The sequence below is a fragment of the Mustela lutreola genome, chromosome 3, assembly GCF_030435805.1.
Source record: "Mustela lutreola isolate mMusLut2 chromosome 3, mMusLut2.pri, whole genome shotgun sequence".
Classification (NCBI taxonomy): domain Eukaryota; kingdom Metazoa; phylum Chordata; class Mammalia; order Carnivora; family Mustelidae; genus Mustela; species Mustela lutreola.
Window position 1 is genome coordinate 41431830 of NC_081292.1, and position 72089 is coordinate 41503918.

The window sequence follows — 72089 nt, forward strand, 5'->3', positions numbered from 1 at the left end:
CCCGTCCTGTCTGGAGGGGGTTGCTGGGTTTTGAGAGAGTGAGCAGGGCACAGCCCTCCTCTAACTTCCTCAGAATGACTGCTTCGCCCGACTAAATGCACGGAAGCTCTGAGGTTTAAGAGGATGGTTGGAGAAGGAAACTGTAGGGGGAAAGATCTGTTATGAAATGTGAAAAGCAACTATATTGACAATCGTCCCTTCCTTTTTCTCCTAAGCAGTTTATAATGTCTATACACTTCTTCTCTATAAAGTGACCCCAGAAGGGAATTTCACAGGAGTCTTTAGAAAAGGGATTCAGCTGAAAATCACCCCAAGTTGCTTTCTGAAGCCAAAGCCTCAAGTCATTATGTGACTAGCAGAGCCCGCATCTGCAGCCTAGAATGAGAAAGGGAAGCGGGCCGCGAGGAGCTGACCCTGCAGACCCATCCAGGTGGGCTTGCGATGTGCTGGAGGCGGCCAGGGGTGAGGAGGGGCGAACGCAGAGAAGTCCGGGGACGGAGGAGCAGAATCCAACCAGCGAACAACAGAACACTAGCCAAATCTTGCACAGCTTGGGGACGGTAACGGCTTTGATCCTTCTGCTTCCAGTTTCTGGAAGCCATCTGGAAAGACCTAGAACGGTCAAGTGGAGGTGCCTCACGTTGGGACGCCATCTAATGGGTATGCCCCTTCCCCCTCCAGTCCTGCCGAGGTGCTAGGGGTCCAAGATGGGCGAGTCTGCAGCAGACGTGAGAGCGCGGTGTCAGCTGGTAGATACCGGCAAGCCAGGTGGGCGCCCTGGACTCTGCGGCCGCTGCGGCGGTGAGGGCTGCAGGGGACGCTGCAGGTGGCAGGGCGGCAAGTGCGGGCGCCTGCGGGCAGTCCCCCACCGGGGGACGGTGAGCGGCTCCGCGCTGCGGGGAGGGCTGCCCAGCGGCGGCCTTCCGCTGCCCGCGCCCCGGGCGAGGCCGCCCTTTCCCCAGTTAGCTGGCTAGGGGAGGGCAGTCTTGGGAAACTACATTTTGTTGTAATCGGTGGGTGCCACTGCCGGGCCCTGAACCGAATGTGCAAGCGAGACTGGAGGTTGTGAAATCCTGGAGGTTGTGAAGTCGGCAGATGCCGCGTCGCTGCGGATCTTGCGGTAAGAGTGCAAACGGGACCTCCAGGGCCCGGTACCACCCACAGCGACCGTGCGGTGCAGAGAAAGGCCAAGTAAAATGAAAGGCGAGGGAAGGCTATTTGGATCTCCTTTCAAGGAAGCACAGAATGGTGAGAAATGTTCTTCAAATGCTGCAAAATAAAAGCACTTAAGGAAAGGAGAAAGCCAAAGCAAAGTTTCCAACAGCAAGCAGCTCGCTGGCAGCCCAGCAGCTGAAACGCGCAGGTCAAGGAGAGAAAGGCAGAGAAATGACACAGCGGCGGGGGAAATGCAGGGAACCGTGTCAGAGCCAAATCTTAGGATGAGGAAACGGTCCAGAGGACTTTAGGGGAAATGTGAAAAGGAACAGAGCGGCTTACTCCAAGAAAGAAAAAAGTACCAAGAACCAAGTAGGGGGGGGATGAAGAATCTGGAAAGCAGAAATGTGGGTGCTTATAAATGTGTGAGAAGCTGCCAGAACCAGGGGGAAAAAAAATTATAGAAAGGAGAAAGCGGAAGATGTAAGCATGAAACATTTGTGGGTTTGGGATTGTTGGTTTTTTTTGTTGTTGTTGTTGTTTGGTTTTTTCCCCCCCAGATTTTATTTATTTGAGAGAGAGTGAGAGAGAGAGAGAAAGGGGGAGGAGCTGAGGGAGACGCAGACTCCCGCCAGGACCCTGGGATCCTGACCTGAACTGAAGGCTAAACTGACTGAGCCACCCAGGTGCCAGGAATGAAATGTTATATTTGGCCCCTGGTAGCCCATAAACGGCCCCCAGAGAACCCCAAGGACAGCAAACGCTTGCCTCAGGTAATGGTGGCTACCGGCCTCATAGCCGTGGGCTTGGTGTGGGGACACGAGTGGCACTGGCCTGACTGCAGTGAGGGAGGACCAGAGAAAGGAGGGAAGCCTCTTCCGTCAGGATTCTGAGGACGGCGCCCAGGAAATGGGCGTTTCTGGATTAATTGCTGTTTCTCAGGCAGCTTTCGGAGAAGCAGGGATTAACTGAGATTTGAGTGCTATTTGTGGCTGAGCAGTGGGCTACCCACAGTGATAAATGTAAAAAACAAGGTAGGTCTGGTGGTGTCATTGATCCGAATCAATAATCAAAGAGAGAGGTATTATGACATTTGACAGTCTTGAGGGAAAAAAAATGTTTTCTGTTTATTTTGCAGCTGGTCTTACCTTTCTGTCCTCCCAGTATGGTTAAAGGTAGGACTGCTTTTTCCTTTCTCAATTTGAGCTGGTTTTGACTCCTAAGTATCCGTCAGGTTCTTCTCTTTCAGTCCCCTTTGGCCAAGAGCAGACAGTATCAGCCCCGTAGGACATTATTCTGCAAAATCCAGGTCTTCGCCATAATCTGAGTTGATCTAAAGGCATTTCAGAGAATTTAGCCTATAGTCAGATAAAAAGAAGCTCCTCATTCCTTCTGTTACCAAATAAACTCGGTTCATCTGATAGAACAATTGCTATGCGTCAGCATTTGAACTCTGGAGGTCACACATTTGACTCCTACAACACAGACAAATACTAGCAGAATAGATCTTAATCAGGGCATGTCGGCCATTTCTAAACCAAGAGCCAATTTACTCAAAATTATGCCGGGAGAACTGGTTCCATTCCCAATCTACAGAGCTTGTAGAACCAGATACAGAGGTATTAGCTAAATTGCCTATTCTCCTGATTGCCACATTTGTTTCTCAGATCTTTTTAATAATGTTTAAGATTCTGAAGAGGTCTCGAGGAACACAGGTGCAACAATCCTCTAAGATGATCTATGTTCCACCTTGGGAGCCCTCTGTGGTATCTAGAGGGTTCTAGCCTCTACCACCGCCTGTCTGATTTTATGAACCTCTGGGATGAGGTTTTCCATCACCTTAGTGACAGTGTCTAGCTCTCTTGCTATTCTCTGAGCCAAAGTTCATGGGATTTTTCTCTTTCTTCAGGCCTTTTGTAAAGAATGGAATGATAAGGCATAGGAAAAGATAGCTCCAGATTCCCTTTGAGTGGCGAAAGATTTTGAATTCAGACCAAAATCCAGTTTTTTTTATTCTCAGAGTCACCTAAATCTAAGGGAATTTTATGGGTCAGGTGGGCCCTGGATGAGCCTGAAGGCAAGCATTATTTACCAAGATGGCAGATCTCTGTCCGATTTAAGGGTGACAGCCAATGGGCTTTTTTGCTGCAAATCTGATCCTATTTATAAGTGGCCATCAGAAATCTTTGACCAGAACACCATGAAGGAGTTGTCTGGTGGTATTATAATATTATTGCGCATTTACCAAGTATGGTTCAAGACCAAGCAATGAAGTTTTTAGTATAGAGATCATAAAGGAGATTGAAACCAAAATTACCTGGACCTGAACCTCTATACTATACTTAAAATCAGATCTAGAAGAGTAAGAAAGCCTCTAAATATATTCCCTCTACTCCCCAGTACTTTCTCAAGTTCTATTTCTGTCAAAGTTCAGTCATAAAAGCTCACTCCCATGACAGGCACCAAAGTGTTGTTAGGTGCAGAAAAGAACCTCTTTCTGGGTCTGATATGAGAGGGAGTGTTAGATTTCTAATTGTTCCACCTACTGTGGAGTTTACCATCTAAAGTCTCTTGGTGTTTGAGTCCAGTTACCTAGTAAGCCAGCTGAATTGATATTAAGCCAAGGTAGTTGTACCAAAGGAAGTTGAATGGCACCAAAAGGGATATAAGTACAAATCCACTAGTTTGAGTAGATGTTCTAGCCCAATCACAACCCAACTGTAGTCAGATGTTGGACTCAAATCAAGGAGAGACTAAGGACATCAAGAACAACACAAAGATATTGGGATTTCTCTGTATCCTAATTTAAACACTTACTTTTTTTTTTAATTGTGAGACAATTGAAAAAATTTAAACAGACTGGATGTTAAGAGATTGGGTTTTTTTTTTTTTTTAATGTAGTAGTGATTTTTTTAGAGCGTCTTTATCTTTTAGAGGTTTATATTCAATATTCACTGCGGAAATGACAGGATGTCAGACATTGTACTCAAAGTAATCTATTTTACCTGCTACTATAATGGTGAATGCATGCTACAGTGCATTTGTCAAGACCTATAGAGCTTTTTAGCACGAAGAATGAAACTTAATATGTGCGTATTTTTTAACCCATCATTTAGGAGGTTGGCAGAATCGCAGGTTGGAATGCAGAATGTGAGCAACGCATTTGACTACTTTATTAATGTATGTTTATAAAGGTACCCGTTACTGGAGCGATAGGGGAAAACATGTTGACCTAATTAATTTTGGAAATGACTAGAGTCTGTAAAGCTAAAGGCGAAGTAACTGCACATAAGCACTGTGCTCTGATTGATGTGATTGTTTCTCACAGTGATACAAGTTAATTCTGCAACCTCTATACATGCATACTGGAATTTAATGCTTAAGTAAATGATGATGGGTAGTAAGAGCCAGAATGCCCTCTATTTGAGTAGGAGGTTACAGACATATTATGATTAGATTGGGAGACATAGGATGAACTTATGTTTTTTAATATAGTTACAGAAGGTAACATAGACATATTTAAATAGGCATATATAGTATATATACATGGTTTAATATTCACACATTTTTTCTTGCTCTGTCAGCTGAGGGGATCTAGAATCGATATTCTGGTAGCCATGAGTACACATAGCACCCAGATTTTGGTTTCTAATATCATTCTCCAGTAAAAGAAACCAGGTTTCTTTAGCCAAATGGCTGATTCTAGGACTGGAGCCAAAAATATATACAATGAGCCTGGAGCATCTTGTAGTTCCAGAATGTGGGGGTGTGCTCTAGACAGAAAGAAAAGGAAGGAAGGAGGGAGGGAGAGGAAAGGAAGAAAACCCACCTGCACACACAACAGAGGGACACCGGAGCCAACTAAAAGATCCCCAATGGCCAAAACTAGAATAATTTGAGCCAAAAAATAAAGTGCTGTTGAATAACAACTCAAAGTATCAAATAAATATCTAGGAGTCTCTGCCGATATAAATAAAAGATTGAATAAATAAGAAAAGCAGGGAGGGTGGGTGGATAAAATGCCAGTACAGAAGACTTCCAAATCATTCATGGAGATGCTAGGCCCTCAAGGAGACAGAGCATAGTTGCTCTTCCTAAAATGTGACCTGCACATCCTGACTTCCTTCCACTACACAGAATACAGTGGGAGAGAGTGGCGGTGGGGAAAGTAGCTTTACAATAGAAACACCTGACAGACGTGACCTCAGCAAGGCTATCAAGGCCAACTTTCACTGTAGGAAGTCATGTTGATGTCCCCTTGATATGATGTGATTAGAATAGTACTTTACTCCTGTGGTCTTCCTCTCAAAAACTGTAACCCTAAGCTAATTACAAGGAAAACATCAGGCAAATCTCAATGGGGAGACCTTCTGACCAGTAGTTCTCAAAACTGGCAAGGGCACCCAAAACAAGGAAAGCTTTTGAAACTAAGACAGCCAAGAAGAGCCCAAGGAGATATGGAGACTAAACTCGTGGCACCTGGGCAGGCTCCCAGAACAATGAAAAGACGTTGGTAAAAACCCAGGCAATCCGAATCAACTATGGACTTCGATTAGTAGTGTAATAAAAAGTGTTTCTCAAAAGTGTTTCTACCCTTCTCCTTCAAAGAAAGGGGAGGGACCTGAAGGCTCGAGAAAGGGTCCACAGTGGAGTCTGGGGACTTTGGGGGTTAAAGGGTGTGTGTGTTTTGCCTAAGGGCTGGTAATGTAGCATTCATCTGACTTTTCCTTTAGGTCACTTGTTAGATGTGTAACTTTAAGTAAATTACCTAATCTTCCCTTCTGTGCATGATGCGCATCTATCAGTCCTTTGAGCGATGAATATGTCCTGAGCACCTACTGTGTACCAGGCACTATGCTAAGGCCCAAGCTGTACCCCCCACCCAAACTTATGAGCTACAACAGTTAACTAATTACTGATAGTAATCAGAATAATAATAAATAATAAACGGAAGCAAAATAATCAAAATTAGGACACACAAAGATACAAGGGAAGATAGGTGCTGGGAAGATGGCCCAGGGAGAAGTGATGCTCCAGAGAGATCCGGAGGACAGGAGGGAAGGAAAGCCCTCCCGGGAAGAGGGAAGGCACGGGAAGGGGCAGGACGGGCATGCTGAGTCAGGTGGCTTGGCCACTGCCTCCTCTTTCCGAACATCACCATGCCCATTCCTCCAAGGTGCTGAATCCGGGAAGGAATTGAAAAGGGACGGGTGTCTCAGAGGTCATCAGCCACCCCAATGTCCTCTCCCTTCCAAAACAGGCTCTGCAGAACCAGCAGAACCAGCCTCAGGGGAGCAGGTCCCAGCAGAAGCCCTCTGAGCTCCCTGCCCTCCAGGAGCTCCAGTGCACCTGTGGCTCCCACTGCCCCTTCTGGTTCCCTCCGCTGGCGCCTTCCACCCGCCAGACTGCTTACTGGGACCTCCTCTGCGCCTCCAGAGTTTGTTTTATGAGTGACCAAGGTGCTTCTTTCTTTTAGTAGCTCCATCCCCTTTGCTGGCTCTGCCTGCTAGGGAAAATGGGCTTGGTCAGGTAACCACTCCCCAGGCTCATCTTGCCCATTAGGCATGCACCTGACACTGCCTTACAGATCTATGGCCTGGCTATCTGGGGCGGAAGTAGGAGGGTGAAATATACAGCAAGAACACTGGCCCAGGGCTCCTTTACAGGGGCACACACTTCTCGGGGGCTTTACCACCCAGAGTAACTCCCCCCTAGGAAACTTCTGGAACACTCCCCCTCATGTCCCACAGTTGGGGTAGATGCTCCTCCTGTCAGAGTGCTGACAGGTCTCTGTCGCACTTGCTGCTTTGCTCACTGGTGTCCCTCCCTGGATGGTAAGCCCTCCTGTGTGAATTTGCTGGGGCAGCCGTAACAAAGCCCTAAGGAGCATGGAAAGGGAGTGAACGTCACCAGTGTGAAAGCATGCAGAGACCAGCACCATCGGTGTAAGGTGTTTATATTGTTGAGCTCTGGGAAATGAAATTAAAGGTCAAGCCCAATTCTGGAAGTCCCAACTGCCCAGCTGAGGCATTTGGAAATTACCCTGCAAGTGACACAGCTGCCCTAGAGGTCATACGCAGAGGAAGAGCTTGAGCGAACCAGAATTTGAATGTTAGTGAAAAATCTGGCATTGGAGAACTTCTGCCTAAGATACGCAGTTTTTATTAAGAATTTGAGAAAATTGTGAAGGAGGGTGCAGGGATACCTCTTTCTGGTCCCAAAGTTTGATTTTTCTCATGATATGACATTAGGTAATAGGATCATTGATCATTGATCGCCTCCTTTTACGACATGACCCGGTCATTTTCTGGAAGGGGAGAGTGACTCTCCTTTAAAAAGCTTAGCTTTTAAAGAGTTGGGGTCATTCCACTGGCCTTCTGGGAGACCCAGCATGTGGCTCTCTTCTTTCATTGTTTGGATTTCACATAGTTACATTGCCCTGCTCACACTACCACTGATCTGGGTTTGTCAAAGATTCTCTTGTGGTCATTGATGAAAACCCCTAGACCTAAATAAGCAGAAAGCTTTCTAAACCCAAGTAACTAGAGAGGAATGGGTCACTGGCCTCAGTCATGCCTGGAACCAGGAACTCCAGTCCTTCAAATCTCTCTTATGTTGTCTTCATTTTTTCTGGCTGGCTGGTTCCGCAAGACTCACGTCCTGAATGACTACATCCTTAATTACTTCCAAAGAGGAAAGAGCACCCTCCTTACCAGAACCAACTAGAAAGTTATAGGGAAATACTGATCAGTTCATTTATCCACACTTGCCCCAAGAAATGCTTATGATTGACCTCAGAAGGAGAAAATCCCTCCTCAAAAAACGGGTTGCTAATCTAGGCTAATAAAATATTAAATGTGTTTTGGGGACTCAACGGAATCATTTTTCTCTTCAAGCATTTTGAGGCTGGCTGTTCCTGGTGACTGCATAGCCTGAATTATCCGGATGGTTCCAGTGTCATTAAATAAAACTTTTCCTGAGTAAAGATGATTTTTAAGTGTATCCCTAAGGATAATTTTTTAGTACACTTTTGTATGACTTCATATGAATGACTGAACAAGTCTGAAAGTAATTTGTCAAATCTTCTGTCCTCAGTTTAGAAGACCCGATGTATTATTGCTCTACTGTAGGGCATACTGGAGAAATTAGCAGACATCTGTGGATCTTCCTTCTCTGTCATTTGAGTTTTCATCTGTCTGTTGACCCACTTGAATGGGATCCTTGCGACCTTGGATTTTGCTCGTTTATCATCCAGATCTGGGGTGTTGTGGACCTATCAACAATTGGTGAAGAAATAATGTTATACATGTTAGACTCTATTGGAGGTGTGGTGCCTCCCTTGTTGGCTGCCTGGGATAAACATCATTCCAAGTTCCTTTGAGTGAGACTCCCTTGAGATTGTCAGGGTAGGAATTTGGGGTTTGCAATGTCTATGTCATGACTCCCCCCTCTTTTGGCTTCAGACTATACATAAGGCTCTTGATCTCATGGCACTCTCTGAAGGTCAGGGGCAAGGCAGACAGCTGGAAGGATGGCTATCAGGGCAGGAAGATGGCTGTGGGGAAGGAAGGGCACACAGGACGGGATCCACACCTGGGATTGGAGGTGTGGAAACGAGAGAGGTGAATCTGAGAACGATAGAGGTGAAGCTGTGAAAGAAGAATCCACAGAACCTTCCGAGTACGTGGGGTATATAGGGAGAAGAGGAGCAGGCAGTTGAAGACGGCTCAGCAAGGTGACTCTAGTCTGTGACAGCGGCACAGGAAGTACTCAACCATCAACAGAAATGGGGAATTCAGAGCGAGCGTGCAGAGCTGGATGGGTTCAGACCCACTGAGCCTGGAAGAGCTAGAAACCTGCCTTTCAGGTCTATGGAAACCCAGGACCACTTCTCGTGAATGTTCAGGAAAGGAAGTGCAGAGCATTAGAAACCACAGTCCCGGGTCAAAGATTACCGCAGTCAGGGGTCAGAGGACACCAGAAGAGTCACATGACTCAGCAACGCCCAGCCCTCTCCGGTTATCCTCATATACTTGGGTGTGGTCCTTGCCGTGTTGAGACCAGTCAGCCGGAACATATCCTTTCCTTTCTCTTTTCTTTCTTTCTTTCTTTTTTTTTTTTTTTTTTAACTTCTTATTATAGAGAACTTTAAAAATAAGCCAAGGTAGAAGGAACATTAACGGACACCCACATTCCCAGTTCCCAATTCCCATGCAGCCTTAACAATGATCACATCGGTGGTCCACCTTGGTTCCTCCCACGTGCTCCCTCTTCTCCCTGCATCGTGATTATGAAGCAAATTCCAGACATCACACTTTTCCTTATAAATATTTCAGTATGAATTTCAAAAGATAAGGACTCTTTAAAAAAAATAAATAAACACAAAACCATTACTCTGCCTTAAAACTTGGTATATTATTCATGTCAAGTCAGGTTCACATTTCCATTTAAAAAAAAAAAAACTAGTTTATTTGAATTAGAATTCAAATTAGACCACAGATTGGGATTGGTTGATAAGCTTTTACGTCTTTTTCACTCTGTGGATTCTCTCTCTCTCTCTCTCTCCCACCCTGGGGCCTCGCTCTTCTTTGAAGTGCCCACCACCCATTATCCTCACTCCTGTGCACCACTATTCCTGTGGCCTGTGGAGATATCCGGAGTCATCTTTGTTCTGGACCTTCAGTGAAGGACACGCCCATCCTGCGCACAGGCCTGAGTAAGCAGCGGGTTGCACCACCACGAGAACACACCTAGTCTCAAGTTGGTGGATGAAGCCGACTCGGTCACCTGTGTCCCAGTAATGCCCATTTGGCTGCTTAGCTCTGCCTTGCTGCAGAGCCAGGAGTAATAAGTCCTTGTTTGCCTTGGAAAGTTCTAGAAAGAGGCCGGGCTCATCACAAAGGTCTGTCTTCAGGGCAATGCTGGGCAGGCCTTCTGAGCCCTAAGAGGAAACCTGAGAGCTGAGACGCACCATCAGCTCAGCTCCACATCTCCAACTACCGAGACACCCCCAAATCGCAGCATCAGTCTCAGCTTTGCTTCGGCACCTGGGGCCTCTGGCACAGGGTTAACTCGGTACCAGCTGATACCCAGTGCCACTCAAAATGTCCTATAAAATGTAGGTGAGTATAAAGGATACGGCGTCTTCAACAGTGAAGATTAAGATGTGTAGGGAATGGGACAAAGGATGGGTTGGTTGTGATGGCGGCTGAGCAGGCTCCAGCAGCGAGAGCAGCCCTGGGCAGGTCCAGGTGGGGCTGCAAAGTGGGGCGGCCCGACGTGCAGGCCCCGCGTCTTAGCAAATGGCCAGGAAGGGGAAGGCAGGAGAATCCAGGAGAGGAAACTATCATCTTATGCAGCACTGGGATGGGCCTTGTGCTGCCGCAGAGATACATACAGAGACTAACCTCGGGGGAAGAGGGGTTAAAAATTGTTGAGGAGGAAACGGGCATCTTTTGTTCCTCCTTTCCCTTGAAGATAAAGCTAGTGTGTATAGAATGAAAGAAGACTTGAAAGCACTGGATGTGAGGAACAAGAAAACGCCAGCGCCTGGCACTGAATTCTCCGCCAGCGTAGCTCATTTCTCAGCAAAAGCCCCATAAAAGGGTCTCCGCCTCAAACAAGGCTCAGGCATACAGCTGGGCCGGCCCGGGGGCACCACTGGTTCCAAGGCGCCCTGGAGCATTGCTGGAGGCGAGCCCGATGCCGGGAATGGCTTCCACTCACTGCCCAGGAGATTCCCACCGGCCTGACTGAAACCCTCACGGAGAAGCTGCAGAGGCCACTGAGTCAGCCCTGGGGAACAACCAACATCTGCAAATGCTCTACAGGCCCAGAGTCCCCAGGACAGCCCACGGGGGCACGCAAGGCAGTGATGCTGACTGTGTAAGGGGGCACCGTGCTGCTGAAGTCTGCCTTAGGCTGTCACATAACCTTCCAGTACTAACAGAAGCAAAGCAAGTTGATTTTCCCGGGCATAGAAATTCTGCTGCTAAGTGATCTGGATTATCACCAGTCTTGTTTCCCTGTAATAGATTTTTTTTTTTTTCTGATTGTTGCTTTTTCAAAATTATTTTCTTCCTCTGACTTAGACAAGTAACAGGAAAAGTGATTAGAGTGGGGGAAAAACCATGGGCTATGTGCTTCCAAATCACAAAGCTGAGAAAAGAAGATGTGTGCGAGAGGCTTTTTCTGTTTTTCATTGTGGGGGAATAATATGGCAAAGTGCTATATAGAAGCAAATTATGACACCAAAAATTCTCTGACTGTTGATATATTTTAATCTTTATGTGTGACATTAACAGTTTTAGTGTATATTAATTACCTGCCATCTGGCCCATTCATTTTATTTTTATTTATTTATTTTTTAAAAGATTTTATTTATTTGACAGACAGAGATCACAAGTAGGCAGAGAGGCAGGCAGAGAAAGAGGAAGGGAAGCAGGCTCCCTGCTAAGCAGAGAGCCTGATGTGGGGCTCAATCCCAGGACCCTGACCTGGGTCATGGGATCATGACCTGAGCCAAAGCAGAGGCTTTAACCCGCTGGGCCACCCAGGTGCCCCTGACCCATTTATTTTAAATATAGCTTTTGAATGAGTGGATTTTTATGTGCTTTGTGTATGTGTGTGTGTGTGTACATATATCTTCATTTTTCCATAATCTAAAGTAGGGAGAAACTCAACATTTATTTTTAGAAGCTCATTCTCTGAGGTTGAAAGAGATAAAAACGTATTTCTTCTCTTAAAGTTATTTGTTTGATAACCTGAAATCATTAAAGCATCCAAGATGTAAAAGTCCCAGATTCAAAACTTAATGTCAGTAAGAGTCTAACAGATAAAATTGAGTGACCCAGTTTTCTCAGAAAGGAAAATAGGTATGTATATGGACAGATTAAAGGAGCAAACACACGTGTGGCACTTACTAAGTAGCCAGTACTATACTGGCACTCACAGGTATTGACTCATTTAATCTTCATGACAGTTCTGGGAAGTAGGCATTACCGTGGCCCTCATTTTATGGATGAAAAATTAGAGGCACCAAGAGGTTAAATAAGTTGCTAAGGGTCAAACACTAGTAAGTGAAGGAGCTAGCATATACAACTAAGCTGTCTGCTCCCAGAGCCACATTCTTGCTCTATTTGCAGTGTTACCAAAAAAAGAAGAAGAAGAAGAAGACGATGACGATGACAATGAGGAAGGAGAAGAAGAAGAGAGGAAGGGGTGGAAGAGGAAGGGGCGGAGAAGGAAGGAGAAGAGGAGGAAGAGATCCTCTTCTCGTTAGGAGACATAGGACCCTCAAGACACCCATCTTGAGTTGAGTCCTTGTGTGGGGATGAGGTTCAAGAGTTAAGGCGCTCCTCGTGACAAGAATACAAGAATAATGTTCTTGTTCAGAGAGGTTAAGTCTGCCTCAGATTGTGTGGCTGCTGTGTGGCTAGACAGGTTTCAAAGTCACTGTGTCACATCAAGAACACATTAAACTGCTCTGAGGTATGTGTAAATAAGGTTCTTGGGAAAAAATTAGAATTTAATAATTCAAAGGATTTTTAAAATCACCAACTATGTGAAAGATCATCTTTCAAGCAAACCATAATACAAATAAATATAAGGTGGTAGCATTAGTCTTATGGAAATAACACAGTTCTTACCCTCAGTGTTTTAGAATCTAATAGATCGTTGAGATTATGCACATAAACGTTTACAAGTTGGATTAATATTGTTGAAATGTCCCATGGCTCCATAACTGACTTATTGCTGTTTCTTACTCTCTGTAGCTCCTATCTAGAGTATAAGTTTCACGAAAACAGCCACCTTGATTACCTTGCTTCCTGCGATAGTACAGTGCCTGGTACCTAGGAGGTGTCCAATAAATGAACACTGAACGAATGAGTGAGTGAATGAGTGTATTACCAGCCGTGTTGAGGCCATGGGCTTGGGGAAGTGATTTGAGGATGAGACTGCCATTCAAAGGATGGGCCTGAAGCAGCATGCAGATGGAGAAGGACAACCGAAGAAAGTGGAGGACCATAAAAGCCAAGACTAGGAGTCCAGTGTGGAAAGTGGTGAGAATCACTGGGAAGCACCACAGACAGATTTAGAAGAATGAGAATTGGGAAGACGCTGTTGCATTCGGTCTTGGGGCTGAAAAGAAGGATGACTGCAGGAGAGACACTGCAGTGGGACCCCATTTTCACGGAGCTTAAGGAGTAAGTGGTACGCTAGACAGGAAGTTTGGCAGTGAATGGAAGGAAAGAGAGAATGACAGCATTGGATATTTTCTTGCAAATGCAAGGACGTTGTTAATAAAGAAGAGTCCTGTTGTCACTTTGTTACTGTCTCAAGTGGAGGCTTGCTCTCCCTTGTCCTTTGTCCTAAGAGAACAAAAGGGGCCTTGAATTTCACAAGTGCCCCCAGTGATGCTTCTGAGAGCTTGGGCTTTGGAATTGGAATGCCCTGGTTCAAATCCCAGTTCTTACGATTTCAAGCTGTGAGACCGAAGGGAGATGACTTAATTCCCTAAGATTTCTCATCAGTAAAGTGGGAGTTTGGTCACTGAATATTGGTCACTAAGTATTATAAGTTCCTACCACGTGCCAGACACCATTCTGCTGGGGAGGTTAGCATACCGTGGCAGATAGGTCTCTGTACAATTCCACAGGAAGCCAACTAATATTTTAAAATTTTATCTTGGTTTCATTTCGAAGAAGATGGAGTTCGATGTGCTTTCTCCTCTTGCTCCCACGAAGTACAGCTAAAAACCTTGACTATCATATATAAGACATGAGAAGACCCTAAAAGGTGGAGAAAAGGCAAAGACTGGGAGTGTGGGATCCAAAGTACAACCTGATGATGAGTTGTCTGGGTTTTCTCTTAGTTTCACATATACCAGACTTATAACTGAAGAACCCAGCAGCCTACAAAGGCCAGCGGGAGCAAAGATTAAAAAATCCCCAATAAAAACCTGTTCTCTCAAAGTCCAGGAAAAGGGCATTTTAACAGAACTAAAAACTTTTAGACAGTAATCACTTACTCCAGTGAAAAATCACAGGAGAGAGGGCCTGGGTGTCTCAGTCAGTAAAGCGTCTGACTCTTGATTTCAGATCAAGCCATGATCTCAGGGTTGTGAGATCAAGCCCTGCATTGGGCTCCACACTGGGCATAGAGCCTGCTTAAGATTTTCTCTCTCCCTTTTCTTCTGCCTCCCCAAAAAACACAGGAGAAATGGTGATTGGACTCCCACCCACAGCAGTAAAGAAGGGAGCAGGAGCCCAGAATTCCTGCTTCACCAGGCTTTATCAAAGGACTCCAACTGCACATCACCCCTGCCGCCCCCACACATGTGCACATACATGCGCGCACGCGTGCACACACACACACACTCCAACTGCACATCACCCCTACCGCCCCCACACATGTGCACATACATGCGCGCACGCGTGCACACACACACACTCCAACTGCACATCACCCCTGCCGCCCCCACACATGTGCACATACATGCGCGCACGCGTGCACACACACACACACTCCAACTGCACATCACCCCTGCCGCCCCCACACATGTGCACATACATGCGCGCACGCGTGCACACACACACACACTCCAACTGCACATCACCCCTGCCGCCCCCACACATGTGCACATACATGCGCGCACGCGTGCACACACACACACACCAACTGCACATCACCCCTGCCACCCCCACACATGTGCACATACATGCGCGCACGCATGCGCGCACACACACACACACACACACACAACATATGCTGGGGAGCTATCAGAGCAGACCATGGAAAGCAGGCACTTTATCCCCACGTGACAGTAACAAGGCCTCTGCCACCACAGTGTCAGTGGAGACCACATGGGGAATCTGAATTCTACCCACAGACAGCAGTAATAAAGTGCTCCTCCCCCTCCCTGCTAGAGTGGTGTCAAAGGAGGCCTAGTAGAGAGTCAGGACTTTCACCACTGTCCAGGGGTAATGAAGCCCCCTTCCTGTGGTATCAACAGTTAACAAGGCACTTCTGGCCCTCCCAGCAAGGACGGTGTGTATTAGTAGGATCAGCACTCCCATCCCTACCCAGCAGTAAGCAGGAGTCCTTTCCTTCTCCAGTGTGAACAGAGGTCAAGTGGTGAATGTGGCCTCCAACCCCTCTCAGTGGCCCCCCCTCCCTGAACCTGGCAGTAACAAGGCAGTGCTCCTCCCTTCCTCTGTCAGATTGGCATCAGAACAGCCAGTTAAAACAGGAAGTTTAAGTAAGATCAGAGCCTCATAACATAATGTCCAAAATGTCCAGTTTTCAACTGAAAACCACTTGCATGCCAAATATTAGAAAAATATCAGGAGACAAAAGATCATCAATAGAGTCCATCACTAAAATGACAGAAATGTTAGGATTATCTGAAAAAGGTTCTAAAGGAGCCATCTGAAGATGCTTCACAAAGCAATTACAAACATGCTTGAAACATGAAAAAATGGAAAGTTCGATTAAGGAAATAGAGTCCCAGTACAGAAATAGAAGGTAAAAAGAACCAAATGGAAACTTCAGGACTTAAAAACACAATAACAAAAGTTAACTCAGTGGATGCGGTGATACAGGGGCCAGAGAAAAAGGAGATCTGTGAGCTGAAATATACAGCAGTAGAAATTGCCTAATCTGAATAATAAAGAGAAAATAGAAAAAAAGAAAGAAAGAAAACCAATAAAAGCTCAGGGACCTGTGGGCTCATACCAAAAAATCTAACATTTCTATCATCCAAATCCCAGTACAAGAGGAGAAACAGAGCAAAGCTGAAAAAATACCTGTGGAAATAATGGCTGAAAAACTTTCCAAATTTGAGAAAAGACATAAACCTACAGATTCAAGATGTGAGTGAATCACAAACAGGATAAACCAAAGAAATCCATACCAACTCAACAGAGTTATACAAAAACAACCTGAATGATAGCAAATTTCCTGTCAGAAACTATGAAGGCCAGAAGAAAATGGGGCATTTTGCAAGTGATGAAATGAAAAAACTGACAACCCAGAATTCAATGTCCAGTGAAAATACTCTTCAAAAGTCAAAGGAAAATCAAGATATTATCAGCTGAAGAAAAACTAAATGAATTTGTCACCAGCAGACTTCTTAAGAGAATGGCTAAAGAAATGCATAAGGAAAGAATCCTAGAATATTGGGAAGAAAGATAGAATAATAGAAAGAGTAAAAGTTAAAAGTAAACCTATTTCCTTCTCCTCTTAAGCTCCTGAATTATGTTTGATGGTTGAAGTGAAAATTATAACACTGACTGTTGTGCCTCTAAATGTATGTAGATGGAGGGGGCACCTGAGTGGCTCAGTCAGTTAACCAGCTGACTCTTGATCTCAGCTCACTCAGGTCTTGATCTCAGGATCATGAGTTCAAGCTCCACATTGGGTTCCACACTGGGCATGGAGCCTACTTTAAAAAATGTATGTATGTAGAGAAAATATTTAAAATAATTTATAAGTAGGGGAAGACAAAAGGATGTTAAGGGATTTAAGTTTTCTATACTTGAACTAATAAAATATTAACACCATTAGACTATAATCAATTATGCATATAAAGTAATAGCTAGAGCAACCATTAAAAAAGCTACAAAGAGATATACCCCAAACATTATAGTCCTAGGAGAATGTACAAAATAATATTAAAATAAAAATTAAAGTTAAAAAAACCCTCTATAAATAAATAAAAATAGAATTCCAAAAATTGTTCAATTAATCCACAAAAAAATAAACAAGAAAAATAAACAGGAGAATAAGAAATAGAATAAATATAGAACAAAAAATAATATGACAGATTTAAATCCTAATATCAATAATTATATTAAATATAAATGATCTAATCAAAACCACAAGATACCCCCTTATATTTGTCAGAATGGACTAGGATCAAGCATTGGTAAGGATGTGGAGAAAAGGGAACCTTCAAGCACTGGTGGGGGGAATGTAAATTCGGGCAGCCCCTGTGGTAAACAATATGGGGGTTCCTCGAAAAATTAAAAATATGATACCATATGATCTAATACTTCTCCTACTAGGTATTTACCTGAGGAAAACAAAACATTAATTCAGAAAGATATATGCACCCCGATGTTTACCCTAGCATTATATACAATAGCCAAGATATGGAAGCAACCCAAATATTTATCAATAGATGAATGGATAAGAAGATGTGGTATATACATTCGACGGAGTATTACTCAACCATAAAAAAGAATGAGATCTTCCCAGTATGCAACAACATGAATGGACCCAGGAGGTATTATGCTAAGTAAAATAAGTCAGAGGAAGACGAATACTATATAATTTTACTTCCATGTGGAATCTAAAAAAACAAAACAAAACAAAACAAAATAAAAACAGAAACAGAATCATAAATACAGGGAACAAACTAGTGGTTTCCAGAGGAGGAGTTGGAGCCAGGTTGGGGAAATAAGTGAAGGGGATTAAGAGTTACAAACTTCAAGTACAGCACAGGGAATAGTGTCAGTAATATCATAATAACATTGTATGGTGACAGATTGTAACTACACTTATCATGGTGAGCATAGCATAATATAAAGAATTGTCAAGTCATGATGTTGTAACCTGAAACTTAAAGAACACTGTATGTCAAGTATCCTTCAGTAAATAAACAAAAATAATTTAAAAATGTAAATGATCTAAATCCATCAGTTGAAAGACAGAGATTAGCAGAAGGGATTAGAAAACAGGACCTCCCCCCACCCAAAAAAAAGAAAAGAAAAGAAAACAGGGCCCAACTGGATGCTGTCTATAAGAAACTCACTTATTCTTTTTCTTCCATATTGAATTGATATTGATTTCAGGACATGCCATGTCAAAATAAAACCAAAGAGTCAACACTCACTTTTAACAATGATATTGTATTCTACAAAAGCACTTTACAACTCCATCCCATCTCTGAGTATAATGTGCTGGTATGTGGGCTCATGATTATCTGCAAGCATTTCTCTATTCAGTCCCATAATCCAGGCTCTCTCTGAATATTACAAGGAGCTAATAAGTGGGAATTAGAGAAGGAAGAGGAAAGAGAGGGGAATAAGGTTCTTCCAGTTAAAGGTTTTGTTGCAATGAGGGGATAAAGAAGTATGATTTATTTTTTGGTGTCTTTTCATCTCTATACCTTGCTAAGTAATGTTTACAATGTATATTCAGCAGGCTTTTCCTGAGCTGTAACTCAGAAATTTTTTTCCTGCAAACAATGTATTTACAAATGTGGTTATTAACTTACACAGCCATCTCACAATAACTAGTAAAGATTAAAATTGTGCACTCTTAGTATATTTGTTTACAGTGTTTTAAGGGAAATATATATTGCCATGGTGATGAAGCTCTAAACAGACTGGACAAAACATCTAGAAATTGAAAGTAGTTTAGAAAAAAAACAGGCAAAGAAATAAATATCACCAAAGAAAAAAGATTAATTGGAGCTTAAATATAAAACTAAATCATTGGTTAATTAACCAAACTATATGGACCTACTAAAAAGCAAAACCAGACTGAAAGACCCAACATTTTTTAAAAAATGCTAAAAAACAAGGCATAGATCTGCCCAATATTGAGTTTTATTTCCATTCTCTCCTTTCCTTCTTCTATGTGTGTTCTTCCAGATCTGCCTCTAGGGGCTTTTAAGAAAACCGTTTCTATTTTCAATTTGACCTCAAATGTCCTGAGCAAAGTATTTGCTATTCTGCTAGATTCTTTTGTTGGTAAACATTAGATATCATTATTTCTACTGGTTATTATAAGAAACTCACTTACATATAACTATATAGGTAGGTTCAAAGCAAAAAGAGAGAAAAAGACATATCATGCAAACATCAATCGAAAGAAAGCAGAAATGGCTATAATAATATCAATAAAGTACACTTTCGAGTGAAGAAATTTACCTGCATTAGGCTTATTACATAAAGACAAAAGGATTAATCTACCAAGGAAATGTAGCAATCTTAAATATGATGGAGGCACCAAAGAGTGAGCTATAAAATGTATGAAGCAAAAAATGCTAGAATTAAAAGGAGCGGATAAATCCACAGTTAGAGATGAAGACTCCAGTAGCCCCTCTCTCTGCAATTGACAGAACAGCTAGACATAGACTCAGCAAGGATATAGAACATCATCCAGTAACAGGATTTAACTGATATTTATAGAACACTTTGCCCCAAAATAGCAGAATACATAGTCTTTTCAATTTCCTGTGGAATAAATGCCAAGATAAGGCTATAATCAGATTTCATAATTTAAAAAACTATATTAATCAGACCTATTTGCCCTGTAAATTTTTAGATATAACCTTGGGTTTATATTGGAATTAGTTTATGAAAAGCGATGATTTGAAATTTTATTTCACTTTCATTATAAATTGATGTTGGCTGCGCCTTATCCTTCACAACTGAGCACTCCATTCTTCCCTTCTCAAATAGGGGCAGCAACCTGAGACAGGGGAGGCACTCACTGTAAGCAAGTCAAAATTATGAAAATCTGGATTTACAAAGATGTTTTTTCACATTCACAGATGTTTTCATTAAAGATTGTCCAAAATATTGCTTTACTATTTAAGCGTAAATTCTCTTTCCTAAGTAATACCATGTACATTCTACTTCTTTTATTTGTGTGTTCGTTTGTTAATTTATTAGAGAGTGCAAGAGAGCGTGAAGGGGGAGGGAGGCAGAGAGACTATCTCAAGCAGGCTCCAGGCTCAGTGTGAAGCCCGAGGCGGGGCTCAGTCTTACGAACCCTGAGATCATGGCCTGAGCCAAAATCAAGAGTTGGACACCCACATGGCTGAGCCACCCAGGTGCCCCTGTACATTCTACTTCTATAGGCAATTCCCACATTAATTAAAGCACCTGTACAGTGGCTAGGACAAAAGTTGGTCATTCACCTTCTCTGGGCCAACAAAGTCCTAGTCACACACTTGATCACCATGATCACACAGCGGCAAGATGATGGTTGGGCCTTTTTTTACTCAGCAAAGGATGTGGCATCTCATTCCTTCAAGCTTTCAGTCACTCTGTTGACCATATTGTTGTGGTTATGAATGACAGAAATTCAACTCAGACTTGCATAAGCAAAAGGGAGGAATTTACTAGAAGGCTCATAAAGCCAAACTGTTGGCAGCACAAGGCATACCGTGGCATCATAGACATCTTTGCTTACTCAGCTCGTAAGAGAGCATCCAGTTTGCTGAATGACTAACTAATACATCTTTTTCTTTTTCTTTTTTAACAAAACTCCCTGGGCATCCTCACTGTAGACAGTGAGGAGTTGAAACCACCAATGGATTCAGTGATGTGCATGAAGTAGTGACTGGTGTAGCACAGGAAATTGCTCATGTTCACCAGGGAGAATGAAGAGTCCTATCCCTAGGATAGGGTCACACCTACCATTTAACTACATTCTCTACTCTCTAGTGTGGTTTCCTTGGTTCAGGGAAGATAAAACTCCAAACAGGAAGTATCAATCAATCTAAATAGTTAAATTATGACTACATAGCAAATGAGTTATGTCCCAGAAATATCATTAGAAAAAAAAAAAATCCCATCTGGGGAGTTTGCATCAAGATTGAAAAATTTTAAAATCAACACACACTCAAGGACCCTTCTCCTCCCTTGAACAAAGATAGGAAAAAAATGAAGAGCCAAATAACTTTTTTTCCCATTTAATTATGGGAGAAAATTTACCAGTGACAAGAAAATGCCCTTTGTCCCAGAAAACAATGTATCCACGCACTAGGCATTCTGGAAGAACCAAGCCCAGGCCTCTCTTTGGACTGCTCTGTGGTCAGGACAGGAGAGTAGCCTTTCCACGAAGCGGTCATCCCTTAGATTTGTGCCTGCCCCAATTTCCTCTTCTCTCCTGCTTCTCCAACCCCCTAAGTGTATCTTCTAGGAACATTCCATGAGCCAAGAGCAGTGCAGCTGCACTGATGATTAGCAGCAATAGTAACTCTTTCTCTGGCGGGAGCAAAATAAGTATCTTGTCTTTGACCTCCAGTTCTCACCAGGACCCAGCTGGGTGGATCCCTCAGAGCCCATAGGCACACACTGCCTGCCATAATTCTGCCTGTGACATTCAGGCAGCACAAGATAAATCTCATCTACTGCTCATCCATTCTCTCTCTCTCTCTCTCTCTTACACACACACACACACACACCAAGGCACGCACATTAAAAAGTCAGAATAGGAGCTTACCCCCCCGAACTAGTTTAAGAGGTGAGCTGTATGGGGCGTGTTCAGTCCATATGAACCCATAAACATGACAGGAATGGCAGGTGCCACAAGCTTCTCCTCACATAACCAATAAATGGAAACTGGTCCCACTCCCGCCAAAGACCGTGCCTTGAGTGGGGAAAATGGTCCTTATGGACACCAGCTCCATCCACACCACATGAATCATGACATTTTATTTAAATGATTATTAGTTTGGATGCAGCTAAATTATTAGTCTGCCTCACATTCCTGGGTCAAGCCCAGGACCTACCATGCCATTTCTCTTATGACAGTTCACATCTGAGCTAACACTTCAGGAAACAGAAGAAAAATCCTATTTTCTTTTGTACCTGTCCAAAACAAACAAACAAAAAAGGCCGAGATGATTTAGAACTGTGTAATACGTTGAAAGTCACTGCCCAATTCTCAAAGAGTCTCTTTTTTTTTAACCGAAGGGAGTTAGAACATTTCTTTAAAAAGTGACCTCCTTCAATTGATTTAAAATACCCTTCAGATTCAAATTGGAAATTGACTGTCTGCCCAACATGGCTGGTGGTATTGGTTCAGTTAGGCAACCATCTGTGGATCTTGCATTTCATGTGGGTTTATGTGAAAATCAAAACACAAAAATACTAAGAGAAATTGTGAGAGAAATGTTTTTTTTATAATCTTCCAGTGGGCAAGGAATATAAAAAATTAAAGGATAAACAAATGGTTTTTAAATACATAAAAAGATGTTCAAATTCATCCATAATAAGAGAAAGGCAAATGAAAATATAGGTAGAAGTGATAGAATTCTATAAATCCTGTATTCCATTCTACCCTGGAAATCTTATAAATATTGGCAAAAGTTATTATGCTGGCTTTTCATAGAACATTCCATGGGATGTGGCCTACACCACTTTCTTTGGTTATTCAAGGAAAGGTGGACTTCAGAAGGCTGAGGGCCTTAGGTGTAATTTAGATTATAATTGCAAAATAAGAGAACATTTCTAGTAAATTGATGTTCTATAGAATAAAAATTAAGAATATTTTTCTAGTATCTTTTTATATTGTATTACTAAGCTAATATGCAGACTAAGAAACAGCATATAGAATATAACAATTTTGTATATTTTGTATGCCAAGGAAAAAATGGAAGAACATAGATCAAAATGTTAATGGTGGTCATCTCTTACCTAGTAAAATTATAGTTGATTTTTAAAATACTCCTTCCCAGAAAAGAGTACATGATACCTTTCTCCAACCCAAGACTCAAACAGGTTTCTCACAACCACATGGAATAATTTACAAAGAATGGAGGAAGTGTCTTTATGTTGATTGAGAACTTTCTCAACTTGTTTTCGACTTAGGAGATTAATATAGGATAGAACCACTGCAACAAGAAATTAATATAAGATGTAGTGTAATAGCTTCTCAAATCATTAATGTTGACTTCCTAAGAAATCTTTGTAGCACCAGTAAAAGGGATCCTGTGGTTTTAAACAGCTCTTGAACTTGCTCTCTGAGAAATTTAATCTGTAGGCCTGTGTTTAAACACACAGGATATTGTTATATAACTAAGCAGCTGGGAAGATTAATAGTGATTAAAAATAAAAAGGGAAAACACAGAGTACACCAAGGCAGGACTGTTTAATGAGAAAAGGGTAACTGGAAGGAAAATAGTATTTGTACAGGGTAATGAAAAGTCAGCCCACAGACGTATCAAATAAGAATAAAGACATTGTGTCTCATATTCGACTCAAAAGGTACTGCTTATCCAAAGAAATGATTACATTGGAATTAATGGAAATACTATCCATGAGCATATACACTAAATACATGTATTATGGACCATTTGTGAAGTATTTATTTTCAAATTTCATGCCTATTCTTAAAAGCCAAACACCTGAATGTGCCTGTGATTCCTCCTTCCTTCCTCACCCCCTCCTTTGCAGGGGTGCCCAACAACCTCGTTTCTTGAACGCCGTGGGCACTGCCCAGCCACCACATCGTTAACACACCTTTCCTGTTCGGCCTGCACATGTGAGCCCCAACGTGTTCACATTTCCTCAGAGCCCAGCCCCCCACCTCACACGACAGCACATCCATTCAGATACAGAGATGCAAGGAGCAGCATCAGGATTTCTGGGAGGTTCCAGGGATGAGTAGAAAGACGATTAACACATTGTCATGCACTCAAACAACTTCAGCTGAGCGAGGGACCCACATATCAGCCATAGTTACAAGCCAGTTGGCTTTGGTGGAGAAAGGGGGGCCATGCTTGGGAAGCCAGCCTCAGACTGGTGACCACTTGTTCTGGACCCACCGCCCACAAATTCTCTAGCAAACGTGAGTGCTTCGAGTGAACGAGAGTAACATGGATGGGTGAGTCAGGCCGGCTGTGGGACGCCCCGCCAGGGCTGAGGTCAGATGGAGAGCATACGTTCTGTCCAGAGCCACTCAATGTCTCCATCCTTTTCAGATGCCAAGCTTGCAAAATAAAATCAACCTGCAGGCCTCTTGGGGTTCAGGCTGCCCATGTGGGACTTCTGTATAATACTGACCCATCATTTAAATGTTTAGTACATCTAAGTCCTTGTTCTAGGAACTTTACATGTGTTAATTCATGGACTCCCCACGACCATTGAGACTGATGTTATGTTTTGTCCATTTGATAAACAGACCGACTGAGGCACTGGAGGCTCCGTGTCCCTTGCTGCGGTTGCACGGCTAGTCAGATGGTGGAGTGGGGTTCTGACACCAGCCAGCCTCAGGGCCCACGCCCTTAAAAGAAGTGCTCGCAGGCACTCTGCCGCTCTGTATCTAGGCTTTTAACATTTCTTAATTCAGCTTATCATAGTTAATGATTTGGTGAGCCAAATATTATTCCATTTTGTTGTTGAACAAACTCTTTCACCTGGTGTACAGAGTTTTGATGGAAAAAATTCATGTCCATCTACCCACAGTTTCATAAACATAGTAACACTTTCTGCTTATCGCCATCTTTCTGATCTGAAGGGTCCTGATACTGTGTTCCCCAAAGAAGAAAGCAGGCCCAGGGAAGGGTCTGGTGCTTAAAGGATTCCCTCACTCTCCAGCTCCTCCCCCTCATTCCAACCCACTGCCAATATCCTTCCCAATTCTGGGGATTAGTGGTTTCTTGCTCAGTCTTCCTTACAGGTACACACAGGACAATGCTTTCTTTTCAATAGCTGCGTCATGTTTACAACTCTGTGGATCTTTCTGGACGTGGTAATCTGTTATTAGGCCAGTGTCTTCAGAGAAATTCTATTTATGTGAGTTAAAACAAATCCAAGGGCACTTAGGGATTTGGTAAAACAGGCAAAATATAAACTCCCAACTCCTTGATCTTCATTCAAGTGTTTCAGTAGACAAGGGGATGTGGCCACATTTTATTCACAGACTTTTCTAAGAACTCTGGACATTACATTGTGTTTTTACTTATGTTAAAGCCAAAATATTAGGAGTCTTACTATAGGCGATCCTTTTTGCCTCCTGGCCTTTGTTCCTACTGCTCCCTCAGCCTGGACCTCTCTACAGCTACAGCCCCTCCCCAAACTCTGGCTCCTACCCAACCTTCCTAACATTCCTCACATGCCATGTCCCCTGACCTCCAAGGTGGTGACATGTCTCCTCTGTATATACCCCGTGCCTAGCACTCAGTATCTATTTCAGTTGCCTATTTATTTCTCTCTCACCTAATGTATAGTTGGAACTATACTTTTTAACCTAATTCACACCTAAAATGCATACAGTCATACTTACTTCGGAAAAAGGTTGTGCCCTTGAGCTTTTAAATTTGGCGGTTTATTTTACAATCTCAAGAATGGTAAGAATACATGGGTTGTGGGCTTTGGCATTGAAAGAATGTGGGTTTGGCATCCAACTCCAGTTCTAATGGTGATGTGACCTTGAACTTAACATCCATGAGGCAGTTTTATCCTTTGGAAAATTAACTTACTTCTCTGTGAGGGTTAATGCGTAAGGGTGCAGAGCTGTTCAAATTCATGCTCAGCTGAGTTGTATTTCTCAAGAGGAATTTAATTTTGTGAAAAAGAGATATTTAATCAAAAAGAGAGGAAGAATACTGCCAGTTGGGTAGGAATTACTCAAATGTATTTTATGATTTGCAACTTTACCTACACTGAGTTGAATCTATAATTTATATTTAACATGTAATCTGTTGCTTTCCACCTATTCAATACCAAAATACATTAAATGGTCTGAAAATGTATCAGACTCCTTTAAAATGCTCAAATAAAATGAAATTTGAAAAATGAAAAAGAATGTTGGCACCATCAAAGGGAGTGTCTTTTCTGCCATGAAGTTAATTGTACAGTAAATGTCACTAAGACCCCACTTTAATCTTTAGAGATTGGAAACATCAGTTCATCCAAATTTCTAAGCATCAAACTTAAAACAGCTCAGAGAGTATTTTGAAATTATTTACTTAGGGGTGCCTGGGTGGCTCAGTGGGTTAAAAACTCTGACTCCGGCTCAGGTCATGATTCCAGGGTTCTGGGATGGAGCCCCGCATCAGGCTCTCTGCTCAGCGGGGAGCCTGCTTCCTCCTCTCTCTCTCTGCCTGCCTCTCTGCCTGCTTGTGATCTCTATCTGTCAAATTAAAAAAAAAAAAAAAAAGTTATTTACTTAATAGTAAATTGGCTTCTGAGCAAGTAAAGAATCCAGTAATCCACTTCATGTTTAAACCCTGCTTTTTAAGACCCTTGGACAGGAACCCAGATGCTCAGTAGCTGATTGCTGCCAGATTTAACCTGCAAAGACAAACAGACAATGCTTACCAACGAAGAATGTCACTAATGAACTCAACTCAGATCCCAAGAGGAAATGGGGTCCCATTTCCTTGTACTTGCCTCGTTTAGATAAGCTAAAAGTTTCTCTAAAGCCACAGAATTAAAGAAGAGGATATTCCTTCAGCATCCGTTATCAACTAAGAGTGTATGAACGTATACAAGCACAGTGCACATTCTCACAGGTCCACGTTCACTAATCTCTCATTTCTCTACTTGCTCTAAGTCAGAAGCCATTCTAGGTGCTGTGGGACCCCAAGATGCATGCACAGTTTTGCCCTCAAGCAGCTCCCAGTTTGAGTTTCATTTGCAAAAATGCAGTATTTTAAGCTATCACTAATTCACCATTCAAGTGGGCACTAACTCGAACCGAAGGCTTAGGAGAGAGGAGATGGGGCAACAGAACACCAGAGGCGTGAGTGGGCAGCAGACAGGACCACTAACAGGGCAGGGAAAGGAAACAGCCATAATCCTGGTGTTGGCAGTCAGAGACTCAGCATCGAGGTGCCCTCGCCCCCCAGCAACGTCTCATCGGTCTGTGAGCCACGTACCCCCAACCTAAAAATCCGCTTTCTCGTCAAGTAAACAGTCAGCTCCTGTTGTTTGCAAACCAGTATACTTCTGTAAAACTAATAAAACTAAAGAACAGTGCCATAAAATTATTTTAATATCTGTTTCTCCATGACTGAATATACAATGATAATGGAAGTAACATATTCTTCTGCTGTAAAGATGGGTGAAATATGTCAAAATCCACCCTCTGAATTTTCTTTAAGTAGTCCTCCAGGGCAACCTGGAAAAGGAGAGTAATAGTCATGAGGTCACAGAATGATTAACGTTTTTAAAGAAATTAAAGAAAAGGTCTAAATATTAAGGCTATTTTAGTTTCCCTGAGATGGTCTTCCATGTACTAAGAATTTAAATGAGAATTTTAAAAGGGAGAGAGAAAAGACATCTAAGAAGTTTCTATTAGACCAGTAAAACAGGACCAAAGAGCTAGTACTAGAAATAACAACTCAATTCTGGTCATAACTTATAGAATGTAAATTTATTATAATTTACACCGCCCACCGCCACCACCGCCGCCCCCTTCCTGCCTGCACAAATGCATTGTGCCATGAGGACAAGCTTAAGTTGTTTGTAAAAAAAAATTATTTTGTGGAAAAGTTTAATGGGTCTCTATGTTCTTGTTAGAAAACAATCTGCAACCTGGGAGAACCACCACAGGTTCCCTATCCATATAACCCCATACTTCCCCCATCACACAAAACTTCATTAAGCTTTCGTGAGGGTTGGGGAGCAGGATGGAAAACAGCAGCAACGGGCCATCCTCTTTATTTTATGGTTTTCAGTTATTTTTATTGATCTGTACATTTTAAGTTTATTGCAATAACTTGATTGAAGAGAGAGCCACTTAGTTTTGCACGGCACAATCCTGAGACCACTCCTGCCTTCTCCGTCCGTGTGCACAGCTCCCCCTAGTGTCCCAGCAGGACAAGCTGGGCGATCCCACAGAAGCCCCGCTGGGGATTTGCGAGAATATACAGATGAGCCAGAAGACAACAAAAGGGATTGTATTTTCTCCCAGACTCTTTTCCGACACACAGACAGACAGGTGTACGTACAAATTTAGCATCTATGTTTTAAACCCTAAACTTATAGATATGTACAACAGGAGACATGTGCACTGTCTGTCTGTACATCTGCTCTGTGTCGTAGTAGCAAAAAATCTGCAATCCAGGTCTTTGACAAAAAAAAAAAAAAAAAGCACTATTCACACAATGAAATATACCGCGGTGAAATGTGTGACCTAGACAGAAACAGGTATGACCCATTTTTATAAAGCTCAAAACCAAAAAACTAAACAACATGTTGGTTAGGAATATATAAAACGGGGAAGAACCCTTTCGGAATAAAAGCAACAGAATAATAAATTCAAAATTCAGAGAGCTGTTTGGAGGCAGGCAGAGGCAAGGGGATGAAATGGGGGAAAGAACACAACTGTGGTTTGATGGTGACCGTCTCACTCCTGGACTGGGTGTTGAGCTCATGGGTGTTTGTGGCGTTGTGCTTTATAATGTATACACATACGTAGATAAACCACATTCATTTGTAGATATCAAATATTAAAAATTTTTAAAGAGAATGAAATAAAAAACTTTGAAGATATTTTAGTGTACTTTCATGTTTTCTTTTTTCTTTCTTTTTTTTTTTTTTGGAAAAAAGAGCTCAGGTTATTCATAACATTCTGTAATGTTGAGTGACCAATAATTAATATTTTGTGATCAACCTTCCATCTCTAAGAATTCTACGTTCATTTTAATAGTTTATAATATCTAATTATAAGGAACAGTTAATGAGCTTGAGGTACCAGCACATGATAGAATATTATATAGCCATTAAATAGTGTATTTGTGAATATTTTTAACAATGTGGCTAGATGCTTGATAAGTAGGACAATGACATATAAAGAGTGATTTCAACTATACACAAAAATTCATTAAAGAAAAAGCAAAGAGGGCACCTGGGTGGCTCAGTGGGTTAAACCTCTGCCTTTGGCTCAGGTCATGATCTCAGGGTCCTGGGATCGAGTCCTGCACCTCTCTCTCTCTCTCTGCCTGCCTCTCTCTGCCTGCCTCTCTACTTGTGATTTCTCTCTGTCAAATAAATAAATAAAATATTTGGAAAAAAAAAAAAAAAGCAAAGACTAGAATAAGCAGTGGTTATGTTTGGGTCTTCCACCTCTCTCTCTCTGCCTGCCTCTCTGCCTACTTGTGATTTCTCTCTGTCAAATAAATAAATAAAATATTTGGAAAAAAAAAAAAAGCAAAGACTAGAATAAGCAGTGGCTATGTTTGGGTCTCGGCATTACAGGGGAGTGTTCTCTCCTTCAGAGAATGTAGTTTTTATAATTAAAAGAAAACCCATTAAAATACAGATGGACACCTGGGTGGCTCAGTTGGTTAATCATCTGCCTTCGGCTCAGGTCATGATCGCAGGGTCCTGGGATTGAGTCCCACATCAGGCTCCTTGATCAGTGGGGAACCTGCTTCTCCCTCTGCCTGCTGTTCCCCCTGTTCATGCTCTCTCCCTCTCTGACACTTAAATAAATAAATTTTGGAAAAAAATACAGATGAAATCTGACCTCAAAATCAGAGCTCCACTGGACATTCACAAACTAGGGTTTGACCCAAAGGAAAGTCTGGCTAATGGTGTACACACACACACACACACACACACACACCCCTTATAGACCTATGCAGTCTGGTGACTCCCCTCGCATGCCCCAGAATCACAGGCATGGCTGTCACCAAAAGCAGAAAGTAATGAACAAAACCCACCAGAAGGGAGGGAAGCAAAACAAAGATCCCATGCTAAAGAACCGCATGGGGAACCTTACAAAATAGAAAAAGAGATCATGCACATCTGTTCCACTAATTAAACAGCCTTCTCTGTCAATCTACTTACCGTCTGAAGAAAAGCAGGAAATGCTTTCACAGGAACACTTTTGTGGAAGGACCTAGCCTACAAAGGAGGACAAAAGGAAACTGGCTTCAAATGTAGATATTTCTGGAAATAAACACTCTGCCTCTGAAAGTGATCACAAAGCAACACTAGAAGTTTAACAACATGGCTACGGCCTCTTTCAAAGGCAAGAAAATAACTCTCTTGCCAACTAAAATTAATTTCTTAAGCCTAAAGGACTCGGGGAAAAAGTACTTTAATAAGAATCCCATTCTTCCTTGAGGACTGGCTTTGGCCTTTTCCAGCTGCCTTATAACATCTTACCACTTTGGCCCCCTAGCTCTCTAGTGAGGGGTGGGGGGAGAAGTACTCGCATCCAGGAGACCCCACACGGCCCTAGCTTAGATCGTGGCATCTCCCAGTTACAGGAATTTAAGAGCCTCCTAAGCGATCTTCTGCCTGCACTCTCAACCTCTCATCAGTTCATACAGTTTGCCAAATGAACTTCCTTAGTTACTGGTTTATTTTTACGTTCTTTATCTTAACTCCCTGATATACCAAGTCTTATGTCTTCATTTCGGAGTTCCAAGGCCTCCACACTTGGCTCCGTCCTCACCTATCCCACATGGCTCACCAGGACCCCTGACTACGAAGCCGTGACCCACTAACGCCGAGCCCATCATCCTGCGCTCACCAAGCCCACTCCTGTCTACAGGTCTTCGTTTATATTGTCAGACATCACCTCTACTCCCTGACATCTTGACCCCCGCATTCTGGTTTTACCCTCACCTGTCTATTAAAATGGCTCTTTTCAAGATCATTCACAATTTACTTAAAGCACCATACCCATCTTTTCAACCTCTCTACGGCACGCAAAATTTTAATACTCCCCTTTCTTAGAATTTTCTCCTCCCTCGGTTTCCAAGAGATTGACTCTTTTTTTTTTCCAGTTTTCCCAATATCATTTTTTTTTAATTTTTTATTTTTTATAAACATATATTTTTATCCCCAGGGGTACAGGTCTGTGAATCGCCAGGTTTACACACTTCACAGCACTCACCAAAGCACATACCCTCCCCAATGTCCGTAACCCTTCCCCCTTCTCCCAACCCTCCTCCCCCCAGCAACCCTCAGTTTGTTTTGTGAGATTAAGTCACTTATGGTTTGTCTCCTTCCCAATCCCATCTTGTTTCATTGATTCTTCTCCTACCCACTTAAGCCCCCATGTTGCTTCACCACTTCCTCATATCAGGGAGAGCATATGATAGTTGTCTTTCTCTGCTTGACTTTTTTCGCTAAGCATGATACGCTCTAGTTCCATCCATGTTGTCGCAAATGGCAAGATTTCATTTCTTTTGATGGCTGCATAGTATTCCATTGTGTATATATACCACATCTTCTTTATCCATTCATCTGTTGATGGGCATCTAGGCTCTTTCCATAGTTTGGCTATTGTGGACATTGCTGCTATAAACATTTGGGTGCACGTGCCCCTTTGGATCACTACGTTTGTATCTTTAGGGTAAATACCCAGTAGTGCAATTGCTGGGTCATAGGGCAGTTCTATTTTCAGCATTTTGAGGAACCTCCATGCTGTTTTCCAGAGTGGTTGCACCAGCTTGTATTCCCACCAACAGTGTAGGAGGGTTCCCCTTTCTCCGCATCCTCGCCAGCATCTGTCATTTCCTGACTTGTTGATTTTAGCCATTCTGACTGGTGTGAGGTGATATCGCATTGTGGTTTCGATTTTTATTTCCCTGATGCCGAGTGATATGGAGCACTTTTTCATGTGTCTGTTGGCCATCTGGATGTCTTCTTTGCAGAAATGTCTGTTCATGTCCTCTGCCCATTCCTTGATTGGATTATTTGTTCTTTGTGTGTTGAGTTTGCTAAGTTCTTTATAGATTTTGGACACTAGTCCTTTATCTGATATTCCAAGAGATTGATTCTTAGTGCACCTACTTCTTTGATCACTAGTTCCTTCTCCTTCCAAATAAATGGCCCTTACTCCTTCCACCTGAGAGGCAGAGGTGGGCCTCGGGGTCTGCACCTGGTCCTCATGTCTAGATGTACATTCTCCTGGGACAATACCATCCACACTTAGAGCGTTAACCACAGGCTTTCTATGTGGATGACTTCCAAATCTCTATTTCTAGCTCTGGCCTCCCTTCAAAGTCACAATCCAGCAGTCTTCAATAGCCGCTCTCCCTAAATATTCTTGAATCCCCTTAAATTCAGTGATGACCAACAGCTGGTCCAGAGGCTACTTATCAGCACCAGCTGTCACGGTAGCCTCTGAATGGCACCATCACTACCTAAACTTGAATTCCACAGCCTTCCCTCTCTCCGATCCTGCCACAACCCAGTCTGTCATCGAGTCTAATTGATTCCACCTCTGCTGTGTGTGTATAAATCGGTATACACATCTACCATCTCTAAGTCAGATCCTCTTTCTCTCTGTCCTCAATAAGCCTCCTAACTGATCTCCCACTTCTCAGATTCGTCTCAAACACTGCTGGCCAGGTTCTCTCATGTCCAGCACTATTGTCCCTGCTCTACTTGATGGTGACAATGAGGAAACACGTCACTTATGATATGCCAGGCACAGTTATAAAGTCTTTATACATGCTAACTCTATTTATCCAAATCACATCCCTTTGAGTTCGGTACTGATATGACCTTCTACCCAGAGGAGGCAACTGAGGCACAGGGGTTAAGATCACGTGATTAGTAAATTGCAGGGCTAGGACTCTAAGTTCCCGTTCCAGAGTCTGCCATCCTGTCTCCCATCCTCCAGTGCCTATCAAAAGCCTCCCAAACTCCATACTCTTTCTTCAGCCGACCTTCCAAACCTGTTTTCCAGGGTCCTAGTTCACGTAACCTGCAAACTAGTAGTTTTCAAACGTGGCTGTTTAAAATCATTTGGAAATTTTAATTCCTGGCCCCATCCCAGATTTACTGTATCTCCAGGGTGTGCGGCCTGGGAATCTGTTATTTTTCGGATGCCTTAAGTGTCCATCAACTGGGACTATTCAGGTTCCAACACAGGGCTTTCCTGCTTTTATGATTCTGTTGTGTTCTCAGATCTTACCTAAAACTCTGCTAATTTTAAGTAATCTCTCACCTAAAGTTCCATGTATTTTATTTAGATCTCTGTCATGGCAGATAATTGTTCTTCAGGAAATTTTTTTAAAAAAGATTAAGATGGACTATCTGCCTTCAGAAAGCTTACAATCTGACCACCTATTTACTATTTCACAAATATTTACTGAGTGCCTATAATGTACCAGGCACTTTAGATGAAGCAATAAGCTTAGAACTAAACAAAGTCACTTACATTCTATGAGGTGGGAAGGCATTAAAGAAACGTTTAGTATGTCAGGCAGTGAAAAGTGCTAAGCAGGTAAAGGGACTGAGGGTGATGGAATGGGAGGATGCTATTTTAGACATGGTGGCCAGGAAAGATCTTTCTGATAAGGTCATATTTAATACTGACTATGGGGTTGGGGGGGTGAAGGAGTTGAAGGGTGGAGAACATCTTCCAGGCAGATAAACAACAAGAACAAAGGCCCTGAGATTTGCAGGTAAATGACAAGTATTTAGGATCTACTGAAGCTCGAAAAAAAGCAGAGGTGGGAGGTGGTTCACAGGAAGAACCAGGAAGAAATAGCATCATGAGAATCAAGGAAATAGAAATTTCAACCAAGTTTTCAGGAGCCACTAAAATAAAGGAATAGTTTCAGGAGAATCAGGAAGGAATAGCATTGCTGGAATGAAGGACACAGTTTCAAGAAGGCAGGGGGCTGCTGGCTGGCTCAGTCAATGGAACGTGAGAGTCTCGATCTCGGGGTTGTGAATTCAATCCCCACATTGGGTGCAGAGATAACTTAAAGATAAAATCTTAAAAAAAAAAAAAAGGAGGGGCAGGGGAGTCAACAGAAGACAAATCACCGTGTGAGAAAACATGAAGAACGAACCTTTAGGAAACACCGAAAGTGGTATGCAGGAGAAATCAGGAACCAGTTTAGGAGCCAAGTCAGAGAACCAAGGGGGAAAAGATAGCAGAAAGTTTCAAGGAGAAAAAAATGTGTGTGGTGCCAAAAGCAGAAAGAGTTAACATGAATGAGAATTTTCAGTGCCCATTAAATGTGGCAAGAGGATTATTCAGCAGGGCTTCCTACTGGGGTGGGCAGGAGGGGTGAATGATGGCACGGTGAACAGTGCCACGGTGATGCTGGCCTGGAGGGAACCATGAATGTGAACCACTTACTCACAAAAGTTTCACTGGGAGGGGGAAATGCCATGGAAGGGTCCACAGGCTGCCCAGAAAGGGGGCGAATTATCAGGCCAGCTGCGGATGCTGAGGACATGAGCTCCCGGGAAAGGAGCCATCAGCCCTGGCAAGGCAGAGACACACACCCTGCCCCCTGGAGCGAGAGCTGGCGGGTGCACAGAGCAGACAGGAGCTCAGCGAGGAAGGATGGGTTCAGCCACTGAGAGGGAGAAAGGGGGACCGTAAAAAGCAAGAGCGAGTTCACAACAGGCCCTGAGATAAATCTACTGGGATTTCAGTGAGAAACAGAATAAAGGCTGGGGACAACAACCAGTCCGTAAGAACGGCCATGTCTAGACATGGTCATCTCTTACATGGTTTGGCCGAGAGGCTACTTACATGCTTCAGGTGCAAGTGTGCCTGACTGGCAATGTCATAGATCACATCTCTCACATTTTTATCTTGGTTCTTCCGTAGAAAATCCTCTTGGGAAACACCATGCTGGGTGGGAAAGTACATATCACATTGGGAATCTAAAGGCACACTTTAACTTAGTTCAAGAAAAACAGGTGGTAGAGAGTGTGTTCAGTATAATGCCTATTCTGTTTTGAAAATACATGTATATGCACATGTGTGTGTATACAGACACACATACACACACACACTCCTAGGAAGAATATGCAACAAGATGTTAGTTCACCACTGTTGCAGGTAGAACAAAATTGCACAAGCAAGAAAACAAACACATGAATCCATCGTGGACTGAACTGCCTGATTGATAAAATTCTGACTTGCTAACCAGATCCAAAAAGCAATCAGCATTCGTTTCAAAGAGGTTACTTGAATAGATGAAGCAAAGAACCAAGAGGCCATGGCCCTCCCCAAGTTCCCGAGGTAAATCATGAGAGGAAACAAGTAACGGTCTTACCAGCATACAAATATCCATGGGAAGGAACACCCTTCTTCTGCTTCCATGATAGGGTGTTGCTCTTAAGCAAGTCACAATGCCCTGGGCTTTTCCAATGTGACTCGCGGCATGGTCTGCATGAATGTCCTTTACACCTACAAGTTCAGAAATTGAGCGACAGGGCTGCTCTTTACTCCGTTAATGCACAACAACACAATAGAAGCAGCTTGGAGAGACCACTTACACATGGAAAAGCAGGTGTTGATCCTGTGTTTTATATCTGAAAAACAGTACTTATTTGAGCAAAATTGGGCATGAAAACAAGCTGACTGTTTACCACTGAACAGGTTTCCAAATCTCAACTTTTAAATAAAAGAGTCTTCGTTGGACTACAGCACACCGAGAACACATTTGGAATTTTAATCAGCTGTCTTGGAAAAACATTACAAGTCTTCCATTTCTTCCTTTCAATGCCATTTCCATATGACCTCGTTTTAAGTATACGCTTGACAAACATTCTGCTCTTTGCTCCCTCCTTTCATTGTGTTGGCAAACATGTCCCTGGGTGCACAGGCCGAAGAGGCCTGGGAATCTCAATACGGACTTGTGTTATGCCTTTAGGGTGACAGAAAGATATACGACCTTCTTCAAAAGAGAGGCTATTGTCTTTGGTCAAAATAATTTCCTCATTACAAGAAGACTTCACCAACTTAAAGTCAGATGAGAAGTATCTAAATTCGTTTTTTTTATTTTTAAGAGGAAAGAAAAAGAAAAATCTCATAAAAACTTTGAGAAATGCAGTTTTATATTTTCTACTCTTTTTTTTTTTTTTTTTTAAACGTGGGGAAGTATTATCCACAGGGAAGGAAGAGTCGGGCCCCAGGCCTTTCAAATTGTAGGGGGCGCTTAAAAAAGGAAAATCATCTGCGATTACCACAGTATTAATTACAGTATTCCCATGAAGTAGCTAAAGTATTTTTATGAGATCCTGAATATTTTGATTAGTCTGTACTCCAAAGAAAGCTACATATTCCCCCTCTTCGGGGGATAAAAGAATAAAGAAAAAACTGTTCATTTATCGGTGGTACAAAGAAAAACTTCGGTGTTACACTGACCAGACTGCCAAATTATGAAAGTCATGTCTGAAGTGTATTTTCTTTGAAAAAGAGAATATAAAAATAGAAAAAAGACTCACCCAATATTTCTAGTGTTAAGTAAAGAAGAGCGCTCTGTGTGTTTTCAGCATAATTTTCCAATTCCTGGATATTACGATATGCTTTGTCATCCAAATTTTTTTCCTATAGTCAAACAAAATGGAAATCAAGTTTGATGAATTGTTACTGTATTTTTTTTTTTAGAAAAAAAAATTTTTTAAGATTTTATTTATTTATTTGACACAGAGAGAGAGTATAAGTAGGCAGAGTGGCAGGCAGAAGGAGAGGGAGAAGCATGCTCTCTGCTGAGCAGGAAGCCCAATGTGGGCTCAATCCCAGGACCTCAGGATCATGACCTGAGCTGAAGGCAGACACTTAACCAACTGAGTCACTCAGGTGCCCCCAAATTGTCAATATTTTATAAAGAAAAGGTACCATTTTTTTGCCTTAAAGAACTAAAAAAAGAACTTTAAAAATTGTTTATTATTTAGTGAACAATAAGATTAAAATAAAATTAAAATATTAAAGTCCTACACATTCAATACTTACAAATCACCCCTCAAAATAATACCTTGGGAATAATGTCAATGCACCAATCACCACAGCCATGTGGTTAGCTTAATTTTTAATTCCTTTGAAAGCCCAAGCAATACTGAGAAACAAACTTAACTGAGTTCTCATTAAGCACTTTAGACATTATCTTCTTAAACCTAAAAACCTCCTCCCAAAAGATATGGGATTAATGCTTTTTCCATGTTGCAGATAAAGAAACCGAGTCACAAATATATTATGCAATATGCCCGAGGTCACATAGCTAGTAAATGGTGGGGTGAGGATTCAAACCCATACATTTTAACTGCCAAGTCAATATTATTAATAAAAAAGATGCCTAGAAAAAGAAAGGAGATCATAACCAGATCCCACCCCAAAGAAACCATGTTCAATAAAGTAACAGGGATGATTATGTTACCTGATCACACTATATTCCAGAAACAGAAAAATGTAAATCTCAGAGCAAGAACATCTGGCTGCTGCTTTTATAATATTTACAAAGACTCTATTGCTAAGGAAATACACCCTTCCCTCCTGTTTTTTGTTGTTGTTTGTTTATTTGTTTGTTTGTTTTAGAAGAAAATGGCACCAGCAATTATCCCAGGGGGAAAAACTTATGTCTAGTCCAATCTTTTACATTTTTTAAAAGTTGAGACTTAATTCACATACCATAAAATATACCCTTTTCAAGTGTACAATTCAGTGGTTTTTAGTACCTTCACAAAGTTGTGCAATTATCACAGAGATCTAATCCCAGAATGTTTTCCCTACCTCAAAAAGAAACCCTGTATCCATTAAGCAGTTACTTCCCATTTCCCCCTTCCCTCATCTGCCAGCAAACCACTCATTTACTTTCTGTCTCCATGGATTTGTTTGTTCTGGACATTTAATAAAAATGCAATGATACATGGGGCACCTGGGTGGCTCAGTTGGTTAAATGTCTCCTTCAACTCGGGTCATGATCTCAGGTTTCTGGGATGGAGCCCTGCACAAGGCTCCCCGCTCTGTGGGAGTCTGCTTCTCCCTCTGCCTGTCCCTCCTGCTTGTACACACACACTGTCTCTCTCTCTCTCTCAAATAAATAAATAAAATCCTTTTAAAAAATGCAGGGATGTGATACATAGGTTTTTTTTTTTTTTTTTTTTAAATCTGGCTTCTTTCAGTTAGTAGATTTAAGGTTCATCTGTGTTGGAGCCATGTATCAGTACCTGATTCTTTATTAAGAATATTCCATTGTATGGATAAAAACATTATGTTTTTATTCATTCATTGACAGACTTTTTCCCACTTTTGGACTGTTACGAATAATGCTATGAACATTCACATGCAAGTTTTGTACGCACACACGTTTCCATTTCTCTTGAGTACAAATACAGGAGTGAACTGCTGGGTCAATGGTAACTGTGTCTGACTTTCTGAAGAACCGCCAAACTGTTCTTCCTAAGCGGTTGCGCCATTTCCCATTCCCATGAGCATTGCATGAAGGTCTCTAATTTCTCTACATCCTCACCAACACTCGTTACTGTTCCTCTCTTTTATTACAGCATCCTAATGAGTGTAAAGGCGTCATTTATTCTGGTTTTGATTTGCATTTCCCTAATGAAAAGATGCTGACATCTTTTAGCTACTTATTAGTCATTTGTAGATCTTCCTTATAGAAATGTTTACTCAGATCCTTTGCCCAAGTTTAAACTGGGTTATTGGTCTTTTTATTGTTGAGTTATAAAAGTTCTTCACATACCCTAGATACTTGTACCTTATCAAATATATCACTTGCAAATAAATACCTTCTCCAATTCCATGGGCTGCCTTTTCACTTTCTTGAAATTTTTAATTTTGTTAGTCAAATGACCTCGGTTTTTTTTCTTTTGTTGCTTAGGCTTTTAGTATTGTATCGAAGAAATCACTGCCTAACCTGAAGTCCCAAAGATTTATGCCAATGTTTTTTCCTAAGTGTTTTAGTTTCAACTCTTGCATGTAGGTGTTTGATCTATTTGGAGTTAGTTTCTGTACATGGTGTTAAATAGGCATCCAAATTCATTCTTTTACACGTGGATATCCAGTTGTCCTGGCATTATTTATTGAAATGGTTATTCTTTCCCCATTGGACTGTCTTCACACCCCTGTGAAAGAAATCAATTAACTATAAATATATGGGTTTATTTCTGGGCTCTCAATTCTATGCCATTGATCTATATGTCTATGTCACGCCATTACCCCAGAATCTGACTATTAACTTTGGAGCTAACTTCCTTCTTTTTCAAGATTGTTTTAGTGATTCTGGGTCTCTTGCATTTCTATATGGATTTCAGGATGAGCTAGTCAGTTTCTGCCAAAAAGCATCTGGAATTTTTATAGGGACAGCATTGAATTTAAAGATCAATGTGGGAGACTGATTCCAGTCTTTTGTACATCCCTCCCTACAAATGCCAAATGTCATTTTCCATTAAACCAAAAAGTTATCTCTGTCTTGAATTCTCTGTCTTTACCTCATAAAAACAGAAAACACCTTTGGGGCTTGGGTGGCTTAGTTGGTTAGGCCTCTGACTCTGTTTTGGCTCAGGTCATAATCTCATGATCTTAGGGTCATGAGATCAAGCCCCCCTACCCCAAACACACAAACTCCACACTCAGTGGGGAATCTGCTTGAGATTCTCTTCCTTTTTCTCTGCGTTCCCCCCTCAAACGCACTCGTGCATGTGCTCTAAGATAAAAAAATCTTAAAAAAAACAAACAAAACAGAAAACACGGGAAAAACAGATCTTTTTAGTGCCAATTAATGCTGTAGGCCAGCTGAGCAATTTTTTTTTTAAATGCTAAATAATTATCTCCCATTTTGGCTTACAATATAATTACTATAGCCTATGGATATTAATGGGTTGTATCCAAATAAACTAAACATATGTTCATGTCAACAGTATGTGATGAATATCAGGCTGATGAGGACACTGAGCCAGCAATGTGTCAGAAAGATTACGTAAGTTAGCCCAGGACAGACAGCAATTTGCATGCTTCATTGGACCTAGAACTCAGTTCTTAGAATCCAGTATAGTACTCCATTCTGTAGAACCATCAGACTTTCTTTATTTCCTCTACTATCTGGACAGAGATCCAAATACTGGGTGTACATAAAGGTATGTGCATGACTACTTAAGTTTGGATGGTATTAAGGAACTATCTGTCATTTTTTAAGGTATGATCATTTATTGTCGGTACGTTTCCTGAAAGCATTTTTTTTAAAGATTTTATTTATTTATTTGACAGAGAGAGAGATCACAAGTAGGCAGAGAGGCTGGCAGAGGGGGAGGGGGGAAGCAGGCTCCCTGCTGAGCAGAGAGCCCAATGCAGGGCTCTATCCCAGGACCCTGAGATCATAACATGAGCCCAAGGCAAAGGCTTAACCCACTGAGCCACCCAGGCGCCCCTGAAAGCATTTTTTAAATCTTTTCAAGATACATATATATTTGCAGATCAACTAATATGCTATCCGGGATTGACTTTACAATAATCCCTAGAGTTTAATGAGAGGAGTTGGTAGAATATAGATGAAACAAGAGTGGACATGTGTTCCTAGCTAAAGCTGGGTTACAGATACATGAAAGTATATTACATTCTTCTCTCTACTTTTGTATAAGTCTGAACATTTCCATTAAAAACAAAAAAAAACTAAAAACCACAAAACAGTAGCACATGGCTGTGCACACATATGCCTCTTCCTGGTGCTTCTGTTTGCCTGTCTGACTCAAGATACGGAGGCAGGGGGCTGAGGTGGGTGATAGGCAGTGAGGGAGAATGGACAAAAGGGAACAGTCCTCTAAAAGTTGCCTTCCTCCAAAATATAACACACATATTATAACATTTCCTCCCTGACGAATTAGCTTACAGATTAAAAAGGAAGAAAACACTTACAACCTGAGCAATTTCAACTTACTCTTTCATCAATGATTTTCATAAGCCATCTTTTGGTCAGATTATGTCTTTTGACAGCCTAAAAAAACAACAGTGTTGTAAATTTTTAGAAAGTACTAGAAATGACTTCAGCAGACCTGAATAAAATAAACATACCAATGAGGAAGTGGAGATGCAACATGGGGTGGTTAAGGGGGTAGGAGAAGAATAAATGAAACAAGATGGGATTGGGAGGGAGACAAACCGTAAGGGACTCTTTTTTAATCTCACAAAACAAACTGAGGGTTGCTGAGGGGAGGGGGGTTGGGAGAGGGGGTGGGGTTATGGACATTGGGGAGGGTATGTGCTATGGTGAGTGCTGTGAAGTGTGTAAACGTGGTGATTCACAGACCTGTACCCCTGGGGATAAAAATAGATTATATGTTTATTAAAATAAATAAATAAACAAATTTATTTTAAAATAAACAAATAAATACATAAACATACCAAGTACAAAACTAGGTAAGGAAACATTTGTAATAACTCATCACCAGATAAACAGCCATATTAAAGAAATATCAGGGGAAAAGAAAATGTCCCTAGAAAACATTTCAAAACATTTCCAAGAACAGATGATACATCCAGAACATTTCCACTAGACTTTTTTTCTTATGCTATTAGTAATTTAACAATTGCACTTTCAAAACAAAAACAAAACATGAATTAAATATGAGCTTCTGTTACATGATGCGTCTTGACTTCTATGCTTCTTTATCTCATGTAAACTTTTTTCCACAGGATGAAAATCCTACTTAGTGAAAATAACCACTTCTCCAAATATGGAAAGTATAACTAAAGGTCTAAAGAAAATAATCCACAGGGCACAGTTTTATCTTAGCAAACAAAGACACTCAGTAGGAAAAAGCACATCTAGTGCTTAGATCATGGTCTCCAGGCCCATCCCTCCCAAAGGAAACGAGGCTTTGGAGAAATGTGTGATTCCAGAGTTGGGGCAAGGGAGATTCAAGGTGATCCCAGAATATTTTACTGTGCTGGAAATAGAAAGTGCCCCCCAAAGTATGGGGTACACATCAAAAGGACACAGGAGCCAGTCTAAAAGGGGTTCTACTGTCCAAATCTGGGCCAGCTTGAACACCAAAATAATTAAATATAGTAATGAATTATAAACTATGGAAAAAATAATTAATGAGTTTGTAGCAATAATTAATAAACAAATGAATAAACAAACATAGGAGGTTGAGGGCTCTTTCTTATGGTAGAATGTGAAGTGCCAATCAGTAATGTTGACAGCATGCTAGAGTCTGGAAATTATCATTTTGCAACTGTCACAAGACTGAATCAGCAAGAACCATCCATAAATGCTAAGTTTAGGAAGAAACTGAGGAGGTGCAGGATACATGCATCGTCTTAAAGTCAGTTACTCTGTAAGAGGAATTATAATTATAGATTGGGAAAAACAGGCAACACCTTGACCATGTGATGAAAATTAACAATGCCAATAAAGGACAGACGGACAAAGTGTGCCTCCAGACATGACAACCTGAGAAGAACATGTCACCTTTGCAGTATTATGGCCAAAGACCCATAAACCAAAAACATTACGGAATCCTAATACTGCTTTATTTTTTATGTGTCTAAGTGGAGTGAGGCATGTCTGATCTGTGCAACCACCATCAAGCACCATTCCTGGTACATAAAGTACTCAAGAAATATTTAACCTCTGAAAGTCAGATTCCTGTTTACTCAAGGCTAAACCCATACCAGCTGCAGTTCCTTGACCACAAAATAGAATTCTTCTGTCTAATTCTGGAGGAAATCAGAGAGCAAGGTAAAAAACAGGTATTTAATATGAAGCAGAAAATCTGCTGAATAAAGTATCAACAATTTTGGAAACAGAAGCCAAATAGAATAACAACTTTGGCTATAAATTCAAACTGCAACTAACATTAATACACAGAGAAATGAAAGAGTCCATATGAAACACATATGGAATTACAGCTATGCAACTATTTTGTACCCTTAAAGCACCAATGAATCACTGTGGCAGAAAAGTGCTCTCTGAACAACACACTGTCACTCTTTCCCTATCCGATCTTCCAAAAGAACCTGACCCTCTCCAAAGAACCAGCGGAAAGTTTTACTGGACAGTGGTCCCATAAGCATATGCTCCAGCAAGATGGGGAGGGGGAGAGGACATGAATGGGGACCACCGCTCTGTACACTCCCTGCTTCTTTCAAATATTCACATTAACCTCACTACTGATCATATCAGAAAGCTGGCCAACAGCAATCATCCAAAATCAAGCAGCTGTTAAAACTGGACAAATTGGTACGTATGTAAACATTCTACAATTCAGATACGTCTTCTGGGTTTTTTTTAAGAGAGGCCAAGAACAAGATCAATTTGTGTTGAGGGAAGCTCTGGTCTTCCACGATAATTCCAGGTAAAGGCCAGGACCTTCGATGCAAGTCTTAGCAGGAACCCCCACTGCAGTGACGTTTGCGTGTAAAATCATCGTTTTTCTGGGCTTTTGAGAAACTTTTCTTTAAACGGAGGCACCAAGGTGGAGGTTCTTAAAGTGAGATGAACAGAGGTAAACAACTAATCTAATACTCACAGCTTCCCATCCACTCTTTCTTAGTCCCCGGTTCGGGGGGCCTGGCTTTCCATCCTTACTGAGGCTCTGTGAAGTCAATCGGGGGCCCAGGAACGGGGCCTGCCTCTGCTGGTGCGCAGACCTGAGAAGAGGTGCACCCCTGTCAGGTCTGTTCAGTGGTTCCGTCACAGAACCTATCTTTCCCTACTCATGACACTACAGTGGGAACACAGAGCCGTGACAAAAGACACCTAATTCCCTTCCTGCAGTCATGGTGTAGCATATTTCCAGACTCTGCAGGGCTGCTCCTGAATGAAGGATCCATGTGAAACTATTCGCTAGATACATCTAACTCTCCAAAGAATTCTCTAGCCCATAGGTTTCCATTCTCTAATACTTCAGATTCATCAGTGAATATGCAACTCTATCAGACTCAAAAAGGCAGTTTTATATTTGGGTGGAGACAATGGTGAGGGCAAGTCTCCCTTCGCCAAAGATCAGTGTGTGTTTTTCAACAGCCCACAGTATGGACTGGAGTACTAGAAAAGGGAGCTGCTGGGCAGACAGAACTATTAACCTGCCACTGCTTCAAAATCTGTGGGGTTTAATTTCTACAGCGAATATGTGGAAAATAAATATATAATTGATAACACAAAGAGACCAGATTCCTCTTTTCTCCTTCAATAAAGAAATTCACTGAAGATCTGTGCAAACTATTAGCAGATGATTTTAAATTCCTCTGTCAAAACTAGCAGAACTCTGAACATTACATGAGCCTAAGATTATTTTCAGGATAGATTCCCTATCACCACTAGCCAAATTGTATGCATCAAAAGGTATGCTTAAAAAAAATTTTTTTTTTTTTTGCTCAAATAACACTTAAAAATTAAAAGTAGCATTTTGTTTTTGTTTTTTACCTTCCATAGCTCGAGGGCCACAGGCTGCTGGGGTGGGTTGTCACGGTATATGTCGTCCACTGTTTTTTTCCAAAACTCCATTCTCATCAATCCAATTGTTTTCTCAGAGACAGAGTCCTTAACCTGTAAACAGAGTTCAAATACCTTAGCAAAGGCACTCTTCACAGATTCAAAATCAGTATCTGTGACTGCATAATCACAGAATTCAGCCAAAAACCAAGTTTAATTCTATACATTTAATTTTTCTTTGAAACTATATATAAATTAAATTGTTGTCATTAGGGGCACCTGGGTGGCTCAGTGGGTTAAAGCCTCTGCCTTCGGCTCAGGTCATGATCCCAGGGTCCTGGGATGGAGCCCCACATCGGGCTCTCTGCTCAACAGGGAACCTGCTTCCTCCTCTCTCTCTGCTGTCTTTCTGCCTACTTGTGATCTCTGTCTGTCAAATAAATAAAATCTTAAAAAAAAAAAAAAGAAAGAAAGAAATTGCAAGAAAAAAACATATTCGGGGGGAAACATTAAAAGAAATTTGATAAAGGAACCAGTTGCTGTATGTGGAGTTTATCTGAATCCTGATTTGAAGAGAAAGAAACAACTGGGAAAAATCTGAATACTGGATGTTTAATGATATTAAGGAATTCTTAAATTTTTAATGTATGACAACGGTGTTATAGTTACTTTTTAATGAGTTATCATCTGGAGATACGTACTGTAATATTTACAAAAAAATTTATCTGAGACTTATTTCAAAAAAACAGAGGTGAGGAGGGGATAGGTGCAGATAGAGATGAAAAATCAAGATTAGCCATAAATTAGTACCTGGTGGAGCTGGGTGATGGGTTTATGGGAGTATATTATACTACTCTCTCTAATTCTACATATGTTCAAAGCTTTCCATAATAGAAAAGTATTTTAAAATAAGTGGAAGAGAAGAAAAACAATCTTCATTGGATTAGTGATGGTAAAATTATTTCCAAGTCTGGCAATAAACCTAGGAAACAGAACTGGGGGCTTTCTAGATTAAAGCAGGGAAGGAAGTAACATGTATCAAATGTCCAGGAGTGCCAGCCCTTTGCTAGATGTTGTCCCAGAGATTATGTGATCACAGTCCTCACCACAAACCCGCACAAACATACCCATTTACAAACAGAGAAATTGTGGCTTAAAAAAGTGTAGTTTATCTCATGCTCTGCATGCTCAGAGCTCTTATAATGGAACGAGAAGGGTATGCAAAAGACTATGGGAGAGGGAAGCAGCTGACTACAAAGGGGCACATGAGGGAATTTTGGGGGGTTGACTGTTCTTTTTTCATGACTATGGTGGTGAATGCATGACTCAATGCATGTCTGAAAACCTATAGAACTGTATACCACAAAAATTTAATTTTATTATATGTACATTTAGATAAACTCATTCATTCACTCACTAAGTAATCTCTCTCTCTCTCTTTTTTCTTGAGAGCGCATGCATGCAAGTGGGGAAGGGGCGGAGCGGGGGGAGAGAGAATCTTAAGTAGCTCCACGCTCAGCGAGGCACCCTACCCAGGGGCTCAATCCTACAACCCTGATATCATGATAAACATTAAGTCTGTTAGCTAGTTTATGTCTGGAATTGAATTGGTAAACCTAAATAGTGGGACAAAGAAATCACCAGCAGAGACCTTATGCACATCTAACATATAACTGTATTTCTTTATGGTTCAGCATTAAACACATTATATCACCATTTTTGCAAATAATTTTTTAAGGTATTTTAATACCAGCCTGAGCCAGTTCCACATTGAAGGCCCTCAGTGCAAAAGCAGAGCTTCTGGATTCTGCAGGGAGCAGCAAGGAGCATAAGTAGCCTTCATAATCTCGTTTCCTACAACAAACAGGCGAAAAAAAACAAGTCACTTTTCACTTCCTAAACTGTACACACAAAAAATGCTGACTAGAAGTAACTGGAAAAAAAAAAAAGTTTCAATTCAAACTAGGCCTGAAATTTCTTATATTTTATACTTGTTACTTTAAAATTACAAAAAAAGTAATTGCCCCAATCCCAGAACAGTGAAAAAGAAATAATCTCCATTAATTTATTAGGATTTACATAGTATTTATAATTTTTATTGTTTCAGAATCACTTTTAGTAAGAATTCAAATGACCTACTGAGTTAGAAATCAAGAAAGTAATACCAGCAAATATTGGTATGAACTCACAGTTTTTAATACACAGATAGGACATAAAAACAGAAAGTAATATGGAGCATGTGGGTTTGTGTGCCTGGGTGTACACTTAGGTTTCCCAGCAGCATCTGCTGACGGAACCTAGGAGCAATGATACTCCCCATGCACCCAGTATCAGAGAACACACCTAACACCTAGATCTTTGGTTTCTAAATATCATTCTTCACTAGAAGAAACTAGGGCTCATTGGAGGAGGGACTAAGTCCAGGGTGGGGGCAGGGAAAATACAAGATAAGCCAGAAACATCTTCTTGGACAGAAAGTACTGAAATATTCAGAGTGGAGGGACTTTTCAAAATGACAAAGACACTGACATTCTCACTGACAAAGCCTGGGACAATCTGAGTATCAAGAACAAAAACTAAAAACAAAAACAGTGAGGGTAACGGAATGTAACAGAATGCCATAAGCCCATACCAATATAAAAGAATGGATGACTAGGAAGAGAAGGAAAAACTTGACAATAGTACAATGCCAAATTGTACTATTTGATGGGACGCCTGGGTGGCTTAGTTGGTTGAGCAGCTGCCTTCGGCTCAGGTCATGATCCCAGCGTCCTGGGATCGAGTCCCACATCGGGCTCCCTGCTCAGCAGGGAGCCTGCTTCTCCCTCTGCCTCTGCCTGCCATTCTGTCTGCCTATGCTTGCTCTCTCCTCCCCTCTCTCTCTGATAAATAAATAAATAAATAAAAATCTTAAAAAAAAACAATTGTACTATTTGATAATTCTGATAAATCTAGAAGACATGCTGAAAAATTTTTAAATAAGCATTTGATAACTATCAATCAGTCAAAAATCATCAATAAATGTCTTAAAATGTTAAAATGGGTGAAAGTTTGACAGAAACAGAATGTTGATATATCCCGTGAAGTATCTCTTCACAAAATACACAAAAATACAAAAATACTAATTAACATTCTTATGAACTAAATTTATAGGGGAGAAACCCAAAAGATATCTTTTCAACCAAGTAATAAAAGGTTTGCACCACAGAAATAGGATACTCAACATTATGTACTTCCTGAAACGTGACTGAGAAAAACACAGCATCGCTTCTGTGATATTCCTGCCAAAAATGTATAAATCACAAGGAAACATTAAATAAACCCAACTGAGAAAAATTCTACATAGTAACTGGCCTGTTCTCTTGAAAAAACTGTCAAGGTCAGGAAAGATAAGGAAAGACTGAGAAATTGTTCAAGGCTGGAGAAGACTGAAAAGATTTGACAACTAATATAGCATATGATCCTGCATGTATGAAAGTCATAACTAAAAACCAGTAAAATTTGAATGGAGTCTGTAGATCCAGTGGTAATACTGGATTGATTTTAATGTCCTGATTTTGATGGTTGTACTGTAGTTATGTGAAAGAGGACCCTTGTGCATATTAAAAAATAGCCACCAAGGGGCACCTGGGTGGCTCAGTCAGTTGAGTGACCAACTCTTGCTTTTGGCTCAGGTCATGATCTTGGGATTATGGGATCAAGCCTGATGTCAGGCTCTGCACCTGGTAGAAGACTGCTTGAGAATCTCTCTCTCCCTCTCCCGCTGCCTCTCTCCCACTCACACACACACTCTCTCTCTAGCATGCTCACTCTAAAATAAATAAATAAATAAATCTTAAAAAAAAAATACACACCAACATATTAAGGGGAGGTAATGGGGCATCATGTCTACATCTTTTTCTCAAAGGGATCAGAATGTTAACAATGAGGGAATTTGGATGAAGAGTATATTGGAACTCTGTGTACTATCTCTGTAATTTCTATATCAATTTGAAATTACTTCAAGATATAAAGTTTAAAATAATATCCTTATTGGGATGCCTGGGTGGCTCAGTTGGCTGGGCGGCTGCCTTCGGCTCAGGTCATGATCCCAGCGTCCTGGGATCGAGTCCCACATTGGGCTCCTTGCTCGGTGGGGAGCCTGCTTCTCCCTCTGCCTCTGCCTGCCACTCTGTCTGCCTGTGCTCGCTCTCTCTCTGACAAATAGATAAATAAAATCTTTTAAAAAAATTAATAGTATCCTGGGGCGCCTGGGTGGCTCAGTGGGTTAAGCCGCTGCCTTCGGCTCAGGTCATGATCTCAGAGTCCTGGGATCGAGTCCCGCATCGGGCTCTCTGCTCAGCAGGGAGCCTGCTTCCCTCTCTCTCTCTCTCTGCCAGCCTCTCTACCTACCTGTGATCTCTCTCTGTCAAATAAAATAAAAATAAAATAAATCTTTAAAAAAAATTTTAATAGTATCCTTATTCTATACATCATAGGATGACTGCCTATCAACAAGGCTACTTCACTATAATATATTGGAACTTTATTAAAACATTATTTCCTATAAAACAGTAATCTAAATAAAGAGGGTCCAACCTCCTTCTATGGAGTTTAGGTACTGAAATTCACGCTACTCCCACATTTCAATGGTTCACTTTTTTGTCAATTTAATTTTCTTTTTTGAGACAGAGAAGAAGAATGTGAGAAGGAAGGAGGGGCAGAGGGAGAGAGAGAGAGAGAGAATCCCAGACTGGCACCATGCTCAGTGCAGAGCCCAACATGGGACTTGATTTCACCACCCTGAGGTCACCACCTGAGCTGAAATCAGGACTTGGACACTCAATTGACTGAATCACCCAGGGGCTCCTCAACTGGTTCACATTTTGTTGTCTGCCTAACAGAGAAGTTAAACCTCTTCTAGCCACAACCCTCACAATTTCCTCCAACTTCCACATAGACAAAAGGAAGCAATAATGACAAGTAACTGTGCTATCACAAAATAGCTCTACTAAAAAAATTTCACCATAAGTGGCTACAGCTGCAAAATGGACAGTGTGGGCAAAACAGCTCTATAATTTATATTTTTACATACATACAGATATATTTTAAAAAATTAATTTTAATATAAAAAGTCTCTGAACTTCAAAATTGTTTAAAACAGTAGGATGTTAATATGAAACAGTGAGAAAATAGTGACTTGGAATCAAGACCACAATCTTTTATTTCCATTCAAGTAATTGACAGAAATGATAACTGCCATATCTATTTCTTAATTTGCAAAATGAGGCTTGATAACCAACCTGTTTCATATCTCCTAAAAATAATATGTGAAGTTCTTCAGGCTTCTTATAGCAAAATGAAAAATGAGGACATACTAGTATGGTAACAACCTTTGGGAAATAAGATATTCTACGCAAAGAAGGATTTCCCTGTAAGGTTTCTTTTTTTCTTTCTTTCTCTTTCTTTTTTTTGGGGGGGTGGTGGTGGAAATTTTTCTAAACAATATTACCAACTTCTTTATACTGAGCAAGGTATACTGAATATTTAATCATTTCTTCATCACTCAGGATCACTGTTATAAATTCTGATTATTGGCAGACAAGGGTATCTTAAGTAGCCAAATAAGGTCCAGTTATTGGAGAACTATTCCAGATAGTGAGAAATTCCATACTATGATGGTTTTATACAGCAACGGGGCCAAGAACCTTTCATTTTCATTCATTCATTGTAACATTTATCCAGTGCCTACTATGAGACAGCACTGTGTTAGACACTGAAGATAGGTACAGACTTTCAGGTCTGATAGAGAGACGCAGACATATGAAAGATAAGCATATCTGGTGTTACGACTGCTGTGCTAGTTCTAGTTCCATAGACCTGTGCCATCAAGTCACAAAAAGGTGGTTCCCCAGTGAGGCTGCAGGAGAATGAACAGTACACTTTCAGACATCACCACTAACACCTCCTTACCTCCTTGTAGCACTAATCCCAAGGCCTGAGGCAGCCTTGGGGTTCCTCAAAATGATACCCCCAAGAAACCTATGTAAATTAGGTTTGAGATATTCCCAAGAACCTAGCCTCCTAGCAGAGCTCTGGCTGGCTAACCTGAACTTCTGGCCTGGTATCTTTTTCAGTATTTGGAGGCCTTACATAACATACATGCCCCTAACAACCCTACCCAGATCATTTCAGAGGTCAAATCCTGCAAACATTAATGGTCAGTCAGAAGCTAGAAATTGTAATCTTTCTTTCAAGTTTTTGTTTTTATTTTAAAACTACTATTGTGCATATGTTATGTGACAGCACTTTTTGTACATCATTGCATTTAACCCTCATAACCAGGCTATAAAGTAGTAGAAATTTACAAATGAGGAAATAGCTGAATCTTAATGTGAGTAACTTTCTCAAATGATGGACCTAGGATTAATAAACTCAGACGAGGTCTGCCTGTAAAATCCAAGCTTTTTAGTAAATCACTAGAGTCAAAGGTGTCCATCCCACTCAAATACCTATATGGAGAGATTAAGTATCTGCCCATTTGTAAATATATATTTGAGAAAACTGTCATGTGATAACCATAGACTATTACTGGAAGAAAAGTATGATCACTATATATACATATATATAAGCACACACTACTGTATATACACAGTGTGTGTGTATATACACACACACATACTATATATGTAGAAATAGATATACCACATACATGTAGTCATATTACAACATACATGTAGTATGTGTATGTAGTATATGTAATATATGACTACATGTATGTAGTATATCTATTTCTACATATATAGTGTATGTATATAAATACACACACTGCATATATACACTAGTATATGTGTAATAATATTTATGTGATATATTATTACATATATGTAGTGATATATATATTATATGTAATATAGTGATTATACTATTACTTATATGTAATAATACATAAGAAATTAGGAAGAGTGAAGGTGCCTGGGTGGCTCAGTCGTTTAAGTGTCTGCCTTCGGCTCAGGTCATGATTCTGAAGTCCTGGGACCAAGCCCCACATCAGGCTCCCTGCTCAGCAGGGAGTCTGCTTCTCCCTCTCCCTCTGCTCCTCACCCCCTCATGCTCTTTTCTCTCGTTCACTCTCTCTCTCTCTCTCAAAGAAAATAAAATCTTAAAAAGAAAAAAGAAGTTAGGAAGAGTGAGTATTCACCTCCAGATAGGGAAGTTAGGATACTACAAGTGTCAAAAACTGCACTAGACGGGGCGCCTGGGTGGCTCAGTGGATTAAAGCCTCTGCCTTTGGCTCAGGTCATGATCCCAGGGTCCTGGGATCAAGCCCTGCATCCTTTCCTCTCTCTCTGCCAGCCTCTCTGCCTACTTGTGATCTCTGTCTGTCAAATAAATAAATAAAATCTTTTAAAAAAAAATTGCACTGGACAAGTGGATATGGGTGGTAAACATTTTGGCAACTTGTGTCTTTTTATCATGAAAAAATGATTAAATATATAAAAATGAATACAACTTTTTGGCAGTTTTAGCTTTTACAAGTTCTTATTGCTCTAATTTCCACAACTGTTATGTTGTTTCAGTTATAAGTAATAAATAGAGTGGGACTGGAACGTTATTTTTAAAAGTGATTTAAAACAAAATTTTGAAATGCATGGGAATTCTGTTGTGTTACGCAACCTTTTGCTAAAATGAAATTCAAAAACATTGGATTTATTAGCCTAGTCAAATCCAAGGTAGCTTAATTATTCTAGCACTTCTCAGAAGTTAAGATCAGGTACATTGAACATTTCACCACTGTTTTTTTTTTTAATTGCTTTGTTTTTTTTTTTTTAAGATTTTTTAGAAGATTTTTATTTATTTATTTGACAGAGCACAAGTAGGCAGAGAGGCAGGCAGAGAGAGGAAGAAGCAGGCTCCCCACTGAGCAGAGAGCCCGATGCAGGGCTCAATCCGAGGACCCTGGGATCATGACCTGAGCCAAAGGCAGAGGCTTTAACCCACTGAGCCACCCAGGTGCCCCATTTCACCACTGTTTTAAATTAAAGGCAGCAGAAGGGCAGCAGGTCCTAAGCCACTGGTCTTTGCAGTCAGGCCCAATTCCAAGGCAGGAGCCTGCCCAGATCCCCTGGGTCACCTGGTGACCTGATTCCATGTGCCAAGCCATTCCGGTGTTATCAGGGTGAACAAAATTGTCACCAGGCCCTGACTTGATGAGACTATTCTACTGAATCTCAGGCAAATTCCCTAATCTCTCGAAACCTTCATATCCTCACCCATTACATATGATAATAATGGCCTATATTGTACTCACTGGGCCCTTGCTTTGTGCCCTGTTCTAAATGCTTTAATCCTCAAAACCCTCAATGATAAGGTCTACATTTTTGCCTCAATAATTTGTAACGAAGGGACGCCTGGGTGGCTCAGTTGGTTGGACGACTGCCTTCGGCTCAGGTCATGATCCTGGAGTCCCAGGATCGAGTCCCGCATCGGGCTCCCAGCTCCATGGGGAGTCTGCTTCTCTCTCTGACCTTCTCCTCATTCATGCTCTCTCTCACTGTCTCTCTCTCAAGTAAATAAATAAAATCTTTAAAAAAATAATAATAATAATAATTTGTAACGAAGAAAAAAAAAATTTGTAACGAAGATAAGTAAATCACTTGAACTCTGCATAGTGCCTGACACGTAAGAGCTCACTTAGCTAAAAGTCGTCTGTCAAATTTTTAAGAAGGTGTGCATGCAATACGTTTAGGTAAAAATTAAGTTTCAGTCAAGGTGACAGACGAAGGAGTTTTGCCACAATTCTGTGACCGCCGTGAAAGTTCCCGTGGCCTCACTCCCCGCCAACCCGAGCGCAGGAAGGCAATGGGGTCCGCTCGCCCGGGCCAGCCCCGAGTCCCGCCGCGCCCGCCCGGGCCCCCTCGGGCAGACCCCCGACCGCCAGCCGGGGCAAGCCGGGCTCGCTCACCGCAGCAGCTCCATGCAGTAGCGGTCGGAACCCAAGGCGCCCGCTCCGCTGGCCGCGGCCACGCTCCGCGAGGACCCCACGAGCCCCGGGAGCCGCCGAGCTCGCGCCCACAGGCTGCGGGGCGGTCGGCGGCGACACAGGCAGGGAACGCCGAGCCGCAGCGGGCCGCAGGCTGAGTGCAGCACGGAGGCCGCCATGACACCGACGCCGCGTGCCCTTCGACCCCGCCACGCCCCCGCAGGTCCACGTGCCCGCCTCTCCGCGGGGGCCGGGAGGCCAGGGGACGCAGCTCGGAGCGGAGCCAGGTGTCGCGGTGGTCCTCTGCATCTGGGCCGCCGCCGCGCTCTTCTGCCTGTGGGTTCCAGAAAAACCCCGCCGAAATCCGGTGGACTCCGCCCCGGCTCTCCGCCTTCCTTCCAGATCCTTCTGAAAATGTATTTATCGAGGTAGGAGGATAGAGAATATGGTATTTGACAGTTTATTAGCTTAATTTACAACTTTTAAGTATTTGTCACATGATATGTGAGCTTTCTTTGGAACTCTTACCCGCGACCTTTCAAATATTAGACCTGGGTCTAGTTGCCAAGACCTGCCCTGGTCCAAGCCGTTCCTGCCTCTGTCTGGATCCCAGTGACACCTGCCAGGACTATTCATGCGGTAGCCAGACAGGTTCTTTCTAAATTATCCATCTGATCGCGATCCTTGCTTGCTTGACAGCCTTTACTGTGCATTGGATAACACCCCTCCACGATTATGGCCTCTACTTTTCAGCCTCAGCCCTAGCTATTTGCATTTGTGACTCCATCTCCTTAAACCCAAAAGAGTGTACCCTGTTGCCTGGACCTTCGGAACTCCAGTCTGTTCACCCTGCTTTAGTTTTACTCCCTGAGACCGCCTCTCTGCAGCCTGCGCAGGACCTCAGTTCCTGCTGCATCATGTTCTCTTTTCCCTCTGGGCTTCTGTCCTTTAGCTCTGACAAACACACACTAGTGTTTTCAATATTACAATTTAAACCTGATCTGTAAAAAAAAAAAAAATCACTCATCTGATATCTCCAGTTCTGAGCTCCTGCCCAGTAGGACGTTTCTATCCTGACGTCTTACCATTACTTCGAAGTCCACCAGCTAAAAACCAAATCAAACTACTGCCCTTCTTAGTCTCTTTATCTCAACAGTATTCCCCGCTCTCACAGCTAGAAGAAACACTTTGGAGTCATCCTTCCCTTTTCCTCTTCTATATCTAATATAATATAGTTGGTCAGGTCCATCAGTTTTGTTTTGTTTTGATTTGTTTCCCTTCACATACATCTGTGGCTTCATAGCTGATGAGAAACCTGGACTCAGATCTTGGCTCCACTTCCTATCTCTGTGACCTTGGGTGACAGATTTACCTTTTCTTATGCCTCAGATTCCTCCCCTATGAAATGGAAATAATAATCCTGCCTCATAAGGTTCTTATGAGAATTAAATAAGTTAATGCATTTAAGGCACCTAGGCTGTGTCTGGCCCATAAACAGCACTTAACACAAGTCAACTATGTAGGGAAAATATTGAGAAAGACTGTTAAAAGGAACAAAAAGTGGTGCCTCGGTGGCTCAGTCCGCTAGATGTCTAACTCTTGATTTCAGCTCAGATCATAGTTTCAGGGTTGTGAAATCAAGCCCTGCAACGGGCTCCATGCTGAGTGTGGAGCCTGCTTCAGATTCTCTCTCTCCCCCTCTCCCTCTGCCTCCTTGCCCCCCAGGTGCTCTCTCTCCCTCTCTCTAAAAAAATAAAAGGAGGAAAAGATTGCTGGGTGTCCTAATGGGAAGTTAGACATCGGTCAGGTTATTTGAGTCTATGGGGTCTTTGTGCCTTTCATATCTTTGAGCTGTTTTACACTTCCATAAGCTGCAGGATATTGACAATAATGCAAATAATTCTTGTCCATAAATATGCAAATTATGTGTGTAGGAGATTCTGTTGATTAATAATAATAATGGATATTGACCAGTTTTGCCAGTTTTGTGTCTGTTAAGCAGATATACTTAAGTATTCCTAACTGTCTATTTAGTCTGGTACTGTGATTACTTCTTTGAATTGGTCACAACATCTTCCTGATTCCCACATTAAGTAAAGAGTTAAATGAAAAAACTTTTTTTAAGAGTTTATTTTGGGGTCTCCTGAATGGCATAGGTGGCTAAGTATCTGACTCTTGGTTTCAGCTCAGGTGGTGATCTCAGGGTTGTGAGATTGAGCCCCAGGTCAGGCTCCATACTGAGCATGGCATCTGTTTGAGATTCTCTGTCCCTCTCCCTCTTCCCTCCTGCTCCTGCTCTCTCACTCTCTCTCTCAAATAAATAAATACATATTTAAAAAAAGATCTTAAGTAATCTCTACACCCAACATGGGGCTCAAACTCACAATCCCAAGATCAAGAGTCTAATGCTCTACTGACTCGCCAGCTGGGTGCCCTTTAAATGAAATTTTTGACCCATGTTCATTTTCAGCTGTATGAGAGTTGTGGTTATACAATCTTGTTAAAAATTATTCTTTAAGAACTACCATTAGGTGTTAGTAACTTCTCTTCCATTTTATTTCCAGTACCTACTTTCACATCTTTCTGACGGACATATTTCATTTACTTACTTATCTTCAGGTCAATCAGTCTATATTGAAAAATTACCATTTCTAGGAATCACAAATTGATACAAATCTAAGTAATGTATACTATGAGCCTATAGATATATAAACCTTAAGGCAGAATTCCAAATAATGGCAATAGAGGAAAAATTAAGAACTTTTAAAATTATGCTATGGATAACACTCTGCCATCAACTAACATTTATAAGAACATCTATTGTTTGCTAATCTTCAAATTACTTTTTTATAATTATGAGCACATAAAATATTTCCTTAGCCTAATTACTTGATATCAAACCAATATATTTGAAATATACATATACTTTTATTCAGTCAAGGTTATAATCAAGGCAGAAGCTTAACCCCAGAATTAACATTTACAAATAAATGACCTCAGAGCACAATTTGTTAACTTGGCCTTTAGCCATGGCATTTGCTCACTATATCCTTTCTGAGTATATGGTGATTATAACTGTTCCATCTGTGTAATTAGGGATGAAATATGATAACATTTCTTTCCAAGTTTTAGCCCAATAAAGATTATCCTATGGTTGATCACTGTATTTTAAAGAGTTATGCCTTACTGTTCCAGAATATTGCTCCCCCTCTTATATTTTCCATGCCCTCTGTCAAGAAATGAGTTTTGTTCCTTATGTTAAGAGTCAGCCTGGCATTTTGGTTTTAACATGACACCTTGAGCATCTAAACAGTCTGAGAGGGTCTACACCAGATCACAGATGGTTAAATCTTCCAGAATAAGACTACTCCACACACTTTCTCCTCCCTCTCCAAGGCCCTCATTTCTTAGTCCATTTTATTTTGTTACATGTTTTTCATGATTATATATATATTTTTTTCACACACACACACAACATACATACATTTGCCTGTATTTTTCAGATTTCCTTTAATGATATATATATATAATCATTAAAGAACACATATGTATAATAAAGTATTTAAAGTTTCCATATATATGTTGGGAAAAAAATCATGCTAAAACCAATAATTCAGCATAACAGTATTCATTGTTTTTGCACTACACCCAGTGCTCCATGCAATCTGTGCCCTCTCTAATACCCACCACCTGGTTCCCCCAACCTCCCACCCCCCCTCCCGCCCCTTCAAAACCCTCAGATTGTTTTTCAGAGTCCATAGTCTCTCATGGTTCACCTCCCCTTCCAATTTCCCTCAACTCCCTTCTCCTCTCCATCTCCCCTTGTCCTCCATGCTATTTGTTATGCTCCACAAATAAGTGAAACCATATGATAATTGACTCTCTCTGCTTGACTTATTTCACTCAGCATAATCTCTTCCAGTCCCATCCATGTTGCTACAAAAGTTAGGTATTCATCCTTTCTGATGGAGCCATAATACTCCATAGTGTATATGGACCACATCTTCCAAATATATCATTACCAAATTTAGGAATAAACAAGTGTAGGTGGAGAAGGTTGCATTGTTTTTCACAAATACACAGTTTTTTATGGAATATTTTATTTGGTTTATTTATTTTACATTGTATGCCAGTCACTATTCTAATGACGTTATGTATATTAACTTATTCAAATATATTACACTCTCTGAAACAGAAAAAAAAAAACCACCAATAATTCAAACAATTACTGTTTACATTTTGGTATTAGCTCTAACCTTTTTTCTATCCATAGGCTTTTTGCTTGTTTTAAAATATTGCCTGTACAGTATTACTTAAATACCCAGATATGGTTATAAATATTTATTATGCTATTATTTCATTTATTTTAAAACATTTATTGGAAGTCTGCTTTGTTCCTACATGGTACCAGGTGCCCAGATTCCAGAGTGAGCAAATAGACATGATCCATGTCCTCAAAGAGCTTGTTCTTGAGCTGTGGATAAAGACATTTACCCAAAAATCATCATGAATAAATATATAATCATAAAATGTGATAACTGCTATTATGTTAATAAGGGTATAAATTCAGCTGCTCAAATAAAAACACAGAATAACAGTGCTGTAAACAAGATAAACATTTATCCTTCTGTCACGTAGCAGTCTCAGATTGCATGGAGATCCCAGAGACTTAAGCTCTTTCATTCTGATCCCTCCACCATCTGAGCAGTGTCCCCCTCGCCGGTATGTCCAATATGGCTCTCTAATACTTCCACATGGCAGCCAGTACCAAGAGTGAAAGGATAAGGGGCAAGATGCCCTTCTCTTTAAGAGAATAGTCATTTTTGTGCCATGGCATATGACAAAGTATGTGCTTCTTTAAGCATTAACTAATAAACTTGCAGTGAGTCTAATTTCAAATTTTATAGTGGCGATGAACATAAACCATATATTAGATATATACAGGAGTGACTGAGCATATGCTCAGTCATTAAGCATATGCTTTCAGCTCAGGGCATGATCCCAGGGTCCTGGGATGAAGACCTGCATCGGGTTCCCTGCTCCTTCAGGAAGCCTACTTCTCTCTCTCCCACTCTCCCTGCTTGTGTTCCCTCTCTCGCTGTCTCTCTCTCAAATAAATAGGTAAAATCTTTAAAAATCTGATATATGTATATTAGAGATATGCAGAATGATTATGTGATATAAAAATGTCTGTGATTTCATTTGGTGACAGGATCACAGTTATTGCCAATATTTTTGTGCTTCATTGCCTGTATTCATAATTAAAGCAAATGCTAATTTCAGTTAGCAGTTCACAAAACACAGATGTACTTTTTTTCCTGTTCTAATTCACAGGCTCTGAGAATTCTATCCACAACTTCTTTAGGTTAAGAACCTCCCTCCCACTTGGGACGCCTAGGGGCATGGCTGGTTGAGCCTCTGACTCCTGGTCTTGGCTCTGGTTGTGATCTCAGGGCCATGAGATCAAGCCCTCAGACTCCACACTCAGTGGAGTTTCTCTCTCCCTCTGCCCCTCCCCACTGTGCACACACTCTCTCTCAAATAAATAAATAAATCTTCAAAAAAAAAAAACCAAACCCCAAAACGAAAAGCTTCTGTTTTAAGGGAACACCCCAGAATTTACACATATCACATCTCCCCATATCCCATTGGTCAGAATTTAGATTTCTACAAGAGACCTGAGAAATAATTTTTATTCTAGTCAGCCATGTGCCCAGTTAGAAATCAGGGGTCCTATTGTTTTGGGGGGTTTTTTGTGTTTTTTTTAAAAGATTTTTATTTATTTATTTGACAGACAGAGATCACAAGTAGGCAGAGAGGCAGGCAGAGAGAGAGGAAGGGAAACAGTCTCCCCGCTGAGCAGAGAGCCCAATGCAGGGCTTGCAGGGCTCGATCCCAGGACCCTGGGATCATGACCTGAGCTGAAGGCAGAGGCTTTAACCCACTGAGCCACCCAGGCACCCCAGGGGTCCTATTGTTATTGAAAATGAGGAGAATGGATATTGGGATGCCACTAACAAAATAAGAAATTTAAACTGAAAGAATTTAACAGGGAGTCCTAATCCAGATTATGGAGTCAGAAAAATATCTCTGAGAAAGTGACAGTTAAGCTGAGATCTGAAGTGTAATTAATAATAGTAGTGACAATACTTGTTACTTATTGAGTGCTTACTAAGTGCCAGGCATTCTTCTAGTTTGCCACCAGTATTAATTCAGTCTCACAATAACCACACTCACTTTAGGGTGACTGTTGAGGTTTTAGTGCTGAAAGTCCTACATCCTGGGAAAACCCTCAGTCGGGGGCAAACTGGGTAGTTGTCACTGTGTTGGTACTGTTGTTATCGTCTCCATTTTACAGAAAGGGAAACCAAGGCATGAAAAGGTTAAGTAAATTGCCCCGAATAAATCCGCTAATAACTGGCAGAGGCAAGATTTCCATCTAGGAAGGCTGCTCCAGAATCTACCAGCTTCCCCTACTGGATCAGTTTGCAAGGGCTGCCCTAATGACATACCACAGACTGGGGGACTTAAACAACAGAAATTTATTTTCGCTCACTTTTAGAGGCTTGATGTCCAAGATCAAAGTGCCAGCAGGATTGATTTCTTCAGAGGCTTCTCTCCTTGACTGGTAAATGGCCCCCTTCTCCCTGTGTCTTTACATGTTCTGTCCTCTGTGTCTGTGTCCTCATATTATTTTTTATAAGGACATCAGTCATGGGATTAGGACCCACCCTAATGACCTCATTTTACCTTAATTACATCTTTGAAAACCCTATCTCTAAATAACAGTCTGAGGTACTGGAGGTTAGGGCTTCAAGATACAAGTTCAGGGAAACACAGTTTGAGCCCATAACAACCACTAGATTCTGCTACCAGGCAAAGTGTTGGGGGGGTGGGTGTTCCAGGAGAGGGAACTCTATGTGCACAAACCCTGAATCACTAGAGTGTCCAGTGCATTCAAAGAGTGAAAGCCTGAGTAGCTAGCATTTACTGCATGTGCAGGAGGGTAGGCCAGGTCAAAGTGGAGAGGTAAGCAGGAACCAGAGATGTAATGTGTTGGGGGCTAAGTTGAGATGGGAGTATTTTAGTGCCCAAGGAAGCCCCTGGAGGGATTAAAAGCAGGGGTTGGGCATAATCCAACTTAGATTTTAAGACAGCTCTGGTGTCTGTCTGGATACTAGACTGGGAAAAGGAAGACTGGTTAGGAGCTTGTGGCTGGAACCTGGGCCAGCATTGTTGGTGATGTGGACAGGTGCAGTAGTGGAGACAGAGAAAAGTTGGGTGGGTATCACGTGGGTGAAGGTAGCACCAGCGAAACTTGCCAGTTCACGGGAGAGGTCAGAAAAAGGCTGCATCCTAGCTTCCTCAACCTGGCAGAACCCTTTTTGTACAAGTGTCCACCTTCCTCCCTTCAAGGGGCCAGATACCAACCTCGGCCCATAGAGATACATCTTATGAATGAACCTAAGCATGGTATTTCCACTTCCATCACCAGTGACTAGGCCAGTGCATGGTTCCCTGCTCTGTCCAGTGGCACTTACGAAAAAGTTTACTGTGGGGCTTCTGAGAAATTTGCCTCACTAATAAAGGTACAATAAACCACTTAAGAAATATTATTGCCAAAGATTTAGCATAAATCTAGTTAAGTGCCTGAATCTAATTTTGAAGTTCACCAGAAATACAAAGACGAGAGGAACAAAATAAATGGCATTGTGAGAAAATATATCAGAATGGTTCAAAAGAAAAACACAATGCAACACAATGCAATGAGAATCAAATTGAGGGAATGTTCTAAATGAAAAGGAGCTAAAGAAATATAAAACCAAATGCAGTGTATGAAACTTGATTGGATTCTGGTATAAAAAAGATAAGTTTTAAAATACATTTTAGGGGGGCACCTGGGTGGCTCAGTGGGTTAAAGCCTCTGCCTTCGGCTCAGGTCATGGTCTCAGGGTCCTGGGATCGAGCCCCGCATTGGGCTCTCTGCTCAGCAGGGAGCCTGCTTCCTCCTGTCTCTCTGCCTGCTTCTCTGCCTACTTGTGATCTCTGTCTTTAAAATGAATAAATAAAATCTTTAAAAATAATAAAATAAAATATATTTTAGGACTACTGAGGAAACTTGAACTTGGACTGCATAGTAAGTGATACTAGGGAATTACTGTTAATTTTTCTTAAGTGTGCCATTATTGTGGATCTGTAGGAGACATATTTATTCTCCAAAAATATAGGCTGTTGGGGTGCCTGGGTGGCTCAGTCAGTTAAGTGTCTGACTTTGGCTCAAGTCATGATCTCTGGGTCCTGGAATCAAGCCTGATGTCGGGCATCAGGCATGGAGTTCAGTGGGGAACCTGTTTCTCCCTCTCCCTCTCCCTCCACCCCTCCCCCCAAATTGTGCTCACTGTCTCTCTCTCTCTCAAATAAAAAAATAAAATCTCTATAAAAAAGGAAATATAGGCTGAATCGTGCAGGGGTGCAGTGCCGTGATGTCTGCAGGTTACTTTCAAATGATACAGGAAAAAGAGTGAAGAAGAGAGATTGAGCAATTGTGGCATGTAGCAAAATGTTACCAATTGTTGAATCTAGGGGGCTGGTATAGGGTTCCTCTTACTACTCTCAGCTTTTCCCTATGTTTAAGATTTTTCAAAATGAAGAGGTGAGGGGGCAGAGAGACACCAGGAAGACACCTACCTCTTCTCCCTCTGGAGGTCATCTGAACAGGACGCCTGTCACCAAAGCGGCCGCTGTGTGACCCTGATGGAGACTAGCATGAGCATCTGGCTAAACCGCTGACCCGGCTCTGGGCCCTGCTGACATTAGCAGCTGCTTTTGCAGCCACTGGCCCTGCCTTCCTCCCAGCCCTCTGTTAGTGAAACAAGCCATATTCCTTACGACTTAAGCATTTTGGGTTGAGCCGTTATCTCACGTGGAGACAGGGAAAAAAGACCAAACACAGAGGAGTCAGGGAGGCAGCAGGTAAGCCAGAACGCCATGGTGGTACGTGTATAAATCGTAATTTGGGTATAGTTTTGCTCTGTTTATTAAAATATGTCAAAAAAATTTTCCATATCATTAAAATTTACTTCTAGACATTTTTATTTAATATTTTGGAGTAAGTAATATGTTCCTGTGGTAGGTTAAATAATGGCCACAGATTTTTTTTAAGATTAATTATTATTATTTTTTTTTTTTTTTTAGAGAGAGACAGCACAAGCAGGAGGGGCAGAGGGGGCGAGAGAGAAAGAATCTCAGGCAAACTCAGGCAAACTCTACCCTGAGTGCAGAGCCCGACTTGCGGCTGAACCCCAGGACCCCAAAATCATGACCCGAGTCAAAACCAAGAGCAGGACTCTTAACCAGCAACACCACACAGGTGCCCCTAAATATAGCCAGAGGGGTCTTGCAACTACTGTCGTCAAGAGGTAGAGTCTATTCCCCACCCCTTGAAGCTGAGCTGGTTTTTTTGTTTTGGGTTTGTTTGTTTGTTTGTTTGTTTTTTGAAGCACAGTTAGCTGTCAGTGTTACAGTGGTTTCAGTCGTACAACATCGTAATTCAGCGATTCTATACCTTACTCAGTTATCATCACCGTGTTTGTAGTCTCCATCTGTCACCACACGACATTATAACAATATTTTATCACTGATTTTATTTCCTATGCTGTTCTTTTCATCTCTATGATTCATTTATCTTACACCCAGAAGTTTGTACCTCTTAATCCCCTTTATCTATTCTGCCCATCCCCCTCCACCCACCCCTCCTCTGGTAAACCACCTGTTTGTTTTCAGTATTTAACAGTCTGTTTGTTGGGATGCCTGGGTGGCTCAGTCAGTTAAATGTCTGCCTTTGGCTTGGTTATGATCCCGGGTCCTGGGATTGAGCCCCGCATCCCACTCCTTCCTTGCTCGGTGGGAAGCCTGCTTCTCACTCTGCCTCTACCTGCCATTCCCCCTGCTTATGCTTTCTCTCTGACAAATAAAATCTTGAAAAAAAAAAAATCTCTGTTCTGGTGGCTCTCAAAAAAGTCTTTTTTTTTTTTTTTGTTATTGTTTGTTTTGTTTCACCTACAAGTTCTCTTCACTTATAGGTGAAATCATGTGGCTTTTGTCTTTCTCTATCTGAAATCTGAGCTGTCTTTGACATTTGCTTTGACCAAGAGAAGATAACAAAAGTAACATTGTGCAAGTTCCAGAGCGTTTGCCTCAGAAACCTTGCAGCTTCTGCTTTCCCTGTCTTGAACACTTCTCTGTGTCCTCCATGCGAGAAAGTTGGTTTAACCTACCAGAGGCTCAGAGGTCATGGGGAGGAAAGCAAGAGCCAAGACCAATTGACAACCACATGAACAAGGTCAACTTGGACCTTCGGGCCCACCACATCTCCTGGCTGAATGCTACCACATTACGGAGGCCAGGTAAACAAGCAGAGGAACCACCCAGCCAACCCACAGAACCAGGAGAAATAAAAAGTCGTTGTTATGCAGCAACTGATTATTAGCACAATTTCCATGGTTTGAAAATTTTTAATATAAAAATATACAAGTGAAGACTCAGAGATATTTGTACACAGATGTTCATAGCAGTATCATTCATTATAACCAAGGGGTAGAAGCAAACCACATGTTCACTGACTGATGAATGGGTAAAAATAGGGTCTCTCCATACAGTGGAATATTATTCAGCCTTAAAAAGGAAAGAAATTCTGACATGCTATTATGTGAGTGAACCTTGAGGACATCACGCTAGGTGAAATAAGTCAGTCACAAAAGGACATACACTATATTGATTCCTTCTATATATGGTACCCGGAACAGTCAGATTCAGAGCCGGAAGGAATGGTGGTTGCCAGGGCTGTAGGGGAAAGAGGGGGCAGTTATTATCCGATGGGTACAGGGTTTGAGTTTTGACAAGAATTCTGGAGCCAGATGGTGGTGATGGTTGCATGACAATGGGAATGGACTTAATAATCCACAACTCTGCCTTTAAAAATGGTTATGATGATAAATTTTGTTATATATATTTTACCACAATTCAATATACCAGTGAAAGTTTTTCTCTGACCTATTCCATATATGCCCATCTCCTCACTCTCCCATTACTCCTAGGTAACCACTATCATTAGTTAGTATGTATCCGTGGTAGTTTAAAAACCATGTCCACAAATTCTAAAATAACTCCTTTGTTGCAGAGATCAGGCTTAATTTCCTTCCCCATGAGCATGAAGCTATTTGCTTCTAACAAATAGACCAATATTCCTCTTCTGAGATGAGGTGATGAAAGGTCTGCCCTTGCCATCTTGGGATATCTGCCTCCACCCCACCCGTCACTTGCTCTGTGGGAAGCCAGCTGCCATGCATGTGAGCAGTCCTGTGGAGAGGCCCATCTGGCCTCTGACACCTCCTGCCAGCAGTCAGGAGTGAGCTTAGTAGCGGACATTCCAGCCTCTTCAGATGACTGCAGCCCTGAGTGACAACTTCCCTGCAGCTTCACGAGAGACCCTGTCCCAGAGCCACCCAGGGCCACCCAGCAAAGCTGCTTCCTGATCCCCAGCCTTCAAAAGTCCTATGAGGTATTAAATACTGGTGGTTTTAATCCATTAAGGTTTGGGGTAATTTGTTATAGCGCCATAAATAATACAGTATCCTTTCCTTTATTTATGCATATATATGCAAATATGAATATAGATTTTATTCTCTCCCCCACATTTTTACATAAAAGTATATTGTTCACATTATCATAATTTGTCATAGACACTTCCATAGAAGTTCATAATGAGTTTCACCATTTTTTTGGTTTAGATTTTATTTATTTATTTATTTGACAGACAGAGATCACAAGTAGGCAGAAACATAGACATTTTAACAATATTTGTTCTTCCACTCCATGAGCATGAATGTTTTTCCATTTCTTTGTGTCTTCTATTTCTTTCATAGGTGTTCTATAATTTTCAGAGTACAAACAAAGAGTACCTCTTTGGTTAGGTTTATTCCTGGGTATCTTAATAGCCAAAGTACTGTTGAAAAAGAAAACCAAAGCTGGAGGCACCACAATTCTGGACTTCATGCTCTGTTACAAAACTATAATTATCAAGACAGTATGGTACTGGCACAAACACATAGATCAATGGAATGGAATAGAGAACCCAGAAATGGACCTTAAACTCCATAGTCAACTGATCTTCGACAAAGCAGGAAAGAAATCCGATGGAAAAAAGATAGTCTAAAAAATGGTGTTGGGAAAATTGGACAGCAACATGCAGAAGAATGAAACTGGATCACTTTCTTACACCATACACAAAAATAAATTTAAAAGGGATGAAAGATCTAAATGTGAGACAGGAATCTAACAAAACTCTGGAGGAGAACACAGGCAGCAACCTCTTTGACCTCAGCTGCAGCAACTTCTTGCTCTACACATCTCCAAAGGAAAGGGAAACAAAAACAAAAATGAACTGCTGGGACTTCATCAAGATAAAATCTTTTGCGCAGCAAAGGAAACTGTCAACAGAACTTAAAAGCAACCTATGGAATGGGAGAATATATTTGCAAATGACTTACCAGATAAATGGCTAATACCCAAAATCTATAAAGAACTTATGAAACTCAACAGCCAAAACCAAAAAATGCAGTCATGAAATGGGCAGAGGACATGTACAGACATTTCTCCAAAGAAGATATCCAAATGGCCAACAGACTCATGAAAAAATGTTCAATATCACTGAGCATCAGGGAAATACAAATCAAAACCACAAGAAGATACCACCTCACATCAGTCAGAATAGCTAAAATTAACAGCTCAGAAAACGGCAGATGTTGGTGTGGATGTAGAGAAAGGGGAACCCTCTTACACTGTTGATGGGAATGCAAACTGGAGCAGGCACTCTAGAAAACAGTATGGAGGTTCCTCAAAATGTTAAAAATAGAGCCACCCAATAATCCAGTAACTGCATTATGGGTATTTAACCAAAGGATACAAATACAGTGATTTGCAAGGGTATATGCACCCCAACGTTTATAGCAGCAGTGTCCACAATAGCCAAAATAAGGGAGGAGCTCACATGTCCATCGACAGATGAATGGGTAAAGAAGTGGTATACATACACCATGGTATATTACTTGGCCATCAAAAAAATGAAATCTTGTCATTGCGATGATGTGGATGGAACTAGAGGGCATTATGCTAAGTGAAGTAAGTCAGAAACAAAACAGATGATCATAGGGGAAGGGAAGGAAAAATAAAATAGGAGGAAAACAGAGAGGGAGGCAAATCACAAGAGACTGTTAACGTAGGAAACAAACTGAAGATTTCTGGAGGGAGGTGGGGGGGATGGGGTAACTGAGTGATGGGCATTAAGAAGAGCACTGGGCGTAATGAGCACTGGTGTTACATGGAACTGATGAATCACTAAATTCTACCCCAAAACTTAAAAAAAAAAAAAAGAAGAAGAAGAAGAATTCTCTATTGGATGTCCTTTTCAAGACTCTAAGATTTCATGCCACTTTAAAGAAGTTGAAATTTGAAATTTTGGATAACACATTATAGGTGCAATTTATGCAAAAAAGAGATAGCAAGGATCCCCAGTTAGGGCACCAGGCTCAAAGAAAAGGCTTTGGCCCTATGTCAAAATATTGGCAAATAGGGGTGCCTGGCTGGTTCATTGGTAGAGTGTGGGACTCTTGATCTTGGGGTTGAATTTAAGCCCCATGTTGGTCACAGAGTTTACTTAAAAGAAAAAAATATATATATTTTTTAAAAATATTGACAAATAAATGACACATTTTAAGTTAAATTATTTAAAATATAAAAAAGACAACTTATAGGAAAGGCTATAAGAATAAAAAACATTCTCACTATGAATAAGATTCAAAGGTATGAAAAGATTCTCATTTTCACTTTTCAAGAGGGAGAGGGAGGGAGGAGGGAAGGTGGGAGGAGGGGGCAGAGGGAGATGAAGAATTTTTTAAAAGAATTTATTTATTTATTTATTTGAGAGAGAGAGAGAGAGAGAGGCGAGTAAGCAGGGTGAGAGGGAGAGAAAATCCTCAAGCAGATTCCCTGCTGTGTGGGGAGCCCAGTGCGGGTGGGGGGGGGGGGGAATAGGGTGTGGTAGGGGGGTGCGGCGGGGGGGGGGGGGGATTCTGAGGACCCTAAGGTCATGACCTGAACCAAAATCAAGAATCAGTTGCTAAACTGACTGAACCACCCAGATGCCCTTCATCTTCACTCTAAAGAGAAATGCAAATTAAAACTAAACTGAAACACCACTTTTTTACTTACCCAATTAGCAAAAATGTCCAAACTTTCCGCAAGGCTATAGAGAAATGGGTTCTCTCACAGCTGGTAGGAGTGCAAAATGCCATAAATCCTATGAAGAGAACTTAACAGCATCCATTAAAAATGTAATTTTGACCCAGAAATTCTACTTCTGGGAATTTATTTATGCATTTGCATGCAAAAATAATGTACAAAGCTAATAATTGAAGCACTGGTTGTGACAGGAAGTGAATAGAGGAAAAACAAGTGTCTACCCCTAGAAGAGTAGTTAAATGAATCAGTATGTACTGATAAAAAAATGGTGAGGGGCCACCTGGGTGGCTCAGTGGGTTAAAAGCCTCTGCCTTTGGTTCAGGTCATGATCCCAGGGTCCTGGGATTGAGCCCCACATCCGGCTCTCTGCTTGGCAGGGAGCCTGCTTCCTCTTCTCTCTCTGCCTGCCTGTCTGCCTACTTGTGATCTCTCTCGCTCTCTCTCTCTCTGTCAAAAAAATAAATAAAATCTTTTTTAAAATAAATAAATAAATAAAAATAAAATGTCTGTGCTACCCAAAGCAATCTACATATTCAGTGAAATCCCTATCAAAATACCATCACCATTTTCCACAGAGTTAGAACAAACAATCCTAAAATTTGTAAGGAGCTAAACTGTCATTTCATAAGCTTTGTCCACTTTACTATGGGTTATAGGCCTTCCATATTGATTTATAGGTGTTTGTACACATGAGAGAGATTAGCCCTCTGTCTGGGACATAGATTACAACGTTTTTCCCAGTTTGTTTTGGCTTTGACTTTTCTTGTAGAATCTTCCCATGTAGAAATTTTAGAATATATTTAGAATATATTTTTATATAGTCGGACTTAATATTTATTTTTAAATTCTGGATTTTAAATCATCATTATAAAGACCTTCCCATTTAAAAATGTTTTAATCTTTGTTTTCTTCTAGTACTTCTAGAGTTTTAATTTTTATATTTCTATGTCTTTCTTGGGGGGTCTTTTTTTGGAGGAGATAAATGTTGCAAAGACATGGATCAGCTGTTTTCTTTGTGTCTTTCTAGTTGTCTTGACATCGTTTACCCATGGGTCCACCTTTTCCCCTTTAACTTAAGATGCTTCCTTTTCCATGGAATGAACTAATGTATGTATTTTATGTCTGTACTGTTCCATTTATCTCTCTATTCATATTCTAGTACTGTACTCTCTTAACTCTTGCATAAAACGTGTTTTCATGTATATCTGGTAAAACTGGTCCTTTCTTACTGCTTTTTTCCCTTGCCAGTGTTTTCCTGGCCATTCTTGTTTATTTTTTCACTTGACTTTTAGGATCCATTTTTCTATTGAAAAGATTCTCAATGTATTTTTATTAGAATTATGTTAATTTTATATCTAACTTATGGAAAGTAAGTATTTTTAGTACATTGAGACTCATAAACCTTTTTTTAGGATTATTTATTTATTTATTTATTTGAGAGTGAGAGAGAGAAGCGGGTTCCCTGAGCAGAGAGCCTGATGGGGGACTCAGTCCCAGGACCCTGAGATCATAATCTGACTCAAAGGCAGACACTTAACCAACTGCACCACACAGGTGCCCTCAGAAACATTTTTGATGGCACTATTATAATTTACCTTAATGTTAGAAATAATGCCATTTATTTAAATGTGCTCTTATTATTTGATCTTTATGTTTTCCCCAGTTTTTGATTTTATAAATAATTCTTTGATGAACCACTATAATTTAATCTTTGTCCGTATCTATAATTTCATTACCTTGTGATAAATTTCTAGAAATAAAATCAGTAGTCAAAGGCTGTGAACTTTTGGGGCATCTGGGTGGCTCAGTCAGTTAAGCGTCTTCCTTTGGTTCAGATCATGATCTCAGGGCCCTGGCATCTAGCCCTGCCTTGGGCTCCCTGCCCAGCCAGGAGGAGTCTGCTTCTCCCTCCACTCTGCGCCTCCTCCCATGCTCTTGCACTCTCTCTCTCACTCTCTCTCTCTTAAATATAATATCTTTTTAAAAGGGGAGGAGACTGTGAACTTTTGAGATATCTGACATTACCAAAATTCTTTTTTTTATAAAAGATTGTATTTATTTATTTGACAGAGAGAGATCACAAGTAGGCAGAGAGAAAGAGAGGAGGAAGCAGGCTCCCTGCTGAGCAGAGAACCTGTTGCAGGACTCAATCCCACGACCCTGACATCATGACCTGAGCCGAAGGCAGAAGCTTAACCCACTGAGCCACCCAGATGCCCACATTGCCAAAATTCTTACCAAAGAAATTATGTATTCTCACAAAATATGGATGAAAGTTAGATTTATTAAATTTTTTTTAAGTCTTGGTATCCTAAAATGTAAAAAGTGTTATCTCACTTTTATTTTTCGTTTAGTTGATTATTAGTGAGATAGGACTTTTTTCTTTACAACATATTTCTATTTTATTTTCAGTGATTTATTGTCAATATCCTTTTTTGGTTAAAAACCTAGTAGTTTATTTCAAAGTATAATTTTTTCTTACCCATTTTTTAAAAGATGTATTTATTCATTTGTGAGAGAAAGTGAGTGTGCACATACATGCACAAGCGGTGAGAGGGTGAGGGGCAGAGGGAGAGAATCTTCGAGCAGACTCACTGCTGAGTGCTCAATCCCTCAACCCATGAAGTCATAACCTGAGCTGAAACCCAGAAGTGACTGCTCAATGCACTGAGCCACCCAGAGACCCCTTTCCTTACCCATTTTAAGGCTGATGGTCTTAATGTTCTTCTTTTTGATTTGTATGAGCTTTTATATATTAAGACTATCAAATCTATTAAGTCTTACCATATTTGTGTCAAATACTTTTCCAGTTTGTTGTTTATTTTTAGTTGTTTATCACGTTTTGGTGTGTGCAATTTTCTTTATTTTAAAAGACACATATAGGGATGCCTGGGTGGCTCAGTCAGTTAAGCCACTGCCTTTGGCTCAGGTCATGATCCCAGGGATCAAATCCCGTACTGGGCTCCTTGCTCAGTGGGGAGCCAGCTTCTCTCTCTGCCTAGGCCTGACACTCTGCCTGCTTGTGCGCTCTCTCTCTCTGTCTCTGACAAATAATAAATAAATATAGTCTTTAAAAAATAAAGAATAAAAAATAAAAGACACATATATGCACTAACTAAATTAAAGAATACAGAAACATGCATAGTGGAAATTGAAATTTCTCTTTGCTCCAACCCTCTCACTTCTGCTAAGGGATATGTGTGGTGATATATATATATATTTTTTAAGATTTTATTTATTTATTTGACAGACAGATCACAAGTAGGCAGAGAGGCAGGCAGAGAGAGAGAGAGGAGGAAGCAGGCTCCCTGCTGAGCAGAAAGCCCGATGCGGGGCTCGATCCCAGGACCCTGAGACCATGACCTGAGCCAAAGGCAGAGGCTTTAACCCACTGAGCCACCCAGGCGCCCTGTGGTGATATTTTTTTGACATTCAGAATTTTAAGCTTTCTTTGTTGTCAAATATATGTAACTCACCCTTTCTTAATTTCTTCCATCAGTTTATGCTTAGAAAGACCTTTCCATACTGAAATCAGAGATGGAGGGGAGCCAAAGTGAGTATAAAGAAACCAGTCCATGGGATATTGAGGTTGTCTGGGCAAGAGATTATTGTGGCTTGGAGTGGGATGGTAGTAGTGGACATAAAAAGAAGAGGACAAATCAATATATAATTTGGAGGTCGTCTTGCTGACAGAGTGATGGGAGGAAAGTAGTGGAGAAAAGAGAGAAATAAATGATGGCTCCTGGATTTTTGGCATATGCACCAGATAGAATGGGGTATGTTTTTCATTCCTGAGCTGAAGAATGTGAAGCCTTTATAGGGTGATTGAAGACATTTTGGAGCATGATACTTTCCCAGTGCTATTCATTGACATGTGATCCCTTTTGCAGGATCCTTAAATACAAGCTGACATACCCTTCAGCTCTCTCTGGCTGCCCTTGGTCTTTTTTATTTCATTTTATTTTGTTATTTTTTTTACCTGCCATGTTTTAATGGGCCTGCCTACTTTGCAGGAATGTTCTTTTGTGTTTACAAAGTGTTCTTGAGTTTGTCTCGTGTCCTCATTGATGACTCCTACCTGGGTACTAAGATAGGCCAAGGTTTTCCATTCCCTAATCAGTGGGAGCCTCCAGAGGAGTGTTTCGGGCACTGGAGGATCACAAACATGGGTGGGGAGGTACTGCCTAGTTCTTGTTGCTGTTATCAGATTGTTGCAATGAGGGCCCTCAGGCAGTTCCTGAGGGCTGGTGCTGCATAACTCACCACCTCCTTTTATTTCAACATACAGGTCATCAAAGGAGAGCCTAGTTTATGAGTGTGTGGCCTGGAATAGCTAGTTTGCAACTAATCAGTAAAAACACAGTCAGCAGGTTTGTTGTTGTTGTCCTTATTGTGCTGAACAGTGCCCAGTGAAGCTTCCAGTCCTCCTTGAACTCCACAAACAGGTTCAGAGGACACCGTCATTGCTGGACATCACAGCAAAGTCAGAGTACCTACATAGGGGCCAAAAGAGAAGTCATTGCCACTGATCCCCAATCCTCTACAGTCAGTCGGATGCCTGCTTCTGACCACTCTCCCTTACTGACCCAGGGAAGCGCTCTCTAGCTCTCTAGCTCCCTGCGGAGAGGACACACACATCCTTGTTTTTCTGACAAGTGATGGTGGCTTCTGTGCAGCTCTGCTGTGCACACGCCTCCTCCTGATTCTTCTAGCAACCAGTAGAACATGCCAACAGAGGGGAAGGTTCATTAGAGTCAGAAATGGGAGTCCGTGGTCTTTGAACAGCTTTTCTGGGCAAAACTAACTGATCCTTCT

At 41.3% G+C, this 72089-nt stretch overlaps 1 protein-coding gene and 1 long non-coding RNA gene across 5 annotated transcripts; one reads left to right on the forward strand and one right to left on the reverse strand.

Annotated features, from left to right (window-relative positions):
- Positions 1-1593: 1593 nt before the first annotated feature.
- On the forward strand, positions 1594-10885 carry LOC131826584 (uncharacterized). Its single transcript, XR_009351658.1, has 3 exons — positions 1594-1928; positions 2294-2330; positions 8251-10885. It is a non-coding gene; the product is annotated as an uncharacterized LOC131826584 (long non-coding RNA).
- A 15995-nt stretch (positions 10886-26880) lies between these two features.
- On the reverse strand, positions 26881-53191 carry NDUFAF6 (NADH:ubiquinone oxidoreductase complex assembly factor 6). 4 transcript variants are annotated; one of them, XM_059165987.1, is made up of 9 exons: positions 52959-53189; positions 45769-45868; positions 44006-44128; positions 40514-40570; positions 36072-36174; positions 34898-35031; positions 34369-34470; positions 29700-29756; positions 26881-27024 (listed from the first exon to the last, which is right to left on the reverse strand). In XM_059165987.1, the coding sequence occupies exons 1-9, from the start codon at positions 53153-53155 to the stop codon at positions 26896-26898; spliced, it is 1002 nt and encodes a 333-aa protein (XP_059021970.1). In that variant the 5' UTR covers positions 53156-53189; the 3' UTR covers positions 26881-26895. The 4 variants fall into 4 exon arrangements, with proteins under 4 accessions (XP_059021970.1, XP_059021972.1, XP_059021971.1 ...); XM_059165989.1 differs by having other exon boundaries at positions 45765-45868; positions 52959-53098; XM_059165988.1 differs by lacking the exon at positions 40514-40570 and having other exon boundaries at positions 52959-53191.
- Positions 53192-72089: the final 18898 nt, after the last annotated feature.

Bases quoted from the DNA above. Each gene is read 5' to 3' on its own strand.
- NDUFAF6 (XM_059165987.1), bottom strand. From the start codon at position 53,155: ATGGCGGCCTCCGTGCTGCACTCAGCCTGCGGCCCGCTGCGGCTCGGC. The intron at 45,869-52,958 runs GTGAGCGAGCCC...TGTTTGTTGTAG, and splicing joins TACTGCATGGAGCTGCTGCG to GAAACGAGATTATGAAGGCT. The intron at 44,129-45,768 runs GCTGGTATTAAA...CTCTGTTTACAG, and splicing joins TCAATGTGGAACTGGCTCAG to GTTAAGGACTCTGTCTCTGA.